Source organism: Bidens hawaiensis, unplaced genomic scaffold (genome assembly GCF_021521415.1).
Source record: "Bidens hawaiensis isolate Kalapana, Puna unplaced genomic scaffold, B.hawaiensis_p1.1 tig00002977_1, whole genome shotgun sequence".
Taxonomy (NCBI): Eukaryota; Viridiplantae; Streptophyta; class Magnoliopsida; order Asterales; family Asteraceae; genus Bidens; species Bidens hawaiensis.
Window position 1 is genome coordinate 406,907 of NW_027491160.1, and position 72,089 is coordinate 478,995.

Here is a 72,089-nt window from a genome sequence, read left to right on the forward strand (position 1 = left end):
GAAACCCTAAACAGCCACTGCTTAACCCAACCAGCCACTAGAACAACTGCCTCCACTGTTGCTTAACACAACCTATCTTAACGTTTATAGATCCGCCTCCAGCCTCCTCCTTCCACCTCTGACGCAGGTCACAACCAGAACATACTAAACTTTAAAAATATAATTCAATAAATGTATACATCTTAAATAACGTCTTTTATAATATAAGACATTTTAGGAGGTAGTTTTTAACACAAGTTTACCAAGGATTTGAATTTAAAAAAATGACTATTACTTAATTAAACACACAATCGGAAAAAGAACTCGTAGCGTGTAGAATAGATTTGCGTAAGAACCAAGTATCGTCTATGGACACGGCTTTTACTACTTAATCATTTTCTTTAGCTACCAAAATTTTACTTGGTCGATTTTAGAGAATTTGCTGGATGATTGCTAAACAAGCTAAGGTAAAAATTAGCAATTAGAAACAGAGAGAATAACAAGATAATAGATGTTGTTTTTGGTTGGAATCCACTTGAAATAATTTAACCAGTTAATTATTAGTTAAGCGTTATGGTTTCATGCCTGCCTTCGGCGTAACACTTAAACGAAATTTGTTATTGACGTTAGTATGAGATGCCCCATACCTGGTGAACACTTACTCCTGCCCTTCCAAAGTTTTTCGGGCCGCCCAGCGTTAGTATTTTATAAAAATCAATTTTGGAGCGTTTATGGAGTGATCCCAAGATCCAAGGTTGTTCACATACCCAACTTTGAGAGAAAAACATTTAAGTGTAAGAAAATCAGATGATGAATCTGCTAGAGAAGCCCCCCTTTTATAGTCGAAATTAGCTAAAGAAGCAAGGCTGTGCCTGGCTGGCCGAGAACGGTCGTGCCTGTTCATGTGTTTGGTCACCAATACGCGTCCTAACGCCCTTTTTAGCAGTCTTGTCCCGAGGTTAGAGAAGCACAGCCATGCCTAGGTTCAGGTGCACTGTCGTGCCTATCCTTGCCTTGACACGTGGCATAACGGCTTGCCAGTCTTTGTCATTTTCTGGGTTTGTCTTCATCTTGAGCACGAACGTGCTTGAGGGAGCACGGTCGTGCCTAATTTCCATGCGATACTTTGACTTTTGTGGACTTTGGGAGGTGGGCACGGTCGTGCTTGGGCAAGCAAGGCCATGTCCGTGTTCAGAAACTTCGGGAAATCATCAAAACTTCACAATTTATCCATGTTTTCCACTTCTTTTCATTTATGACTGTTAAAAACCTGTATTTGCCAACTAAGAATGATTTAGGTAGTATCACACAATAATGATCAAAAGTGTATAAAAATGATAGTAAATATGCATGTAAAAACATGTAAAATTGATGGCACATCACACCGTATTTCATGTGGTGCTGAAAACTTGTGAGTTACAAATTCAATTAAAGCAAGATTTTAAGAAAAGAGTACCATTGAACAATACAAAAGACAAACACATAATCAGAACAATGATTTTGCTAATAAAACAATTAATGACACAATGAGCGATTATTTTTAAGTGTTGTTGAATTATATTTCTTTTATCATTCAGCCTTGATTGTTTTTGGCCCTTCACTAGTTGCACCAAATAAAACCGTAGCTAATCAGTTCGTAGTTAATTGGTTTTTGAAAAAGGAATGACAATATTCAAAATCAGATTGATTCTTAACATATGCGTAAATGCCTAAAAATCGGGGAGAGAGAGAGATATATATAGAGTATGAGGGAGAATTAATTAACTGATATATTACCATCGTACCCTTTTTATTTATTTAAAAAAAACCAGAACCGTGTGCACCAGATTGGTTCAATAAGTTCTTGATAAAAAAAAATGAGGTTCTGCAATTTATAGATATAATGTTTAAAGACAAAGTCGACAACCACTAACTTTGTCTAGTGACAAAGGTGTGTCGCCTTCAACTAAAAGATTATGGGTTTTAATTTTACTTAAGAGTAAAATAGGTGTAGAAAAGAGATACTAGCCATTCAAAAGTAAAAAAGAGTAAAAAGACAAAGTCGAAAACTGAAGTAGCACCAAAGTTAGGTGGGTCTTTTCATACCTTTTTTTTATTTGTCAAAACAGAGTATTTCTAAGATGCTGAGTGTGTGGATGATATTTACGATGTAACGTTCAATCATGCATAAATGAGAATATTAGGTTCCTTTCATATTGTGTTTTTCTTTTGTCAAAAAGGAGCATTTCTAAGATGGGTGGAAAATATTTACGTTGTGACATTCAACTGTGACAAAAGTATAAGAAGGTTTGAATTGGTTACATTCAACTGTGACAATCAACTTATAGATGTGACATAGGGATATAAGGTTTGAATTGGTTACATTCAAGTGCTCATTTCAATATATTGTGGGCCTGGACAGCAACTTATAGATGTCCCAAAATTTTGATTTGTAAGTACCGTGACTTCAAAGCAATTTTGCCCCTTCCACTTTGAGTGATTGACGAGTTAACTCGCAAAATATAGAAACGTGTATAAAATGCTCCATAAAAATGTATATTAAACCCTTTTGAGCCGCCACTTCTTTCTTATAGGTACGAAAATAAAAGTAGTTGCAACTTCTTCTTTTAATAGCTAATACTCTACCCTTATATTCATCTAACTCGTCTACTATGAAATTTGAGCCCTCAACCTTTAAAGAAAGAAATCACTTAACTAACAGTCCCAACACCATCAAATATATAGAAATGTGTGTTAAAGGCCTCATAAAAGCGTATATTAAACGCTTTTGAGCTACCACTTCTTTCTTATGGCTAGCAGATTTAACTTCCTTTTTTAAACAATGAAAGTTCTACTTTTAAATCTGTCTAACCCGTCTACTGTAAAGTTTAAATCCTCGACCTTCAAAGGAAGGAAGCACCTAGCACCTTTGTAAGACCAAATGTCCTTTGGTAATTGCATTTATAATCCCACCTATAAAAATATTTCCCGACAATTACTCCAAATCAAGTGGTTGATTGGAGTGTGCTTTCTTTACCAATGACCATTCAAAATCAAGAAATGCTAGAAATATATCCCAGAGAAAATTCTAACCTAATCTAATTGATGACTTTATTATAATCTTAATTCTGACTTTTCTGTCTTCATATTCTATCTCCACATGCATCTACTAGCTTGAATGCATTACATTGCATAATCTATGGATCACATAGTTGTTTGGTGCCATAATTAGTTCAATTAACCAATTAAGTCAACTACAGTAATGTCAACCCTTCTACCATGTATGGACTTGACTTGGTCCTCCATTAATCAATTACACTCTTCATTATTCCTTCTATTATTTTATTAACATGGATTTCTGGCAATTTACATCAACTTTTAGTGAAGGTCAAGTCTTGAGATTGGGGAAGCAAAATAAGGCAGTGCAAGTAAGAATCAAAAGCATCTATAAGGTCCAATTTGTAATTTCATCTTGTTGAAAACATATTTAACAAGTAACTTTAGAATTTCTGATTCTCTTCTTCTGTAATAACTCGATAATTTGTATCGAGTTCCAATATAATTGTTCTAACTTCAAGTTTGCATAATCAGTTTAAATTCACATCCATGCATGCCCTGAAATAGAGGCATAATTCATTTCATATATGTTATATTCTTCAGTCAAGACAAGAGATATGCTACACTTGAATTGTGGAATATAGAGGGATATGATTCTCATAATGTTAACTTTTGGTGGCATAACTTTTACATCTTACTTTGTGCAGGTGGTTTTAAATTCTCTGATCAGTTAGACCAGTGACATAGATATTTCGTTAAGATGGTGTCACCGTCATCGTCTTCACAATATGCTCACAGATGGAAATACGACGTCTTTGTGAGTTTCAGAGGTGAAACATCCGCAAAACATTTATCGATCATCTGTTTAGTGATTTCAGAAGGAAAGGGATCTATGCATTCAGAGATGATAAGAAGTTGAAGAGGGGAGAAGAGATAGCACCGGAACTTTATAACGCCATTGAGCAATCAAGGCTCTTGGTGGTCATATTCTCAAATGACTACCCTTCATCAACATGGTGTCTGAGGGAGCTTGTGAAGATCCTGGAATGCAAAAGGCGAGATCCTGAACATGAAGTCCGGGTACTGTTCTACAATGTCACACCAGAAATGGTAAAGAATCAAAGTGGTAGCTACGAAGAAGCCTTCAAGAAACATGAAGCTTTAAATAGAAAAGAGGTTCCACAGTGGAAGGAAGCTTTAACAATGTCTGCCAACTTATCTGGATGGGACCTCCATTCTATGTCCAATGAGTAAGTTCTCATTTCTTTAGTTTCTTTCTATTTTATTTATCTACTTCGGGAAATAAATTTCTGAATGTACTTACAGTAAGAAACTGAATTAATATAGAATCCAAACACTAATACATTTTATGATCTAATATATACTACTATAGTGTGGACTTGTAAATGAACCGAACGATCCTAAATATGCCCAAAAGGGCATGAGAAAATGGTATACTGATTATTTGGACTTTTGATATAGTTCTAATTTTAAAGTGGTGCATAGTGAAGTACAGAAGCAATTCAACAAGTTGCCTTTTATAAGGAAATTTTAAATTCGCCAGATGTTGTTAAATCACTTAAATCTCTTAAAAAAAATAAAACGGACAACATATGAATGAAATTGATTGCCTTACGACCCTTAGATCAAATCTGTCGTCCAACTAAAAAGTGTTATGAGAAAAGTAATGAAATTATACGGATCTTGTACTTTTATATGTGTGATAAAAAAATATGATGGAAAAAATCTTATTAATTTACATGATATTCTATGGATCGGTTTAAAAAACCACATATTCCTTCTAGTTCTTCCAAGTATTTATAGGCCATCAAACCTGTTTAAAATGTTTAAAAACATGTTTCGATTAATATAAATTTATAAGTATTTATAAAACATGTTTATTATAAATCCAACTCTAGAAACGTCTGAGTTTTACCAACCGAATAAATATCGTTTTTAATATTTTATTTGTTTATGTGTTAGTCTTTTTATATGTGAATTTGACGAATTTATTTTCTAGGTTTTAACGTTTTGGTTTTACCAACTTTGTTTATACCATAATGAACGTAACTGGAACTAACCGAATTCACTTCGACTCTGTTTTTACATGCCCGGGCTTCAACACTCAGGTTTTGCCAACCGAATAAATGATGTTTTAAATATTTTACTTTTCTTTTATGTTAATTTGAATTTGTTTTTTGGTTTTAATACATTAGTGCACCTGGTACTATGTGTTGGATACATAAAAAGATCCGACTTGCGCAGAGGAATGTTGGTGCCGCAAGGTCCTGACAAGCGGCGCCACATTCATCCAATCATTTTCTTTTGTTTTTTGTTTGAAGTGTTATTACCGTAACGAATGTAACGATAACCGACTTCGCACTGACTCTCCACTACCACCCTCGGGTTTTATCGACCAATTTCAGCATGCGAGTAATTTACTAGTTTATACCAACATAGGCATGGTATGCCAAGCTAATATTTCCACTCATACTCATATCGTTTTCTCTATGGTTTTGCAGGCATGAGCCAAAGTTTATAGAAGAAATCTCAAAAGAGATATTTTATAAACTGACCAACGGACCGTTGGATGCTGGTGAGAACCTGGTTGGATTGTACTCCCGTGCAGATCAAATGAACCTTTTGCAACTTGTAGAGTCAACAAAGGTTCACATGATAGGAATATGTGGCATTGGTGGAATAGGGAAAACAACAGTCGCCAAAGCTGTCTTTAACCTGCTGCACAAGCATTTTGAGGCTTACAGCTTTTGTGAAGATGTTAAAGGCGTGGACAAACGGCATGGATTAGTTCCTCTCCAAGAAAATCTCATTGAGAGTCTTATGAATGCAAGCAATCTTAAAATAAGTAGCATTGGTCATGGAATCAGCATAATAAAGAGAAGTATGTCCAACAAAAAGGTATTGATTAGAGAAATCAATTAATCAATCAAACCCAATAAAAAACTAACCAATAGCATAGCTATTAGCAAAGCATGAGAAATATAGGATAGAGAGGTTGCTTCCAGATACCTTAGCTCAAAAACTATATGTATGACATTGTTGTATAAAAGAACCACCAAAGGTCAACACTCAACACCATACCTCTAGACAACGGAAAAAATAATAGATAGATAAATAAATAAATAGATAGGCAGTAAAATAATACTAGTAGTCATAATAATAAATTAAAAATAACAATAGTAATTTTAAAAAATAATATATTACAGTAATATATCATTTATTGTTAGGATTTGTGAAGGCCTTTGGATCGGGCTTGTTGGTTGACAATTAGAAGACTAAAAGGGGCGGCCCGTTTAATTATGGAGGATGGCCCGTTGGAGTTTTCTTGGTCCCTACTCTATTAAACCTAATTGTTCTCTATATATACCTAGTCATGTATTGTAGTCTTTTGTACCGTGCTTAATAAAAATACCCTAGTTGCAGCCCGTGGACGTAGGTCGCCTTGACCGAACCACGTAAAATCTCTTGTCTCTTATTTATTGCTTTTGTTTGTACTTGTGTGTTTGTGTTTCCGCTGCATACCGACTCTGTTTAATACCTAACAAGTGGCATCAGAGCCGAAGGTTCGTTACATACACGGTTGCATGAAGACGAGAGTGGCAATATTTTCAGTTTGTAACCTTTGTTCGTAAAACCCCTGATATCTTTTGTTTTGGTGTGGCACGATAATCATGGAGTGACTTTGGGTAAATTAGTTCAATTGGTCAAAATAAAAAGGAGGTGCATATATGTTCCTTTTTTGGTTTATCGTAATTTGCAAGCAAAATATTAAGAGGGCCGTATAAAACAAAATAGGGCTTGTTTGTTATTTTGTTTTTTGGTTGTGGTCTGTGAGTGTCACGTAAACAAAAGAAAGAAAAAGAAAGAAGACAGAAGCTTTATTTTATTGTTTCAGCGATTAGGGTTTAACAACCCTTGAAGTCGTTGTCTCTTCTCAGTCGATCGGAACACTGTCGGAAAATACTATTAATCACCACCGTCGCTCAGCCACTGTCGTTTGCTGCTGTCGCGCGACTGTTAATCGAAGTAAGAAGTAGTGTCGGCTGCTTCTTGTTGCCGGACTAGAATCGAAGGTTGAGTTTTCAAGATTCGGTTTGGTTTTTTTTCGGGTTTGCTTTGATTGTGTGATACGGGTATTTGTTGACAGGAGTGGTTAGGAGAAAGGTTTCGGGTTTCGTGTTTTTTTTTGGGTTAGAGTTTTGTTTATTGGTTTTTTTTCTCTGTTCTCTCGTTTGCAATGTCTGAAGACGGGAAGGTTTGAATCGACAAGTTTAACGGGACTGATTTTCCATGGTGGAAAATGCAAATAGAGGTGTTACTTGGGGAACATGATTTGGATATGGTATTGGAGGAAAAACCGGATAATATGGATAAAGCTGAAGAAGCAATTTGGAACTCAAAGGACAAAAAGGCTAGAGGTAAAATTACATTGGCTTTGACGAGGAACGTTGCTTTTAATATCATGAAAGAAACCACGGCTCGTGGTATGATGACGGCTTTGTCAAATATGTATGAAAAACCATCTGCGGCCAATAAGGTGTTCTTGATGAGGGAATTGTTTATGACAAGGATGCGCGATGGAAGTTCAGTCACGGGTCACATTAATAATTTCAACTCAATTATGTCCAGGTTAGCTTCTGTGGGCATGAAATTGGATAATGAGACTCAAGCTATTATATTGCTATCTTCTTTGCTTGAGAATTGGTTTGGAACTGTAACGGCCATTACTAGTTCTGCGGGGGCTGATGGTTTGACATTTGAGGGGGTCCGAGACATTGTGTTGGGTGAAGAAGTTCGCCGGAAAAGCACGAGTGGCGGATCATCTTCTGATATGTTTTATGCAGGCAGAGGAAGGGAAAATAGCAGGAGTAGTGGGAGTCGGGGGAGGAGTTCGTCTAGAACTCGAAAGAATGTGAAGTGCAGGAGGTGTAATGAAGTTGGACATGTTAAGAGTGATTGTCCAAATAGATTACAGGGAAAGGCTACTGAGGTGAACACTGCTGAACAGGTCAATGAAGGCGTTAGTGATGACGAGGCATTATTTTGTAGTGTTGATAGCATGGTGGACTCTTGTGTCATGGATTCCAGATCTTCGTTTCACGCTACGCACAGCGGGGAGACGATGGTGAATCTAAAGGTTGGTAACTTTGGAAAGGTACGTATTGCTAATGGTGATGTTCTTAATGTTACGGGTATGGGGGACGTTAATTTGGTAACTCCATTAGGAACCGTTTGGAACTTGAAGAATGTCAGGGTTATTCCAGCTTTGAAGAGAATGTTTATCTCTGTTAGTCAACTGGATGAACTAGGCATGGAAGTAAAGTTCGGTGGAGGTAAATGGAAGGTAACTAAAGGTAGTCTGGTTATTGCTCGTGGAAACAGGTGTGGTTTATTATACATGGCGGAAGTGCCTATTGAGGGAAGTATGACCGTCCCTCAAAACAAAATCGGGTTTGCTGAGTCGAAGTGGCAAAATAAGGTTCAATTTGCAAGAGTGGAGCCTTGTGCCAAGGTGATTCAAGCTGAGCGGGGTCGGAGGTCTAAAACAGGTAAGGGTTTGGTGACAGTGAGAGCGCGGGTTGTGTTCCGGGAACAGTTACAAAACAACGTTGGGTTTTGAAGACTGTTATTCCGATTGATAAAATCTCTTCTGGGGAACTCTTGCTAAAAGAGGAGAGTGGTAATGGTTCTCGGGTTATCTCTAGAACTGGTGGATTGTGCGTATCAGTTAAGATAGAGGACGGATCAGTTTTGGCTGATGAGTTGGAGCTCGATGGAGCTTCAACTGGCCCTTCTGGTACTTGATGTTGAAGGGGGTTGCTGCAACTAGGGGGTAAGTCTTAGCTTGTTTATGGGAACTGGAAGTTTGGAATACTTGGCAATAAAGATTACTGATATTACTGACGACTGGGTTGCTTTGTACTTGAATGGCGGGCTGGAGTTTATTGCAAGGCTTTCAAGTGGGAGATTGTTAGGATTTGTGAAGGCCTTTGGATCGGGCTTGTTGGTTGACAATTAGAAGACTAAAAGGGGCGGCCTGTTTAATTATGGAGAATGGTCCGTTGGAGTTTTCTTGGTCCCTACTCTATTAAACCTAATTGTTCTCTATATATACCTAGTCATGTATTGTAGTCTTTTGTACCGTGCTTAATAAAAATACCCTAGTTGCAGCCCGTGGACGTAGGTCGCCCTGACCAAACAACGTAAAATCTCGTGTCTCTTATTTATTGCTTTCGTTTGTGCGTGTGTGTTTGTGTTTCCGCTGCGTACCGACTTTGTTTAATACCTAACATTTAGCACTTAAATTATGCATTGCTCCTAGAATAAACGCCCCCCTAAGATACGTTCTAACCAAAAACTATACATTGTCTGGGAATACAATATTGTTACCTATTTTAGTTCTAGAAATACATATTATATTTGTTAGCACTAACTAATGCATCTCTAACAGGTGCTTATCGTACTAGATGATGTAGATGACTACAGCCAATTTGAAGCTTTAGTTGGATCGCCTTCTTGGTTTGGTCCCGGAAGTATTATTATAGTTACCGGTAGAGACAAACAGTTGCTGAGTGCTCGTGGAGTTGAAGAAATATACAAGGTTGAACTTTTACATGATTCAGAAGCTCTTGAGCTTTTTAGTCTTTACGCCTTTAGAAATAGATGTCCAAAAGAAGAATTCAAAGAGCTTGCTAATCAGGTAGTTGATTATGTTAAAGGACTTCCTCTTGCTCTTAAAGTTTTGGGCAGTTTTCTATTCTCGAAGACTGTAAAAGAATGAGAAACTGAACTGCAGAAGCTTCGTAAATATCCTCATTCACAAATACAGCAAGTACTTCGGATAAGTTATGATGCGTTGGATTACGATCAAAGAAATATCTTCCTTGACATTTCATGTTTCTTCAAAGGGGAGAAGAAAGATTATGTTAGGAAAGTGTTAGATGGCTGTGATTTGTTTTTTGCAACTAATATTAGAGTTCTTATTGATAAGTCATTAATATCAGTTTCTAAAGATAGACTGGAAATGCATGATTTGATTCAAGAAATGGGTTGGCAAATTGTACATGAAGAATCCGAGGATCCAGGAAAGCGGAGCAGATTATGGTTTCCGACAGATGTACTTGCTGTATTAAGCAAGGATAAGGTGAGCACTATATATTATTAGCTTTCTTTTTCATCCAACTTGCTTATACTTCGTTGACAAACTAAAAGATTCTTGAGAAAATGGTGTCTTCTCTTTGGGAAGAACTTAAATTTAAGGATATTTGAAATTTTCCCACATTACATTTCCCATATTTATCTCTGTTCAGTTAAATAATACTTCTTTAGTGCATAAACTGTAGTGGCTTTTAATTATAAGTTAATATCTTTGACATGACAAAACGAGACTACGAAAACGATTTAAGTTCCTGTTGTCCCCCAAAAACGTCTGGCCTTGTGCTTTTTCTTCCAAATAATAAGTAGCTTACTTCGAATGAACAGTCTTTAAATTCATGTGAAATTTAGAACAGACGTATGCTTCGGGAAGGGGTGTCTGTATCGAGCTACCTTGTATAGGGTGCTTGGATGCTAGAGTGTTTGTCAGAGGTCAATATAATTATAATTATTTATGTTTAAAATAAATCTGCCCAAATAGAAAGAGTTGCAGTAGGAAAACCGATTATTTAAATTAATGTGATATTGTCTACTAATCCTGGCTTTGGGATTTCACTTGCTTGTGTTAGAATTTGCTTACACCTTAAGCAAATCCTGCTAAGTTCTTTCAATAAGAGATACTAGGTCATAAAGAAATATCTCGTCTCAAATATCACCGAAGCGTTTTGGCTGTAATTCTAAAATGGGTGGGCCTCCACAATTACGTGTTGAGATGGGGTAATCCTATGATGGATGTCCTTCTGTGAAGCTTCTTCAAGGACAAACAAAAACAAATATGTGAGCTCCTGGTGGGTAAAGCAAACAATATCGGTTGTTACATAATTGGATCCTAGTAAACCTCAAAAGATAGATATGAAGAACTATCATTACTGAAAAAGGTTACAAGAAACCTGCACTTATAGGCTTGAGATCCTAATATATTTTTAAGATATTTAAACAAACATAACATTCGGAAGCCACCTCTCTATTCTATTGGATAGAGGTAAGGTGTGCCTACATCCCACCCTCCCCAGACCCTATTTATAGCTTTGCTATTGGTGGGATTTTCGGGGTATGATTGATTGATTGATTGAAACAAACACAACATTATAATTACGACGTGAAACTGTTAGGTTTGGTACTAATTACAATATGGCTAATAGATTCTAAAAATGTTAATTTTACAGCTCTTATGGATAGATGTAAAATAATTTGATGGTTAAGACAATAGATGTATATTTTGAACTCAAGGCCTTTCGATAATAACTGTAAATTGAGGTACACTTATGTGGGGTGCGCTATCCTTTCTTCATCATATGCATGTTTAATATACCATACAATTTTTTTACTTTTGATGCATAACCTAATTTTCTCTTTTATATAGGGAACTGAAGCTGTTAAAGGCCTAGCCTTGGATGTTTCGCGTTTAGAAGTCAGTATTTGTAGTGAAACCTTCAAAAACTTGAATCATCTTCGACTACTAAACCTTTATATCGGATCATGGAATGACCTAAGAGACGCCAAAGGCAAATTTCGAGAGAGCAAAAGGGGCCTAGAGACAAAGGTGAAGGCAACTTCTAAAAGTCTTGATCTATTATCAAGTGAACTACGGTTATTTTGTTGGCCTGGGTACCCGTTCCAGCATTTACCATCAATGTTCTACCCCGAAAGCCTTGTGGTTCTTGATTTGTCGTATAGTTACATAAAGGAAATTTGGGAAGGACCGAAGGTATATATAACCTTGACAATCTCGTATATATGTTTACCCATGATTTTCGATCATGATATACAACTGCATAACAGATATTTTCCATATATGTATACTCATGGGTGGACATACTTTCATATTTGAACAGTATAAGGAGTCATGTTAACCAAATAGAAATTGTTAAAAGGGTCCGAACATCTCACAACATGGTCTCTTGTAGGTTTTGAACAAGAGTGTCTCAATCCATGTGTATAACTAAGTCTTTTCTTTTACATTCTATTGTGTATACGGTATACCATTTAATGCTTATTTTTGTACATAGGAATTCATAAAGTTGGTGTCAATGAATCTTGGTCATTGTCGTAACTTGATAAAGACACCGGATTTCACTAAAATTCCGAATCTTGAAGAGCTAGCACTTGATGGTTGTGAAAGTTTGATCGAAGTTCACCCATCTGTCGGAACACTTACAAACCTTGCAGTCTTAAATTTGAGAGATTGCAAAAGTCTTGTGAGTCCTCCTAAGTGCACAGGATTGACATCTCTTCAAATTTTAAATATTTCCGGCTGCAAGAAATTAGATGTATTTCCTAAAGATCTCGGAAAAATGAAGGCTTTAGTGGAACTTCATGCTGACAGGACTTACATCAAGCAACTTCCTAATTCTGTATTGGGTCTTGGCAACCTTCAAGTATTATCATTAGGACAACGAGAAGATATGCAAGCTAAATCATCGTCCGTTTCAAACCATTGGCCTTCATTCTTACAAAGCAAGATGCATCATCTACCAAGAGCATTACCGCCTTCTTTGTCCAGTTTAAACAAGTTAAGGAATATTGATGTTAGTCACTGCAACATAACAGAATCAGGCCTTGATGGCATTGAATCTTTATCAATGCTTGAAACTCTAAACCTTAGCGGGAATAATTTCAAAAGTTTGCCTAGTTTCTCTAAACTTTTGCGCCTTGAAACACTTGGGCTGGTTGGTTGTAAGAAGATCGAAGCATTACCAGAACTTCCACCAAACATTCAATTGATCGAGGCACAGGATTGCGTGTCGTTGAGGGAATTGCCAATTAAATCAACCATGTCCAAAAGTAGCATTCAGTGCTTCGACTTCACTAACTGTGCAAAAGTGATCGAAAATCAATCTGTTGAAAGCCTTGTTACCATGTTGCTGCCACAGGTATTCTTTCCGCAATCACCTTAATATATATGAATGGCTGGCGGCCTTATTATATAAAATAAATTTTATGCATATACTAACATAATCGGCTGATGATCTTTATTTTATAGGGGCGCATTGATCCTTACAAGATAGTGAGTGTATTTCTCCCGGGAAATAAAATTCCTGGGTGGTTTAGCAATCAAATCATGGGAGATTGTATAAAAGTGGAGTTACCTCCAGATTGGTGTTATGAAAAGTTCAAGGGAATAGCATTTTGTCTTGTTTTTGCTCCAAGAAATCACAAGGGTCGCAAGAGTAGCTACGGGTCAATTGGATATAGATTCAAAAACTTTGATGGCACTCCTATTGGTGTCGAGTCACCCGTTCTAGATTCTGTATTTCAATACGAAAACATAGGAATCAAGTCAGACCAGATGTTTCTATGTTATCATCAATCTGAACCAGACTGGAAGAAAGCAAAAAATTTCATTACGGTTTCGTTTGAAATATATGGTGCAGATTGTGTGGTGAAGATGTGTGGTGCCAGACTAGTGTTTGAGGAAGATGAACAACAAGAAGGAAGTGGTGCAAGAATGATTCAATGGCTATCTTAGCGTTCTCCTGATGATTAATGACGCCTTTAGAAGATGAATTATGCAGCCATTGTATCATTTGTGGCTCTACGTTCCACTTTGCTCAAATTTCAATATTTATCAGATATTAGTTTTATTTTGGTTTTGATGTAAAATTTGGAATTTTTGTCACTGGTGTACGATTTTGCATGTGGAGTTATGAATTTGTGACCACCTCATTGATTTTTTTTCTTTGCATTTCAAGTTTCGTATGTTTTCTTGTGAATTTAAGACTTGTCTTCAATCATGTTCTATTATTGTAGGTAAAAAAATAATTCAATTTTTTGTGGCGGCTTCACCATTTTGCAAAAAATTCAATTTTTTCAAAAAGTAAAAGAGAAATGTGCAGATTTTGTAAGTAAAGTATGTTTCTTCTGTGAAATTGAGGTTATATCACACAAAGTGTGCCTATGATCTAAGTATAATCTCTTGAAACTGTGATTGCAGTAATCTGGTATTTGTTTAGCAATTATATCGTGCAATTTTCAGACATTTTATCCAGCAGGTGGTATGCATACTTTCAATACAACATAGAAAGGTCCAGTTTTGTACAATCCAGCGCCAAAATCGCAGGTTCAATTCATTTCAATTGCAAAAAGGTCGATGCATTAACAGGACAAGTGATAGCATAAATCAAATGCAGATCTCAGTAACAGATAGATCAAATATAAAGATTTCAGGTCTGAATGAAAGGTTATAACATATATTAAAATTGGATGCTGGCCAAAATGGTTGCTGAAATTGTCTATTATTGTCAAAAGTAATGATTTAGAATATACATGATATGGTTTATTCTGCTGCGCAATAAAAATCAATATATGGGTTATGATGATCTTCAACATATGGATATGGGAGTTATATTCAAAAGTTAAATGCACATGCAAGTTTATAGTTGGACACATATACACAAGTCAATTCTAAGAACTTTTGAAAGTCAACATCTGGGAGCAGAGTAATATATCTGGAAACCAAGTGAAGCTGAAGCTTTCTAGGTGAAAAGCTTTTACTAGAATGAAGCCTAACTTATATATTTAATATATACTGTTCACTTTATATAAATGTATAGAAAGCAATTGGTCAAAAGTCAATACTTTGGATTATGCACCAATATGGTCAAATCTGCTAGGCAGTCAAAGTCAGTATATGAGTTTTAATGGTCCTAAATTAATCTGCTAATTATTTACAAAATTCAATGTGAGTTATATTCAGAAGTCAAAAGAATGTAAAGGTCAGGCGCACCTGATCGTTTGTAGCTAAACATGTTATACAAAAGTCAACTGTAATTGGTTATAACCAGCAGATAGTATTACCAATTAATTAACAGTTTAACCAACAACTTCAACAGCAGTAATCCCAAGAACTAGATCCCTGTTTCAAATACAGAACTACGGTTGTGCTTTGGATGTCAAACAGGCTAATAATGTTGACTTCAAAACTGATATCAACTGTAAACCTTTCAACAACAGCTTTTCAACTTAATATAATCACAATTCATAAAACATATATATACCCAAGAACAAGATCCAGCACCAAATCACACAATAACAACTTTTCAACTAAATTGAACGTAGCATTAATCTTTGCCTCTGCTTCTTAAATATGCTATAACATCAATCAAAGCAGCAACAAGACAAGAATACAAATCATAACGATTATAAGGAAAATTGGTTTTAAATAATCCTAACTATCACCTATTGGCAAATAACAAGCCCAACTTTGCACTTGGCTGGTGGCGGTCCTAACTAAAGGGGTATTTGTTTTTAACGGGCCACGACTAACGGATGTTAACCCCGTTAGTGATTTGCTGACGTAGACCTTCTTCTCCGGCCGGAAACCTGCAACTCGCCTCCATTCTCCATAATATCATTACACTGTCTCTCTCTATCTTTCCCCTCATACAAAACCAAACCGACGTGTCGCCGTTGTTGTCTCCGGCGAAGTCCACCCTCGTCAATCGTGCGTCATTCGAGGTAATTGACACTTCATTCGACTCGTTTTGACCCCCTTAACAAAAGCCCTATGCTTATTTTGTAGATTGTGTAACGTTGATTTCGAATTTTTGAAAATAAGATCGGGTTTGGTATCTAGGGATTGGCCATGGAAGAAGATGTAATGTCCTTCATTTTCAAATTTCCGATGTGTTTTGAAGAGGGAGGGAGACAGTGTGATGATATTAGGGAGAATGGAGGCGAGTTGTAGGTTTCCGGCCGGAGAAGAAGGTCAACGTCAGCAAATCACTAACGGGGTTAACATCCGTTAGTCGCGGCCCGTTAAAAACAAATACCCCTTTAGTTAGGACCGCCACCAGCCAAGAGCAAAGTTGGGCCTATTATTTACCAATAGGTGATAGTTGAGATTATTTAAAACCAATTTTCCCGTTTATAATAATAAAACCATCAAACAACCATTCAAACTTCCAAATAGTAATAGTAAACAATTTTATAATCAGATTCATGGAAACATGGTTTCAAATATTATGCAATTTTCACATAGATATTTTATCGAGCAGGTGATATGCATACTTTCAATGCAATGTAGAAGGGAATATCTCGTACGGTTCAGCCCCAAAATCAAGTTCAATTCATTCTTGGTAAAATACAATATTTCCGAGCATCATTCACCTACCGGCGGTTCTATATTGACAATTAAAAGATCTGTTAGAGATTGGAAGGATCACAGATGATCAAAGCTGAAATTAAAATCTATTATCAAAAGTAAAATGATTTTGGATTATGCTATCCTATGGCCAAATCAAGGTAGTCAAAGTCAGTATATGGGTTATGATGGTCTTAAATCTGCCAATTTATTTACAAACTTCAGTGGGAGTCATATTCAGAAAATATTACCAATTTAGCCAACAAATTCAATAATAGTGAGCCATCCCCCTGTTTCAAATACAGAACTACACTTGTGCTTTGGGCCTTTGTTGACTTCAAAACTGATGTCAACTGTAAAACTTGCAACAACAGTTTTTCAACTCAATTAAACTTAGTATAATCACAATTCACAAATATATACCCAAGAACAAGATCCACTACCAAATCACACAATAAATGCATGCCATTAAGTGTCTTTTTCCTACAATAGCTCATTAAGATTTTATAACAAACAAATAGTGATTTTTTGGGTGTGGATTCTTGATGACACTCGCTTAGGCATTAGAAAAACCTTATTTCTTATTCTCACAGATTGTAATTTCTTGAATTACTCCAATGTGTATTGAGTGACGATGAACAGAAACCAAGGAAAAATGATCATATGCTGTAACATGTGTTTGAAATTAAAGACGAATAACCTAAATCCAGTCCCAAAACATTAAACCATTAGATTTGGCTGATCAAGTAGAAGTAATGTCTCCTTGTAGTCATACACATCAAATGTACCCCATTTTCCAACAATCCCAAGACTATCGATGTGTTTTGAATAGGGCTCATAAACAGCAAGTTGCCCACAATCACCTTCTTGTTCTGGAATTTCAATGATAGGCTCACCACTCTTCCGAAATCCCTTAAATATAGTATCTTCTTCTGGTGTAAGAGTGAACAACTTTGTAAACGATTTCGACACACCATCCCCCATCATCCATACATTAAAGCTCAGATTAATGTCATGTAAATCAAATGCAACCAAAACCAGAGATTCCCGGAACCCCACCTTAGACAAGCACAAACCCATATGTGCTAAACTATTCGGAAGGATTACTTCTCCAAACTCTTCACTTGTCATATCAAATGAAACAATCATAAACTTATGCTCAGCATCCATAGTAATCCTATCAATAGCAAGCCAATAATAAACTCCATTCACAACCGCCCCTTTAAAGGGATAAAAATGAATTGATTTACGAGGAAGATTGCCATATGAACTTCTCCAAACCCTTGCGCTTAACGTAAAAACCTCAACACGAGGAGCAATGCCCATACGGATCTCACTCCGTTGATCAACATACGTAATCCTGACTATCTTAGGGTCATTGGTTTCACGACAAACCCCAAAACCTATAGCAGTTCCATATATCTCATCGTTTCCGATACTAGGGTTAACAACAGCAATAGCTTTTTTAATTGAAACATTCCAAAGAACAAATTGGTCATTATTACCGTGCAAACACAGCAAGCCATGAGAACTGGCGATTATTTTAGGGTTTATAAGGTTGTTAATCAAATCAGGAACGGTATGGGAAACTTTGTGTTGAGGAAATGTATACAAATGAAATGTAATTATGCTCGTAATCAATTGTATCTTTATACCTTACAAGAAGATGATGATGTTGCACCTGTGTATGGTGATGCTTAATGAAATCGGAGCTGGTGATTAGAGTGTTCCATGCTTTGCAGACGGATTGAAACTTGATTAATGATTTAACAGGAAGCCGTTTGATGATTTCCGCTTGAATATCGAACGGAATGTTGTCTGACATTTTGATTATGATTTTGGTTAGGGTAACGAAATTACGCAACCGAAAAGAAAATGGAACGGAAATTAATTTGTCATTTTTTTCAAACAAATACACGATTCTAATTGCTTGCGGGTGATAGTTAACGGGTGAGATTTTTACCGTGTTTGAAATCCAACTCTTAAGTGGGTTTTTTCACATTAACGGGTTTTCTTTTGATGATGTTCTTAGGTTAGTCCGACCTGAAACGTCAAAATCAATATGAACAGTCAGCATTCTGTTTCAAAAAGGGTTACTAGAGTATTGGGGATAGTTCCGAATACTGTTAACAAAAAAGTATTGAACAAATTATAAGGTATATAATCCTTAGCATTTATAAAATATAAAGGTTTATTGGATTTTAATAATCCCTATTAAAGGGTATTGGCCGTTAATAATCCATATTCAGTTTTTCGCCGGTGGCGGTCCCAAATTTAATAAGTTTGGCCCTCAATGGTCCCCCGTTAAAAAAACTTAAAGAGGTTAGTTTTACGCTGACGTGTAACCTGACTAGGACATGATGTGGACTTTAATTTCTTTTTTATATTTCTTTTTAACATAATTAATTGATTACATGGAAATAGACACCATTAAAAAAACCCAGTTTACTTTTCTTTATCGTTTCACAATTGAAAAAACCCTAAGTTTTCATCGATCAAGTTCTTCATCTCAGAGTTCTTCAGCCATCATCATCGATCAGGTATGAACTTTGATTTTAACACCCTTTACTCCTAGTTAGTTACATATTAGTGAATCAATTGTACTTGTAATAATACAGGGAGATGGATGATACGATTATTGTAAAAGTTTGGCATGGTGGGAATCTTAACCCCAAACCTAAATTGCACTATGAGGGGGGTGATACTTACATGTTTGAAGTTGATGTAGACAAAATGTCTTACTTTGAGCTAATGGGTTTTGTGATGGACAGTAAGTCATACAAAACTAAAGATTTTGATATGTTTTACTTAATTCCTGGGATGAACTTTGAAGAATGACTTATTCAGTTGAAGAATGATGAAGATGTGAACAAGATGGTGACAACATTGGGGTGATGATGTGAAGCATATTCTTCATCTATATGTACAAGGTAAGTCTTCTGTTGTTGAAGCCCAATTGAACCAAAACAAAGCCCAACCTGGTAACATTCAAGCCCACATAGCAGAAGCCTCTTTGAACCCTAAACAACCACCTCAATAGTAAAACTAAATACACTAGAACTACTATTAGGAGACTTCCTACACCTACTAAAGTAATACCCTCACCCACCAAAGAACTACCTATACAGGGATTTACTAAGTGTACAGCCAGGAGACTTCCTACACCAACCAAACTAATACCTTTACCCCAAAAAGAACTAGCCATAACAGAAGTTGCTAATAAGAGTTCTAGTTCTGAGTCATCTGATCAAGGAGCTGATCGATCTGATGAAGCAGATAGTGATGATGAAAAGTGGAAAGTATCTGATTTGAATGGTTCTGATTCAGATAATGATGATGAAGAGTGGAGAGCATTTATTGTTGCCATGAAGGAAAATGAGTTGTCACAGAAAGATTTGTTAGAATTGCTATTAAAAGGAACAGAAATCGTTTCACCAGGAGACAAATTTGTTGAAGATCTATCAAGTGATTATGAAGACTCTGAAGCAGATGTTAATTCACCAGGAGAGACTGAGGAAGATGACATTAGAGGGAATAAGCATAAGGCAAATGTTCCAGTGGTAAATTATTATACAGATTGGAGTAAGTGGGTATGGGTTGTTGGTACAATGTTTCCTACAAGGGATACTTTCAAAGATGCTGTAAGGAATTATGCAGTCACTAATGGTAGGAATGTGTCCATTTCTGTAAGTAACAATAACAGACATGGAAGATTAGGTGTTTCTTGTGTTGAAGGTTGTCCATTCAGGGTTTATATGTCATTTCATGCTAGAAAGGGTTGTTATTTGGTTAAAAGTGCAACGAATGAACACACTTGCCAGAGAAACATGATGAAGAACAGACAACTTAATGCTAACTTTATAGCTGACCAATTCTTGCCAATATTTAAAGCCAAGCCAAATTGGAAAGCAAAAGAGATTCAAGATGCAGTTAAAGAGAAGTACAAGGTTCTCATTACTCCGTGGCTGGCGTATAAGGCAAAAAATAGTGCCCAAAAGAAACTTTATGGATCAATGAAGGAGCATTATGATAAGTTGGGTTCATACTTGGAGGCTTTGAAACAAACAAATCCAGGTTCAACTTTTGAACTAGTAACTGTCCCACCACAATACTATAACTTAAATTCAGATGATGAGGTGTTCTTTAGGCTTTTTGTCTGTTTTGATCCGGTGAAGAAGGGTTTCTTAAGTGGTTGTAGAAGACTTTTATGTCTTGATGGTTGTTTCCTAAAAACTTTTCTTGGAGGTATGCTATTGGCTGCAATAGGAAGGGATGACAATGATCAGATGTACCCAGTAGCATGGGCGGTTGTAGAAGGGGAGAATAATGATAGTTGGGCATGGTTTATGGCTGAGTTGAAGAAGTGTTTAGAAGTCACTGAAGATGGGATGGGTTGGACACTTGTATCAGACCAACAGAAGGTATGTTACACCATGTTTGACTTGGTTTTTGTTTAATATGTTTGACTTGGTTTTAGTTAAATATGTTTGACTTGATTTTATTTACAAGCGCCCATGTTTTAACGACTCAACGCTCAACGCCTGGGACTAGCAATAGTTGGGTTCTATCAATGCCCTGGTTTTACCGATTGAATAAACATCGTTGGACGATACTCAAAGCAATTACCACAATATATACATGTTCCAATATCAGTACTGTATAAGCAATCGTTTCTCTCTAATATTTGTTTCGTTTTGTTTTAGTTCCGATATCATAACGAACGTAACGGAAACTGAATGAATTCGCGTAGACCCAACGCGTTTTGTATTAGTTCTTGTACCATAACAAAAACCGACAGAATGCCCATTTTGTTTTGCTTCAGTTCCAGTACCGTAACAAATGTGACAAAACCGATTGAATTTGCGTAGACTCACCGCCTCAATGCTCGGGATCAACAACGATCGGGTATTATCAATGCTCTAGTTTTACCGAGCGACTCCACCTATTGGTCCACCTCAATTTTTATAATTGTTTTGTTTTATTTTTGGTTTTATTTACGGTACAGTAGCAAACGTAACCGAAATCGACTAAATTCGTGTCGACTTACCTCCTTAGCGCTTGGGGTTTTACCACCTCTCAGGTTTTACCGACCTGCGCCGGCGCGTTGCGCCGGGAAAAACACTAGTTAATATAATTGAATTAGGCAATTGGTCTAACATTATATTAAGAAACCCATACATCCAATTAAAAAGTGAGTCAGCAACACCTTAACATATAACCCCAAAATAATAACTGATAAAACGTAGTATTCAAAAAACAACTAAAAGATAAAACAAAACCTAACATCGGATCATTTGCGTCTTCAGTCTTTTGAGTTCTACCCTTCACCCCTTCCATGACCGTCGAGTGTCGACTCCAACACCATTGTGTTGGATCAGGAGTCCAACCTTCGATGATGATGACCTTCCAATTTGTTTGATTTTTTTAGCTATCACGACGATTCTTCTAAATCATCAATAATCATCCATCTTTGATTTCAACTTTCAAACCAATTTGTTAAAAAAATATCAAGATGTTTCCACTCATATTCTTGAAAATAATTAAAAGATTAAAGAATAATTGTTTAAGTAGTTGACCATTACACGTATTTGATTATTTAAAGCCCGTCCATTACACATGATCTAACTTGGATCACTTTTGACTGAAAACTTTATGATTATTGACGGTCTCACACTATTATCTGCATGTCGTATTCATGATCTTTAAATTCTTTTTTACATTTATTTTCCAATTTAAGTTATAAAAGTAAAGGTATAAAAATTTTGAATGTCATTATTTTACGATCAAAAGATGAATTAGAAGAATTCAGTAGAAAGATATACAATTATCCATGTTATAAAAATTGAAGTTTTAAGTAAAAACAAACTTTTTCTCGTTTAAACCCAATATTTCCACTTATATTTTTAAAACAAATAAAAGATTAATGAATGATTATTTTAGTAGTTGAACCACTATAGTGTTTGATGATTTAAAGCCCATCTATTACACATTATTTAACTTGGATCACTTTTGACCGAAGACTTTATGATTCTTGACAATCTCACACTACCTCCCACCCTATCTATTACACATGATCTAACTTGGACCATTTTTAACCAAAGACTTTATGATTCTTGACGGTCTCACACTACCTCACACTATTATATTTGCATGTCGTATTCATGATCTTTTAAAAATACTTTTTTTTTTAATTTATTTTTCAATTTAAAATTATAAAAGTAAAGATATAAAATTTGTAAATGTCATAATTTTAAGATCAAAAGATAAATTAGACTGATATCAACTGTAAATCTTTAAATTAAACTCGGTATAATCACAATTCACAAAACATATACCCTAACAAGATCCACCACCAAATCACACAATAACAGCTTTTCTATTAAATTAAAATTAGCATTAATGTTTGCCTCTACTTCTTGAATATGCTTTAACATTAATCATAGTATGCTAAGAATAATATTCATAACAATTATTATAATAAAACCATCAAAAAGCTATTCTCGCTTTCAAATATGTATGTTTGGTTGGAGGTAATGGAATGAAAGGGGAATGGAATGGGAGAAAGAATGGAATGGACAAGGGAATGAAATGGATCATTATCATTCCTTTATCTTGTTTAGTAACCAATAGAAATGAAATGAATTATTATTTTTTGTTGTTTGATATCCAAAAAAATTATAGAAATGAAATAGAAATAATAAAAACACTCATATCTCAAAATACATTTTAACCAAAAAAAAAACTTTGCAATGGCGACGATGGTAGACCCGCGACGAAAATGGTGGTAGCGACGGTGGTGGTGGTGTCGCTCAGGCGGCAGGGGTGGCGGTGGTAACATTGGTAGTGATGGCGATCAGGGGCGGACCCACATAGTTCCCATCGGGGTCCCGGGACACCAATGTTTTTTAAAAATTACTTAGAGACGACATATTAAATTTTGTAAGGACCCCATAAAAATTAATACTTGGAACCCATACTATTAAAGTTGAACTAGTATAGTGGAAAGTCCCTTGTTTTTTCTTTGAGATGTTGCAGGTTCAAGCCTCACCATACCTTAGGGTATTTGTGTTTTTTCTTTAGTTTATCCCATATAACCATTATCACTTTAGTTTATCCCATATAACCATTATCACCATGCAACATATATAATGACAACATGAGTTTTACATATACTTAATTATTTATCTTGTGTATGTATATTATAATTATCATTTATTTGTATAAGAGTTAGTTTTTCATGTCTTGGTTATTCATGTAAGACCATATATATATAGCTTACGCTTATGTTTTTCGGGTATGAATGCAAATGAATTAAAAGTGTATGTTTTATCTAGTTTCTAATCTATATTCTTTCTACTTACTCGTTTCCGATGACACCATATTTTCGTGTTTTATTATGTTCCTCCTCTCGACCCGACCCGAATAACGACCGACCCAAAAATTTTGTAAACCGGAAAAATTGGGACCCCATTGACAAAAAATCCTGGGTCCGCCACTGATGGCGATGGTAGGGTGGCGACAGTCTAGCACCGACAGTGGTGGTGGCGGTGATTGTCAAGCGGCGGCGGTGACAAGGGTGCGGTGGTTAGGGCGACGTTGGTGGTGGCGGCGGTGGAGGTGATGGTGGTGGTGGCGACGGCGGTCAGGTGATGGTGGTGGTTGTTTTTAGGTGGTGGTATTGTTGAGAAAGTAAGGTGAAGGATGAATGGAATGGAAAAAAAGAAGGGAATGAAAGAAATGGTTTTGATGAAATGAGATTCAATATGTAATGGATGATTCTATTTCATTGTGCAACCAAACATCACAAATTTATATTTCCTCTTCTCAATAATCAAGATAGTGATCATATTTCCGTCAACTAAAGCTTAGTGGTGATCACCGATAATTTATACCTAATCACTATTTTTTAGTGATATTGTACAATAAATGTTTGAACACTATTATATAGTTATACAGTAAGTCTCAAAACACATCGGATATGTCTGGCAAAACTAGCTGGAAGCTGAAAGCTGGTAGCTGAAAGCTGTAGCTTTTTAAATATATTTAGGTGTTTTGGAAGAGTAGCTGGAGCTTTTTAGATATATTTAGGTATTTGACAGAGTAGCTGGAGCTTTTAATAAAACTAATTGGGTGCCAGCGCGGTGAGGCGGAGTGCGCGCGCAACCTGCGATCAACCGCATAATCAGTGTCGGTACGTGATTCACTTGATATTAGTGCACACATAACCTGAATGCAGTCGTGCACTTCGTGCAAAGGCAGCAAGCGTGTAATCATGGTGAAAATCATGAAACAAAGCTAAAATATACAGTAATTTCAAATAGATAGCTTTTTAAACCAACCTCTTTTGATTTGAAACCCTTTCTGACCCGACACCGTTTTAATCTGAAACATATTCTGACATGGCCCCTTTCGACCCAAAACTGTACCGACACGAACCAAACTAAATTAACATTTTTTTATCGACTCGTTCCGACACTAATTTGGTCTTACACATGACCCGAGCTTGTCTGACTCAACTTGTTAATCATAACCGGTAAAGAAGTATATCAATATCATACTCAAATTAAAGAGAATAAAATACTCTTTTTTATGATGTAACGTGTCTAAAAAAATATTAACGTGTGAAAAAGTTATGGACTTTTAAAGAGTCATAGGGGTAGTTAGTTTTGAATAAGGGTAAAATATGTAACTATTATACAAATTAACAAAAGTTGATGAAAGTTTAAGTACCAAAATTGTAAATTCAATTGTAAAACTTTGTACATTTTTTAGAAAAAGAGCTTTTTTCTTAATATAAAAGTTTCAAGCCTATTGTTAGACATGAGCTTTTTTTTAAAAGCTTGGAGTCCCTAAAAACTCCTTGCCAAACATACCCATCATCTCTCTTGCTAATCTTTGATATCTCTTAAGATGAAACGTGTTTAAAAGTTTATGCATTACAAGAGTACTAGAAACCTAACCACCAGATGAGAAACATCACTGTTCACTCAAAACATAGGATATATGTATGTAAAAAACAATTCAAGATTTACTTATTGTACTATATATGCTTCTTCATATATTTTGTTACAAAAAAAATATGCATGTTACAAAAAAACCTTATCAGTTGATAAAACTAGAAAAAGAATATTGCAATTCATATTTCATCAATCATAATACACAATCAGAGATCAAATAGATTGACTGGTAACATGCCCAGGTCTTGTCTTACTTCATCGTCTTCCTCGCTTTCCTCTTGATCTTCTTCTGGTTCTTCCTCGCTTTCCTCTTGATCTTCTTCCGGTTCTTCCTCGCTCCCCTCCATTACCTCATCGTTCTCACTTTCTTCTTGATCTTCTTCCTCGCCCCCCTCCATCACCTCAAAGTCTGAGTCTAACAACCGAAAGGTAAATTTCTCATAAGGTGTCATATCCCTCATCTTTGGCCTTTGGGACGGAGTCGGACCCGTTGGAGTTGGTGGCGGGGTATCAAAGTGCCATTGAGTTGGATCAGAATGGCAAGCCATCCAACTCGAGGAATCACTTATTATTTCATCTTCTTCTTTTGGATTAGAATGGCAAGCCATCCACCGTGTTGTTGGCCCTCTTGATACCGGTGGTACTCCCACCGGAAAGCCTCTTCCTCTTTCCACCGCCACTGTTTGAAACCATGTTGCTTTGCGCGGTGTCTTCCAGTTCATCTTCAATGTGGTAATTCATCAACGCTGGCTTCATACCCACAAATCTTCTTGAGATTAATGATTAAAGAAATTATTAATCTGAGATTGCAGTAATATGTGTAGAATGAGGACGAATGAACACACACATATATATAGGACTACTTCCCAAGGGTTTCGGTTGCTTAAGTAGATTGTTACGCACGTAATCAAATTCCAAATAACAACAACATTAACGTGTAGAGGTAACGGTAATATTCAATTTATGATTCAGAAAATAACCTCATTTTTGGTTATCTCATACTTCAATCATGGATATTTATTATCCATGGATATTTATTCATCTTACTTCCTAATTTATATACGGAAGCAAAAATCTTTTTTTCCCTTATTTTTTATCTTTAACACGGCGAGTTTCTTGTATTAAGGCTATCACACTCTTCAAATCTGGAGAGTCTCGATGCCTTACTCTAGTCAGACTATGTTGTCTAAACCGGGCCCACACTGGCTTCAGAGTTTGGCTTCAACGTTCCACCAACTGCCACTTGACAGTTGTTGTGTGTACAAGGTGGTTTTATATAAAATGTTTGAGTGAACCATGTAAAATGTTGAGTGTACCCATATGTTTATGACCATGGTCTAGTCGTAAAGACTCCACCTCGTATATAGATAACCCGTGTTCGAATCCTCTCATGTCCATAATTTTATATTTTTTAACCTTAAAAGGTAAAAAATTAGGGTTTACACTTATTACCTTTCACAATACATTGTTGCTACGAACTGAAGACACACAGATGTAGTGCGCCACTAGCCCTCCACAGTCCATTGATTAGACGATTAATCAAACCTTTGCAGCCCTCACCCTCCATCGAAGTCGTTGCCTCGGCCGTGGCCGCCTGCCTTTACTTTTTTTTCAATAGCTCATTAGCTGGCTTACTTTACATCTTGCTACTCTTTTTTATGTTTGATGTTTTATCTATTTTTATAGATTGTTGTTTGTCATTATTCATTAACGACTTTAAAATTGATGTTGTTTACTCGAACCGTCGAATTGACCCGAAAAATTTTATGTCCGGCAGAATAAAATAAGAAAATCTAAAATCAGTAAACTCATTGATTTTTTTAATCTACCACCATTTATTTGCTATGTAAAACCATTTAGCAAAACTAAACCCAACTCTTTTAACGCCAATGACTAAAAATCCTCACATCACATTTTTGTAATATAACAAAAAAAAAACATTGTTATAATATAACTATAATTATAACAAAATTATTGAAGTAACTTAAAAAGTTTAGAAGGAATTACAGAGATAAATACTAAGAAACATATGTATAACTCTTGAGTTTATTCAAGATAATACATCTTTCTTATTAATATGAAGATGGTATTTGTACTATAAATCCACATGCTATTTAGTAGAGAAGAGGTAACTATTTAGAACACAACTAGGTTAACAATTTTCATCATGTAACCATCTATTTATTGTGGTCTTCACCCAATTATTTTCAAAAAACTATATTATATATAATATAATATATATATATATTATTAAAAGGCAACTTCAAGTTGCATTTCTTATACTTTTGCAACCAACTTTTGGCATTTATACTTTTTAGTCCTCAAACTTTATCTACAAATTTCCACAGACCTTTGGCATATATACGTTTTAGTCATTGGACTTTTTTATAGATTTAAGTTGGGTACAAAACTTTTGTATATATACTTTTTGACCCATTAACCTTATTTACATACTTTGGTTTATTATACTTTTGTCACAAAACTTTTACATATACACATTTTGGCCTCTCAAGTTTACTGAATGAAACTTTTGCCATTTTTTGGCCCCTCAACTTTTTAAACCGCCAACCGATCCTATTGTAAATAACCGAGTTTGGTCTCACGGGTGGGTCTTATCCGGACTATGGTCACCTCTAAAATCACCGCTAGTTTCCGGAAATACCCCTGGCAATTTACAAAGCCTAATTCCTCAATTCTTCCAGTCCGCCGGCAGAAGCATCAGCTGTATTCACTTCTTTCGATCGCCGACCCCAAAGGTTTATTTATTATTCTTTTCTTTTATTTTCTTTTCTTTATTTTTCTCAACCGCAAAGTTTTAATTTTTATGCTTATTTCGTAATTAGGATTTGGGGTTCGTTCTTATGAAATTTTCTATATGTATCACGGGACTTGATTCAATGTTTAGTAGTTAAGTTTCATTGAATTGGGTAACTGATGGCTATCTTAAATACCCCATTCCTTGATGCAGACCAGGTGTTTGATGCAATGTCTCAGTGAAAACAGGTGAGAAAATGAGTATAAAAAGAAACCCTTTTTTATGCACATTAGGTGTTTGATGCTATGCCTCAGAGAATGAGTCTTCATTTGGTTTCACACACGGTGGCCTGGTGCAGCTAAAATGATGGCAAAATATGTTTATTAGAAGCAAAAATTTAAGTTTTGGTTATATTAGATGAATTATGATCCAATGGAATAGATTATATTTGATTGCTTGATAAAAAGTAATCTACAGTCTTGTGAAGGGACACATATACTTCAGATGCTGTAAGCTGCAATAATACGCGGCCTCAAAACTTACTTTAGATTCTCATAAAAGAAATATACAGCAGAACACTTATGAAATATGTCATGTAACACAATGTTTCATAGTTATCAGTGCAATATAGCAAAAGTAAACATTGATTTGTTAGACTTGAATTATTGACTTGTTTTCTTGCAAGATAAATTTATTTTGTTCGGTTTTCTAACATTGCTGTAGGATGTTTATAATTTTATTGACTGAGTTCTAAATTAAATCTGATTTTTACAGCTACTAGAAGAAAGGTGTAGGTAGCTCAAGATGGCAACAAATTCTACATCTAAATTGTTTCATGGTATGCACTTTAAGGTTTGATTGCTCGAGTAATATAAACAAGTAATTCCCATGTTTTATTTGTTTTATAAAGAATCTAACTTTCTTGCTGTTCTAAGCTAAGAAATATAGGGTGTACATGTAAGAAAGTTTAACTCATAACCAACCATCATGTGCACTAAAGTAGGCTAATTTGTCATCTCTTTATGTTGTAATCAATTAATTATATACGTTTTTTTTTCATTAAACCTGTAGCCTGTGAATCAAGCATAAAATGTTTTCATATTTGTCTATAACTTCACTCCAAATTTAATATATGCAATCTTTTCTTTAAGGGTACTAGTTATTTCTTACATGGTCTTTTAGTTTTCTTATTTAATTTATCATATATGCATGAAATAAACGAACCTAGCTGGACGTTCACTTTTGCGGGGCCTCAATAGTTCTTCATCAGGGATGCTAAGATCACCACAAGATACTGCCTGCAATAATTTTTTGGCCCAGGTTTGTTTTTTCTCTTAATTTTTATGCGACATTTCTACCCATTTATTTATGGTTAGATTAATCTAGGTCATGTTTTATCTCAATCTTGTATAATAAAAATATTTTCCGTAAAAGGAAACATGTCCACCGGGTCGATTGCGTGGAGAGGCTCTAAAGTGTGTTTTTAATGCATAAACCCTCTTAAATCATTTATGTTTTTGTGAAAACCAAATTTTCAGTTTGGTTTCGGTTTCGCGCCAATGTACCTTGTTAAAACTGAACAGAACCAAATTTATGGGTTTTCATTTTTTTATTTTGAACGAGGTTTTATACCCGGGCGTTTGCGGCGCGCGGGCTTTACCACTTGCACAATAGATGCCGTACATTGATTGCAATTACTATATCAACATGAAAAGTTGAAATAAGAAACATTTGGATCCAAATGTGGTTTTACATAATGAGGCAATAGTATCAGAAGCTGTATGGGGGCATGGCCGTCTCTGAGAATCCCTAAAATTTTGGGGCTCGGGGCAAGCATAAAAAAGGGCCTCTAATATCACGTTTTTAATTACGTGATAAAAAATTTGACAATTTTACCAATCCGGTTGCATTTCCAAAGTCCAATACGAACCAAAGCAATAATAATAATAATAATAATAATAATAATAATAATAATAATAATAATAATAATAATAATAATAATAATAAGTTACTAAAATAGCTCATAAAACACAAAAGAAAGTTTTTTATAAAAATTGAAATCATCACCAATGGGAATTGAACTCATGATCTTTGATTCCATAGACTAGCATTTTTTCCATTGCACCAAGGAGTCATCTTGTAGACTTATATTTTAAAACAGCATTATATATAAAATTTAGATTTTTTTAACAATTAATCCAAATGTATGATAATCAATTTTTCATTCGATAACAAAAATATTTAGGTGAAAAGTTTTAGGCTCAAATTCATTATTTTGGGCCAACTTTTTTTTTTTGGCACCAAATTTTCAAGCCCAGATGGTAAAATTGTAAAAACAGAACCGGGCCCATACCAAAAGAATCGAAACCGAACGGTTGACAAGAACTTAGAAACCAAATTCTCAGTTTTTGGTTTGGTTTGAGCTCAAAACCGACTCATGCATGCCCCCTAGTAATCATATTTGGCTTAATATTTATTGTCAAATATTTTTTGAATAAGAAGTGTTTTGCTACAATATATTTTTGGATAAAAAGTGTTTCACGGGCCCCAACCAATTAGACGCATTATAGAAAAGGTTAATATGATATTATGATTTATAAACAATTTACTTCTAATCATATTTAATGTGAAACATATCTTTAATACGTGTATTTTTCAGCAAATAAGGACCTTCATACAAATGAGAACCAATCTGAAAGTGGTGGATAACTCAGGGGCAAAACGGGTAATGTGCATACAACCTTTGAAGGGGAAGAAAGGGGCCCGGTTAGGTGACACAATAGTTGCATCTGTAAAGGAGGCCCAACCCGGAGGCAAAGTGAAAAAAGGACAGGTGGTGTATGGTGTCGTGGTTCGGGCCGCCATGCAGAAGGGCCGTTGTGATGGCAGTGAGGTCAAGTTTGATGATAATGCAGTTGTGTTGGTGAACAAGCAAGGTGAGCCAATTGGTACCCGAGTCTTTGGCCCGGTCCCACATGAGTTAAGGAAGAAAAAGCATGTCAAGATTCTCAGTCTTGCACAGCATATTGCTTGAGGTATGAATTTTTAAACGGTTTCTTGTTTTGGTCCTTTTTCTCGCTGGCTGTCTTTGTAAACATGTTTGCCCCGTTAGATAGGCCTGTAAATGATCAAAACTTTCAGGGAACTGTTCAGTTATATAATAAACGAACGAACATGAACAAACATTATGTTTTGTACGTTCATGAACATTTGTTTATGTTTATTCATATATGTTTGTTTATTTACATTCTCGTTTAACCCGTTAAACTATGTAATTATATAATTTTTTAATATAAATAAATATGCTAAGAAAATCAAATCCCATACCATCTGTGTTTGTTTTTGTTCATGAAGTGTTTGCTTAGAACGTTAATGAACGAAGAATATCAAACATGAACATGCTCATTTTTTTAGCGAATGAACATGGACAAGAAAATCCGCTCGTTTATTTTGTTTGTGTTCGTGTTCCGTTAATGAATGAACACGAACATGCTCGTATTCGAGTTCGTTCGGTTCGTTTACAGGCTACCGTTTGGAATGAAACATGACCCGACTATGTTCATTATGTATAACATATTGGTGAAAATAATATTCTTTGGTGCAAAGTAATAGATGCATTAAAATATCTGGTAAGTATTACAACACAAACATTTGTACAAAAATTGAAAAATAATACAGTGATACCTAGATTTGTAAGCTGCTTGTGAACACTTACAAATCACTATTCACTAGATATTATTCAAAGATTTAGATTATTATATGTTCATATACAACATGTAATCAAAGTAAAAGCATCACTTGTATAAAAATATTGAAAAATCGACCAAAGGTGTTTGTTGGTCAACCAATCTGTATCAATCCGTATTAATTTCTTGACCGTCTTTCTTGGATTGTTTTCTTTTATTTGATGATTTGTTGACACAGTGAAATTGTTTGCATTTCAGGTTTGAGATGGTAAAAGTGAGTAGAATAGCTCGGGTTGTAGGCGGATCCAGCATACTTTCAGAATTCTAGTTGATTAAGTGAGTAGTAATTTGGGTCTGTCAACTGAAGATTTTGATCCGACTATGCACCAAGTTCACAATGCATTTGACATTTTGGTTGTATGGTTTTTATAAAACAATTAAAGTGGGGTTTGAATACACTATGGACAACATTTATGTTTTGACTCAAACCTTTTTTTGTTTTTAACAATTGACCCATTTGACTTGTTAGAAACAAAGTGTGACAAAATGGATCTATCTACTCATAAATGAGGCGAAAACGGCTTCTCCCTTTACCACAAAATCGTTACTACTATCTTGGTGGACAAGAATTCATCAAGCTTGTGCATATCTTGTATAAAACAAGACAATGCCATGGTGTTAACCAGTTTGAGTTACTAGCTTGAACCAAGCTGAGCTTCGATCCCAAAGTGGCGCTCTTCTAATAAACAAGCTCAAATCCTGTCTTCACATACCGAGCTCGCAAGTCTAAACAGGCTTGCTACAACAAAAATTTTCAATTATATAGCCATTATTGGTGTTCTTAAGCACATAAGGCTTCACTCTTAGTTGAATCATCTGCAGTATACAGGGAGACCCGCACGTATGGGTTTTAGGGGGATCCTAAACCTAAACAAGAAAGTTTGAGTGATTCAAAAATCATTTCACCTTCCTCTACCAGGGGCAGCAGATGCTCCACACCGAGCAGCCTGAGCCTGCACATCAAATGTGGCAAAATGACTAACGGGTCAAGACATATGGCCTGTAACACAGTTACAGATGTAACTTCCACCATACAAAGATGTGGTTACACCTTTCACTTATCCATTCCAAATATTACAAAATTTACAAAAGGTAAAAATATACGATTACAGGAATACACCGTTTCCAAGGGACGCTAAAAAACACGGTTACACGAATACTCGTTAAATCATATCCATTCTCCATACTAACCATGAGTATACAAGACCGTATGTGTCAAGCATGATATGCTTATATTATCATCTAAGATCGTATGTGTCTATCATGTTACTGAAAAAAACATTAGCTTTCTTAGATGTGTTGATCTTAATTATCGTCTTATTAAGGCGCGTACCCTTTGTTTTGGTGTCATGTACCACTCTGTGCGACTTCTGGATTCCACATCACCCCATCTTGCACGAGAGATTGTCTAAAGTATCTCATACAAATTCGAGCTCATATCTTCATCGCTATCAGTTCTTTGTCATAAGCTTTATCTTGTTTTCAAGACGTTTATTTGGACGCACTAGGTCCCTAGTCATGATGGTGTCATACTCATTAATAGTCAAGAATAGATATTTAAGCTTGCACTTCACATTATGTACATTATTTACTGGATTAAGAGTTTTACATGATAGGAACCCGTCCCTCATATATCATTTGCATCCCGTTATGAATCACGAGCATAAGTTTCATAACGTAATGCCAAGTATGTTTTAAAAAACCATTGTAAAAATACTTTGATTTGCGTTTGGTTTTGGGAAACATTACTAGCATTTCATAAGAACTAGATAATCAAGTGATATTGCTCAGACTGTACATATGTTATGGGGCAATATTTGTAATAACAATTTTGGGAGCAAATATTTGCTCATATTTTATGTACAAAAACTAGTTTATTAGTATTGATATAAATTCATAAACAAATCATCACCACGGAATGAAATTACCACAAGACACACCTCTTGTCATGCTCGTGATCATGACCGTGAAGCAACCTTGAACCCAACAAAATCATAATCGAGATTCCACTAGTCATGGACAAAAGTTGGGGCTACATGAAACAAATCATAAACACAAATCCAAGAACAATATCAAGATCCTAAACCATTTTCTAATGAAACCAAGCATTCACTAGTACCCTTTTCTTGCAGTTTTCCTTACCGCAGTCCCACCCAAGGAGCTCATCGCCAATGGTGGCTTCTTATTTTCTTTGCAACTACTTCTTAGCGAGTATCTCTGTGTCGTTGCCACCTGTTTCCTTTCAACCAACGGGGTCATCATCTTCCTAGCACTCTCAAACTTCTTAACATCCACAGTTGACTTCTTTGCTGACTCGATTCGAACTCCAAGATACTGTTTGCATGGAGTCTTTTTCTCAACCATAGATTCGCCTCGTTTTCTTTTCAACCTTTCGTTTCTTCTTGCAGAATACTCTTCATAAAGCCTGCCCCTTTGAAACACAGGACCCTCATTTGCAGATTGGCTTGTAGTAGTGGGTCCCCACAAAGTATCTTGAACCATCTTCGATAAAGCTTTCAGTTCACAAGACATTGTGTGGTATTCGGGGCGCAGTTCATGTTCTTCTTTGACTGAAGACTGCTTAGGCAAACGGGATGTTGTGAAAGCGCCTGCAAAATCAATAGTATACTTAAAATTGGAGAAATAAGCAACGAAACCGTTTTCAAAAAACATGTTTTCATTATAGCTAAAAATTTTGAAAATTACAATTTTGATGCAACCCGTTTCGGTTTTCATTATATAAACCAAAAACCTCTAGTAATAAAACCAAACCATATTTCAAAAAAAAAATCAAACTAAAACTAACAAATTATTATCATTCTTGAACCTGTGAAAAGCTCTATTTGATACCAAACAAATGATTTCTAAGCAAAAGTTTCTTCTATACAGAAACAAAAACTCACCTATACATTTTCACAAACACTTGGCATGCTATTATTAATCAACCAATTTCAAAATAAATATAAATTAACACAAACAAATCATCATTCTTGCACCTATGACTAACTTTATTTAATGCTAAAAAGATGATCTTTTAGCAAAAATTTCTTCTATAAACTCTAAAAAAAAAAAAAAAAACTCAGTTAGGCATTTTCACAGACACTTGGCATGCATGCCAAACACAATCAATTTCAGTTTACCAAATAAAAACCCTAGAAATCTCGATAACCCATCAACATGAAACCAGAGAACTTAAACAACTTTTCATCAATAAAGTGATTTTTTACATCAAAAAATCGAATTCTTGGTAAAAGTACCTGATGGGGTTTGAAGGTTAGGTAAAGACGACTGAACCGGGCGGCGGGGACGAAGCCTGATCGGTGATCTCAATCCCAGCGGTGGTTTCCGGTCTGTGCGAATTGTCGTCGGCATGTTGAGGAGAAACACAGATTTGATATGAGGCTGAAGGAAGAAGATTTGAATAACGTTGTAGGCGTGTGAAATTATAATAATTTCAAAAACTTTTGCTACTTTAGCGACGAAAAAGGGAGCGTCTCACCAACGGTCATATTTTTTGATCCAACGGTTCACAATGGTGGGCATCTTGTAATGCAAACCGTTAATTAATTTGAGTACTTTAATATCTTTATGTTTTTATTTAAACTATATACTGTATCTTTAATTCTTTAAATAAATTTACAAAGCAAAAAAAAAAAAAGAAGAATGGGTGTTTTGGTGTAAAAGTAGCACATATGATATGATATGACCACTTTTGCATTCATTTGTTTTTATTTTTATTTAATATGTAAATATACTTGTATAATTTAGAGTATATAATGCTTTGTGTAATTCTAAACATGCTATTGTGTTATTTTTAAAAAAATATTATTACTCAACAACATTATTTAACTTATGTTATACATCATTTATCCATCATTTTATTTATTTATATTATTTAAAACCAAAAACAATGAAAAAAAACAAGAAGGAAAAGAAAAAAGGGGATGGGGCGGGGGGGGGGGGGGGGGGTCGTCATCCTCATCACGTCACTGGTGAAGAGAACGAGAGGGGGATGTGAGTGAGATCATTCCCATCATTTTTTGTCCACGTAGGACATCATTTGCCATCCTCTCTTAACCACCCCCCATAGCCTAAATAGTGAAAAGTTAAAGATGATCAATATTTGGACTAGTTAGAAGTAAAGAAGGAATCACTATTTTTTTTTTTTTTTTTTGAGAAGTCTGAAAAGGTAATCATCACCTTGTTAGTGAGAAGCTGTAAAGATGATTGTTACCTTGATTAGTGAGTTCTTAACGTTGGTAATCTCTTTGTGAACACTAAGAAGTGGATGTAACGTTGGTTAGTTAATAGCCACCCTAACCATTATAAATCTCATGCTACGTGCGTTGATTTTTCTTTATGCTCATACTTGTTAATTTATTGTCTTACACGACACGTTATTAGGAAATAACTTATAAACAAACCAAGATTTTAAAACTGATCATTGAGGTATTACTTCGATACGAGATAGCTTCGTATCTCTCAGTTATGGCTGTAGGAAGGGTTTAAAAGAGAGAAGAGTGGATCTGGGTGAGACTTGGTATATCTAGAAGGTGCTTTACTTGAGACACCTTGCTCAAAGTGATTCTTAAACCATGTTCGATACTCAATAATACAGACGTGTCATATACTTGTTGGATGCCTTATACTCAATACCATTGAGTTCGTGGGTATACCATGATATTGCTTATACCATAGTCTTATGCGATTTAAAGTTATCATTTGGAATACATATTACCCCTTATCTTAAACTCACCTAAAAACCGATTAAAGATACAAGATATTAAACTAATAATTCTATAATATAACCAAAAACTTCAACATTCTATATATATATATATATATATATATATATATATATATATATATATATATTAACATTATAATAACATATCTAGTTTTGATGTGGCTAAACGGGTTAGAGTCATTGGACGGGTAACACGTAAGAGTATGTTTGGGACTGAGTTTGAAAACAACTTCTTGACTTATTGGCTTTTTAAAAAGCCAATGAGTTAAAAATGTGTTTGTCAAATCATAAAAGTAACTCTTATTTTAGTCTTTTGAAATGGTTAAAAAGTTGTTTTTAAAAAGCCTCAAGTTTTGGCTATTTAAAATGACTTTTTAAAAAAGCTAATAAGCCAATAAACTATTTTCAAACTTAATTCCAAACACACCCTAAGACAATATCCGTTAAAAACCCATGAATTCTTGTAAAGCCATTCCCATACCCAAATACTCATCCCATTACCCGTCCCAAATGGTCACTTTTGTATGACATCCCTAACTTGAAGGTCATACAGAATTTGCAAGTTTGTAAATAACCCGAGTCAAGCTTGATTGGTTTGTAACAAGTTGAGCTCAAACCATATACATTAAATGCTAATCTTAATTTAAACGAGTTGTCTCATATAGTAGTTTGAGCTCAAATTTCTACTCATCAAGCACAGATTGTCCGAGTTAAATGACACGTTTAACTTCAAACCCGAGGTTAAGTTGAAAATGGTCATGTTAAGTAATTGCCTATACACTTTTTCGTCTTTTGTCTCCCATGCCTATTTTATTTGATTGCACAACTCCTGATGCATGGTGACATGGTGTGATGGAGGACAAAGTAATTGATTGTGAAATTGGAATGATGATGTAGATAACTTGTTTTTTTTTGGGTAAGTGATTGTTGAAGTATCACAGTATGGTATCGGCTGGCCTGATTTCAATGATATTCAATCAATGTAAGCGTTTCACATATGCACATAGGCGAGCCTTGAAGAAATGATAAGATTGTTGTTAACCTTAGAAATAACTAGTATTAACACACCCCTCGCGTTGCGGCAGAGGTGTAAAACCGTGTATTTACTTATCCACTCCACTCGAAAGCATGAAGTTATCACCACCGCCTTAGTTTGTCATCCTCTCTTCTGTAGCCAGTAACTAACGTCAATCATTAAGAAAACCTAACAAAAAGTAACGTAAAAATGTTGAACCACACATGCTCGTTGCATCGTGTTAACATATAGAAATTAGACCAAAACATAAAATATAGGAAAAAAACAACTAAGTCAACTTAACATCTGCACGTTACGATAGGGCCGTTAAATGGGCAAAATAGACAAAAACATTCAACCACACACATGCGTTGTAACGTGTTAACTCGTTAAATTCAGACGTAAACATTAAACAACATGTACAACCCCTAAAACGTAAGGTACAACTTTAGAAGCCTAAGACTCCCAAAATTGTAATTAAATCTATAATAAACCCACATTAGTGTTAATCAAATTTACGTTGTTGTCTCTGAATTTATTTTATCTTGCTTTGTTGTCTAGCTAACCTTTCATAAATAAAGGAAAACAAAGGCTTACACCCAATCCTGCTGCATTGTCTAGTTAACCATTCATAAATAAAGGAAAATAAAAAAACTTACACCCACCCCGCCGCAACGCGGCGGCCGGCGGGTGAATCAACTAGTATTGTACATAGGAAGGATCTATATAGAATTAGTGATACGTGTAATCGTCGTTTTATTCCTAAACCACGCATTGTTTGGGATGCACCACCAGGGCTGCTGGCAAAAGAGGTCTTATCGTGTTAAATAGGTCAGAGACGACGCGTTTAATACAAGTATCAAACATATATACAACTCATTTAACTGCTTTATATCTCATGTCTATAACACAATCGTATGTTTCATGTACAAAGAAAGATAAATGATTAGCTTTAGCCTACTAGTTTTAATTATTTAAGTAAATATATAATATTACACAGTGTACTTTTTATTAAATATTGTTTAATCGTGTCTTAATAAATTTATTTTGATTTTTAATTGATTAAAATGATAAATTAATTATTAATAAACTGAAAATTAAATATACAAAAAAAAATATGTGTCTGACCTGGGTTTTTTATAAACAATCGAATATAGTAAGTAATGAACAACGTTGAACATTAAACATCGGGAAACTTTTATTAATGATAAATAATAATGATAAAACATCAAAACGACCTAACGGGTCGGGTTCACAAATACAAATACGAATCGAAAATTGGCGAATGTCACACACAGCCTGAGACACGCATCATCGCCGTCTTGTCGTCGCCGCCTAGGGTTCCAAAATGGAACCCGACAACAGTCGTAATCGAAGCACAGACGGAGGCAACATCACTCTCTTAGTTCGAAAATGGAACCCGACAACGGCCGTGATCGGATCCTAAACCCATATTTCAAAGCCACAGACGCGGTACAACATCCCCTTCTATCATTCGCCACCGTCGTCGCCTAGGATTCCAAAATGGAAGAGAACTACGAATGTAAGATGATGATATTGGTGAGTTGGAGGTGTATGAACACACAAATGCAAGATCATCTGATGAAAAAGAAAAAAAAACATATGATAAGAAGCAGCAAGACGGGTGTAAAGCAACATCACACGTGTAATGACAACACACAAAAGAGTAGTATACGATTGACAAAGCATGCAAGGGAAGGTGGTGGATAGCATACACAGATGAAAGAATACCATATGACAATCTTGGAAAAGCAGACACGTAGCACACAGACAAGGACACGTGGCAAAGGAAAATGAGGAAAAGATGATATACAAACACTAAAGCGTAAGGTACAATAGTTGATTGCACAGTTCTCCCGTAAATGTTATATCATAAATAATGTCATTCATAACCTTGGTCTAAATTAGCTTGACTCTCTTTTGGACCCCGCATATGCAGAAATCTTGTATACCAGGTTTGGCCATCATATAGTAATGCCTGTTTTAGTAAGCTAGCTGAGGAAAGGGACAAATGGTTATGATACACAAGTATAATAGGCAGTAGCGGATCCAGGAATTTTTTTCAGGTGGTGCACTACATTTAGATGTTTTAATTTCATAGAGTTGGGTATAAAAAATTCCGGGTCGATTTGAGGTTCGGGTCGGGTCGATGGTTCGGGCAAAGTTCATTACATAATAAGGATACGATAAAATAATAAAAGAGACACTGCCATTAGAAATTAAGTAGTTAACAATCAAGAATAATTAACAATTAACAATTAATGTAAACTTACCTTCAAACTGGGAGGATTCGAGGAAGAGTAGAAGGCAACGGCGGGGTGACAGGGTGCCGCGGTGGTCGCCGGCATGCCACGGTGGTCGGAGTGACGGGGACGGCCGGCTCTCGGCTGGTAGAGTGGTAGGTTTGAATAGGGTTAGGGAGAGGCTTTGTGTGTTTTGTGGACTGTGAAGGTCACGAGCACTGAATAATTAAGAATAATTAACAAGAAGTCAAGAAAAATCAACATTTATTATCTTATTTCTAAAAACTATTGTTACTTGAATATCACCAAATACCACAGACACACAAATATCACCAGCCTCAACACTTTCAGCATGAGCCCTACAAAATTTCTCAAACACAAATAACTCTGCTGACTTTTCCAAATCTGCAGGCGTCATCCGATGTGCGTATTTGAAATATTAACAAACAAAATAAATAAATAAACCAACTGATTTGCTTCAGACCAAAAGATTGTTAGGAAAATATCTAGGCTTGTAAATGAACACGAACAGAGCATGTTCGTGTTCGCTCGTTTAACTTAACAAAACAAACGATCAAACACGAATTAAAACAAAGGGGGTCTTCTTGTTCATTTTCTTAACGCATGATCAGGAACAAGACACCCCTATGCGTTTAAATGTTCATGCTCGATCGTTTGTTCAGAGTTCAGTTAAAGTTGAAAAGGAACACCGGAATACGAACATGCTCCATTTGTGTGCATTCGATTCGTTCATAAGTCTAAAAATCCGCTTCTATTACTTGAATTTATAAATTATAACACTTTAAATAGGTGCAAGAAAAGTTCAAAATAAAATAAACGAACCACTATACAAGAGCTCAAATAATATTATTAAACTTACACGAACATCCATGCCTCTGTTTAAAACATCAGCATGTAACCGACCAATAGCTATTTTTCCTTTTGTGTTCATCGCACTCAGCGTGTGTTTTTATTATAAAACCCTAAATGATACTAGGGTAAATTAGTAAAAAGAAAAGTTTCAAAACCGGGAATTGAACCTGCGACCTCCGGATTACAAAACCAACAAGTTACCAGCTGGACAAGTGATTCAATTGTTTACAAGGTGGTTCCTTCCTAATTTATAAGGTGGTTCCTTTATTATTCACTATATAAAAATACACTATTATTTCAAAACTCGGGTGGTTCCGAGGAACCACCCGTTAATACCGTGGATCCGCCCCTGGTAACAGGCTCGAGTTGGTATCATTGAAAAAATTACAGCTCGGCTCATTTTAAACTCTTATTCTAAAGCTTAAGCTCGCCTCTTGAGTGATATTTCAAACTTGATTTTGAGCTTGAACTTACCTTGTTTCGTCCTCTAATTTAAAGCTCAAGCTCAACTCTTGAATAATTTTTCAAGCTCGAGCTCGGACCGCTTATTATTTATTTACCATTTATTATTTTATTTATACATATTTTAGTTATTTTTAATCATATTTTTATTAAACTAACAAGATTATTGAATTGAATTGAAATTGCAAGAAAATGAAACCACGAGGACAAGAATGACAAAAAAAAAGGATGGAAATGACAAAATGATCAAAACATTAAGATAGAAACGACAATTCACTCTAATATAATTCAGTTATTTTTATAATTGACTGTCCTGTATATCACAATTAGTTTTTATGTAAATATGTATATTTTTAGTATACTAGGCCGTGTGTATTGCGTAGCAATTCCCGATGATTTTGGGTATATTCAAGGGGAACACACCCCCCCGCCTCATGGAGAGATAAGAGGGGCGACCGGGGGATGTAATTTTGTCGCCGTTCCATATTTGAAAATAATATTGTTTTAATACACCACTATACCCTTAAAACAAAAATTCTCTTTTTACTAGACTGAGCGTCACATGACACTTATCCTCTTAATTTGTAGCCCCAACTACGCATGGCCTTAGGCATATACAAATAACAAGCTCGTATTCTCGTAAGCCCACTCCAGCTCGATAAGTAAAATAGAAGCGCGCTTATAAACCAGCTTATTTTTAATCTCGAGCTCTTAAATAAACGGCTGGAGTCGTTACCCTACCCTATCTGCATGGCACGTAAGCAGCATCCAAACACTCCGTTAGAAGGCAATACATACGTGCTGTAGCATCTAAACTCAAAACACTCATCAGTCTTGGAGCAAGAAACAAATTGGGGGCAGCACACCGATGGAAGGTACGATTCGGTGCGGCGCGAACTACGTTCCTCTTTCTCCAATCAGCTTCTTGGAGCGATCTGCTGTGGTCTACCGAGACAGGCTATCTATTGTGTACGGCGATCATGTCAACTTCACTTGGGCCGACACTCGTGACCGCTGTCTCAAACTTGCTGCGGCTCTCGCTTCGCGCTTCCAGATTTCTCGTAGAGATGTTGTAAGTGTTTTGAATGAATTAATTGTGCTTGATTTTAAGTTCATTTTGACTTTTTGAAGTTAATAAATCAATTGTATTTATTTTTAGTTATCATTTGTGTATTTTAATACTAAAGTCAAGGTATATATAACTGGAATATGTCATCTAATGCTAACTCAACGGTGACACAAATGCTTTTTTAATTACAAAACCGCTTTCGTTATTGTCAAGTTTTTCTTAAATCATTTAAAGAAATCTTAAGTACTGATTATTTTTTAAAGTTTAGGTAATGTGAAAAAAAAGATATCAGTAATTTATTAGGTAATTTAGTTTAACAATTCACAAAAGAAAGAAAAAGCCAAGAGGTTACAACAAATGGAACAATATTAAAGTTTTAGTGGTTTTGTAGTTAGAAAAAAAAGTGTTTTAGTGAAACAGTATTGAAACTTGATTATTATTTCGTTATCTTATCGGAATATGATTATATGAGTAGTTGACTTTTTTAAAACTAATTATTTATGTGTTTGGCACTTGACCCGTTGTTTAAAGAATGGATCATGATTTAGGTAAGTTTTGTATTATAATTGATTATACAATGGGTCAAAAGCTGTCACTCTTATACAACTTGTTAACTTAAATGGAGCCCACATTTGGTCAGCATTGCCACTGCCGCAGCCTAGCTGTGGTATTTTGATTCTTTAGTTCTATATAACGACTAATTTTAACTTGGGTCCATTTTGGTTTGATTAACGTTTGGCCCCAACCAAATTCAAACCTATTCTCTATAATGATTCATTCCAGCCTGAGTCAGTTTTGGTGTTATTCCGTCTTGACCTGAACGTATTTTACTAAGAACGTTTGACCAGTTACCTGCCCTGCCTGTTTTGTCGGACATAATTCAGTCAAAGTTGAAGACGTTTTACTGAATCATACTTATCTCTCTGTTCTACTTACCAGTTCATCTAAATTAAATCATAATCAAGTCTAGGATATTAAAGTAGAGCTGCTTCTCAAGATCCAAGTCAACTCAATACATAATCTCTAACTAGAATTGCTCCAGTTGACTAAAAAGTCTACTTTTTTAAAACATGTTCATGCTATTTAACTCTTATTTGGTAACTATTGTGTTTTCTTTTTTTATAGTTTTGTGGTTTTTATTTACAACCAGGTGGCTGTCCTGGCCCCAAACATCCCGGAAATGTACGAGCTCCATTTTGCAGTCCCAATGGCCGGAGCTGTTCTTTGCACCCTCAACATTCGTCACGATTCAACAATGATATCAAATTTGCTTATACATTCAGCTTCCAAATTAATATTTGTTGATTACCAGTTTCTAGAAGTTGCCAGAGGTGCAATCAAGATCATGTCAAAAACAACAGCCACGGTTTTTCCTCAACTAATCTTAATCCCAGATTCCGGCAAACCTCAGCCAAGTCAGCATCCTGAAATTTTAAATTATGAATCTCTATTGGCAATGGGGAATCTTGATTTTAAGATCAAAACACCCGATGACGAGTGCTATCCGATCGCGCTTAATTACACATCAGGAACGACATCGAGCCCGAAAGGTGTGGTTTACAGTCACCGAGGCGCGTATTTGAACTCGTTATCTGCGGTTTTACTTAACGAGATGCCCTCAATGTCAGTCTACTTATGGACCGTTCCAATGTTCCACTGCAACGGGTGGTGTATGACTTGGGCCGTGGCGGCACAGGGTGGCACAAACGTCTGTCTCCGGGCGGTTACAGCCAAGAGTGTTTTTAAACTGATATCACGACACAAGGTCACGCACATGAGCGGCGCGCCTACGGTTTTGAACATGTTGGTCAACGCACCAGTCACCGAACAGGTCCCGCTTCCCGGACCCGTGTCGGTGATGACTGGCGGCGCCCCGCCGCCGTCCCAGGTTGTGTTTAACATGGAGCAGTTCGGGTTCAACGTGCGCCACTCATATGGTTTAACCGAAACATACGGTCCAGGGACCATATGTGTTTGGAAACCCGAGTGGGACGCGCTACCTTTACAAACCCGAGCTAAAATCAAAGCCCGACAAGGGGTAAATCATGTGGGTATTGAACAAGTCGATGTTAAAGACCCAGTGACCATGAAACCTGTCCCGTGGGATGGTAAGACGATAGGTGAGGTTATGTTCCAAGGAAACACAGTGATGAGCGGGTATTTAAACGATCGAGACGCGACGCACGAAGCGTTTAAAGACGGGTGGTTTAGAAGTGGGGATTTAGGCGTGCGATATTCAGATGGGTACATTGAACTCAGAGACCGGTCGAAAGATATTATAATCTCTGGTGGTGAGAATATTAGTACGATCGAGGTGGAGTCGGTGCTTTTCAAGCACCCAGCGGTTCTTGAGGCTGCGGTTGTGGGGCGGCCGGATGATCATTGGGGGGAGACGCCGTGTGCTTTTGTGAAGGTTAAGGAAGGCTACAAGGTAAGTGGAGATGAGTTAATAGCATACTGTAGGGAAAAGTTGCCGCATTATATGGCGCCTCGAACGGTTGTGTTTGATGAGCTACCGAAGACGTCGACCGGGAAGACACAGAAGTTTGTTCTAAGGGAAAAGGCGAAGGCGATGGGGAGTTTAAGGGTTGGAGGGAAGAGCAAGTTATGAGGCTTATGTTGATGAATCTGGTGTACAATAAAAACTTTGATTATTGTTATTGATGTTTGAAAATATGTGTCTGTTTCTATTGAACTATATCAGTATATTAGGTTGATCTTGTGGAAGAATTTGCTTTGATCTTATGAAAATTGTTTGAAACTTTGGAAAGGGTTATGGGTTGAATACTTATAAATTTAATCCCGATTTAAAAGATAAAATCGAGGGGTGGCAAGGTCGATCTTAAGGGGGATAAGGAGGAGATCAAATTCAAATATATTATCATTTAAGTTTTATTTATTTAAAGTTTATATTTATCTTTTATTAGTTTTCTGCTTTTAGTCAAATTACGATTGTTAGGTTTATAAATACTTTTGAGTTTTTTTTAATATGAAGATTGAGTCATTATATACTTGGAACGGTTCTTACTAATTAATATTATTTTTTCTTTTTTCTAAAGCAAGTCGTTTAATGGCCGTATTAATAATCTGGTGACAAAGGTATACGGTTCTGGTCTCATTTAAGTCATGGTGGAAATATTAATTCAAAAATAAATAAATAAATAATGGTCGAAAAGTTGTTGGAGCGGCTTTGTCTTGAGCATGGCATCCCCGCTCTGGGATGAGTTTTCTTGATAACAAGACTGAAAGATATTATTTTTGCTCAATTGTATTCCATTGATCTAAATCCCTTAAATAGGTAAATACAAAGATATCTCATATTTTGAGATAAAGATACAAAGAATCATGGTTGAGTATGAATACAATATTGATTAAATAAAATAAATATAATCTGATATATATCTACAAATTTGTAATCGGGTTCTATTACACCCCCGCAGTCGAAGCGAGAGGCCGTATGCTGAGATTGGAGTGAAAGTCTTCAAATAGAACCTTGGGAAGACCTTTGGTGAATATGTCAGCAATCTGGTATCTTGAGGGAACATGTAGGATTCTGACCTTGCCTCGTTGAACTTGTTCCCGAACAAAGTGAATGTCCAATTCAATATGTTTAGTACGTTGATGTTGAACCGGATTACCCGAGAGGTAAATGGTGCTGACATTATCACAATAAACTATAGTGGCATGAGACAAAGGTTTTCTCAATTCTAACAATAAATTGCGTAGCCAACAAATTTCAGCAACTATGTTGGCCACGCCTCTGTATTCGGCCTCCACACTTGAGCGAGAAACAGTGGACTGCCGCTTAGAAGACCAAGAAATTAAGTTGTCTCCTAGATAAACACAGTAACCGGAGGTGGAACGGCGTTTGTCAGGACAACCTGCTCAGTCCGCGTTAGTGAATGCCCGAAGAGAGAAGGAGTTTAATGGACCAAGTGTGACGCCAAAGGATGCAGTACCCTAGAGATACCGGAGAATACGAGTAAGTGCCAACCAATCTATAACCTTAGGTGAATGCATGTGGATGCAAATCTGTTGAACTGCATAAGAAATATCTGGATGTGTGAATGTGAGGTACTGTAATGCACCAGCCAAGCTTCTAAACAGTGTGGGGTCCTCAAAAACTTTTTCATCCTTGTTACTAAGTTTGGTTTAGTATCCGCGGGCGTTGGAACGGACTTGCAAGATTGCAAACCTGCTTGCTGTATAATATCATTAGCATAAGCCTGTTGGGATAGAAACATGTGGTTACCATGGCGAGAGACGGTGATGCCCAAAAAATAACTAAGTGGACCAAGGTCCTTCATGGCAAATTCATTAGCTAGAGATGCCATTAACGAAACCTGTAACCGATCAGATGACGTGGTAAGAATAATGTCATCCAAAAAGATAAGAAGGTAAGCAATGTTATTTCCATGATGATAGATGTTGGGGCACGGATTTTCAGTATCCTCGGCAAAGGTTATATTCAGAGCAAATCTAGGATACGGTATCCTCCAAGGTAACAGGTATCCCATTTACATTATATAAACAACACAATCTTTGCTACTTTCCATGTTTACCAGGTCAAAGACGGTTGCTTGATCTCCTCAAGACTCGCACTTGCTGTTATTAGAGCGTGGCCAATAAGGAAACGTGGTGATTAAAGGAATTAACGGCTAATTGGACTCCTTCAAAAGTTTCCTAAATTATAGGCCATATTGTTAGCTTTTTATTTTTTTGTATAAATAGAGCTCAAAACCGGATCATAACACATACTCTAGCACTCGAGAACTTACTATTACTCACATTCTTTATAATCACGATCCGATTAATCTCCACACTTGTAATCACCTTTATTATTAATAAACCGGTGGTGATAGTTTTCACTGTTTTGGTTAAAAATCGGACTAAGGATCAATGAACCAAATTCGTATGTGAGGATTGGTGCTAATATGAACAAAATAATCAAAGTAACGGTTATAGACAATGAACACGAAGATTTATACAAGGAAAAGCCCTTGGTAACTAGTATCCCGCCGGCACAAAAACCTCGGGTAGTGAAAACTATCACTACCAATTATATTGATCTTAAAAAGATTACAAATGGTGGAACAATAGTTGATCGTGATTACAGAGTGTTTTTGCTAAGAGTTCTAAGTGTGCTTGAGTGTTGTGTGTATTGTGTTTATCAGCTAAGGTTCAATATATAAATAAAAAGATAATAATGTAAACTAACTAATTCCAACAAATCCGGCCATGTTTGTTTACTCCTTCAACTTTACCGTTTACGAGCTTGGACGAGAGGGGAGGACAAGGTAAAATACTTTGTCTGCAAGAATAAGAATTTCCAGTAACCACGTGTTTTATCTGCAAAAAATAGATTAGAATATAACTGAAATTGACTGTTGAGGATCCATGAACCACTAAGGATCCTCAGTCCTGCTAATTGTTGCTAATGATAATTGATTTCCGAGGATCAAAGATCCTGGTCCAACAATTGCCCCCAAACATGATAGGTGTGAATGGGGTATGTAACACCCCGACCAAAGGCGGATTATACATCGGGGCGCCACATATTGTTTCATTACTCGTGACACTATTGGGTGTCAATATTTAATAAATACACTCATTCGCGCACGCGCAAAGTAGACATAAGATAACATAAATCGTCATAAATCAATATATTATAAATCATAATATTCGAACAGCAATAACTTGTCTTGATACATTTTAATCTAGGTCCAAAATAAAGAAAACTTCCTACGTGTCCTCAAGCTCCAAAACAGCTACTGCAAACCTGAACATGTGTTAAAATAAACGTCAAACACTTGCGTGTTGGTGAGAAATCAAGTTTAATACAATACATAGATAACAATAAATCTGCGCGCAACATGTGTATGTCTGGTTTTCAACAAGGGTGTAATCCGATCGGGACCAACTCTAAGATTCATAGACTGCCAGTGCTCACAATTGAGCTCACAAACAAGAAAGACTGTGCAAGTGTAAACAAAAGAGAAAATCATAAACGATAGTTCTCCCGTGTTCATCTAATGGTACCATGAGAACTGCGGAATAGACCGACAAGACGGTTAATGATCCACACACACAAATAAACAGCCAAGCCTACGTCCTCAACACATGGGATACTGCGCGACTAAAGTTCATAAACAGATTAAGACTCTAAGTTTGTACGAACACATGAACATCCCAAAACATTAAAATAAAAAGGGATTAGGTACGAGATTACTCACTTGATAAATGATGCGGTGTAAGATAAAGCAAGAACCAACTTTAAACAAGCACAAGTTAACCTATAAATAAGATTATTGTTTTAATGATTTGTTTTAAGTCTTGATTACAAGTTAGCATAATTAGTAAGTAAATTATTATATATAATATATATTACCGGAAAGCAGGGCAGAACAGGGAGGAAGACGGAGGCAGAGAGGAAGACGGCAGAGAGAGCAAGGAGGAGGTTAAATTAAGTGTTTGTGTGTGATGTGTTAGGAAAATAATATTATTATTTATAGGGAAACCCTAGGGAACACAATCCCTAGAAAAGGGGAAAAGATCTCCAAAAAGTAAAAGATTCCAAAAGCAAAAGATATCAAAAGATATGGCAGCTGCAGGGGACAAGAGAAAGCTGACAGGGAACAGTAAACAGGCATGGGAGGGTCAGATAAAGGTACTGGTCAAGCATGGAAAAGCAGATCTCAAAAGATAATGTCAGTCACTTTTTCTGTCAACCAATGGGGTTGGTGCGCATGCTGCGCCAAAAGTGGCTTTTCAGACATAAGGCAGGTCAGGTCAACAGCACAGAAGATAAGACAACACAAAAGTAAACGGCTGGATTAAACAGAAGAAAAGACTCAAAGGGTTAGCGCGAGAAGGCTGGAGCGCGCGAAGGCAGACACAGAAGGTCAAGAGTGCGCGAGCGCGAAGGCAGACAGAACCAACCTTAACGCGTCGCGGGAAGAACTACATTTCTAAGCGCGCCGCGGGAAGAACTTCAATTCTAAGCGCGTCGCGAGAAGAACTATATTCCTTAGCGCGTCGCGGGAAGAACGGTATCCATAGCGCGCCGCGGGAAGAACTAAAATCCTTAGCGCGCTGCGGGGACAGTTCGTCTCGCGTATCGCAGTAACAGGTGGTCTTCACGCAGGCTTCCTTGTAAGGAGTCTGGCGCGTGGGGCTGCGCAGACAACCTTAGGCGGGAAGAGACAAAGGACAAGGAGAGTTAGGAGAAAAAGAGGGAAACAAGGCTGAGGGGTTAAACAGGAGGGCGGGACGTCGACAAGAGAAAAGGAAGGCGGAAAGAAAAGAGGAAGAAGAGGGACGGGACGGCGGAAAGAAAGAGAGAGAAAGAGGCGGGAAGGAAAATATATTATTATTATTAAAAGTAAAATATAAGTATAAATAAATATTAAATCATAAAAGAAAGAGATCGGATCAGAGAAACGGGTACCTGGGTCGGGTCGGATCGGGGCAGATGTCACAGTCTCCCCTACTTTAAGAAATTTCGTCCCGAAATTTATCTCGAAGTAGGTTGCGCAGAGAACAGGTGCGGGTACTTGATCTTCATTTGATCTTCCCTTTCCCATGTAAACTCGGCTCCGCGCTTGGACTCCCAGCGAACTTTCACGATAGGGATGCGACTGCGCTTGGTTTGCTTAACCTCGCGATCCATAATCTCAACAGGCTTCTCAACGAAATGCATAGATTCATCAACTTGAACTTCATCAAGTGGAATGTGAAGGTTCTCGTCAGCTAAACACTTCTTGAGATTGGATACATGGAACGTTGGATGCACATTACTGAGCGCGGGCGGCAGGTCAAGTCTGTAGGCAACTTTTCCTACACGCGCGAGAATCTTAAATGGTCCAACATATCGAGGAGCAAGCTTACCTTTCTTCCCAAAGCGGACAACACCCTTCCAGGGCGACACTTTGAGGAGAACAAGATCACCAACTTGAAATTCGAGAGGCTTTCGCCTGCGATCTGCGTAACTCTTCTGTCGGCTTCTGGCAGTCAGCAGATGATCACGGATCTTGGCGATTTTATCGGTTGTCTCTTGAACTAGTTCGGGTCCTGTGATTTGAGCTTCTCCCACTTCGCTCCAACAAATCGGGGAGCGGCACTTACGACCGTAAAGTGCTTCAAATGGGGCCATACCGATACTGGAATGATAGCTGTTATTATAGGAGAACTCGATCAAAGGCAGGTGCGAATCCCAATTACCTCCAAAATCAAGAACACTAGATCGGAGCATATCCTCAAGAGTTTGAATAGTTCGCTCAGACTGACCGTCAGTCTGAGGATGATATGCCGTACTCATGTCCAAGCGAGTTCCTAGCGCAGATTGGAGAGATTTCCAAAAGCGAGATATAAAACGGCCATCGCGATCGGATATGATGCTCAAAGGAGTACCATGGCGGCAGACAATTTCCTTGACATAAAGCTGCGCGAGATGCTCAACACGGTAGTTTTCACGAATGGGCAGAAAGTGAGCAGACTTAGTCAATCGATCCACTATTACCCAAATGCTATCATGTTTGCTTGCTGTCAAAGGTAACTTGGTAATAAAGTCCATCGCTATACATTCCCATTTCCACGTAGGAATTTCTGGTTGTTCGAGCAAACCAGATGGGCGTTGGTGTTCAGCTTTTACCTTAGAACAAGTCAGGCATTTAGCTACGAACACAGCAATATCCTTTTTCATACCGGGCCACCAATAAGTAATGCGCAAATCCTTGTACATCTTATCAGCGCCGGGATGAATAGAATACCGAGATTTGTGCGCTTCACTCAGGATATCAGCGCGAAGATTCTCATCAAAGGGAATCCAGATGCGATTAAGATAGCATAGAATCCCACTCAGATTAGGAACAAAATGCGCTTCCGCGCCACACGCTAACTCGGCGCGAAGGTTACCATTACTGATGGATGCGCGCTGCGCGTCACGAGTGCGAGATTCAAGGTTGCTTTGAATCGGCGCGAAGTGAAGCTGCATGCGCGGCAAGATACAGTTAAGCTGGCAGGGTTTTCGGCTGAGCGCATCGGCTACCACATTAGCCTTACCAGGATGATACCGGATCTCACAATCGTAATCGCTGATGAGTTCGTTCCATCGGCGTTGCCTCATGTTAAGTTCCTTCTGATCAAAGATATGCTGAAGGCTTTTATGGTCAGTGTAGAGGATACACTTAGTACCATAAAGGTAGTGTCTCCAGATCTTCAAGGCAAATACGACTGCACCAAGTTCGAGATCGTGAGTTGTATAATTCTTCTCGTGAACCTTGAGTTGCCTTGATGCGTAAGCGATAACCTTGCCTCGTTGCATAAGAACACAACCGAGACCTTGGTTGGAGGCATCGCAGTACACGACAAAATCATCATTACCCTCAGGTAGCGCAAGGACAGGAGCTTCACACAACAAACGCTTGAGCGTTAGAAAGGCTTCTTCTTGCTTCGAGCCCCAAATATACGGTTTACCTTTGTGCGTTAGAGCTGTTAAAGGCAAAGCGATCTTCGAGAAGTTCGAAATGAAGCGCCGGTAATAACCAGCTAAGCCCAGAAAGGAACGGATCTCGGTAGGAGTGGTCGGCGTAATCCAGTTCTTAATTGCTTCAATTTTGGATGGGTCGACATGAATACCCATCTTGTTCACAACATGGCCAAGAAACTGTACTTCATCAGACCAGAATTCACACTTGGAGAGCTTGGCAAAGAGCTGCTCGGTTCGAAGCTTTTGCAACACCAACCGAAGATGTTGCTCATGCTCGGCCTTGGTCTTAGAATACACCAGAACATCATCGATAAACACAATCACGAATTTATCCAAGAAAGGCCTACACACCCGATTCATTAGATCCATGAAAACGGCGGGTGCGTTGGTTAAACCGAAGGACATGACCAAGAATTCAAAATGGCCATAACGAGTTCGAAAAGCAGTCTTCGGAACATCTGCATCGCGGATGCGCAACTGGTGATAGCCAGAGCGGAGATCAATCTTAGAAAAACAAGAGGCACCTTGGAGTTGATCAAAGAGGTCGTCAATGCGCGGTAAGGGATACCGGTTCTTAATGGTGAGTTTGTTCAACTCGCGGTAATCAATACACATGCGAAACGATCCATCTTTCTTTTTAACGAACAACACCGGAGCACCCCAGGGCGAAGAGCTAGGGCGGATGAATCCTTTAGCAGTCAACTCTTGAAGTTGGCTTGCCAATTCTTGCATCTCAGTGGGCGCAAGACGGTAAGGAGATTTAGCTACGGGGGAAGCACCAGGGACAAGATCAATACGGAACTCGACTTCCCGAGCGGGAGGGATACCAGGAAGATCATCAGGAAAAACTTCAGGGAAATCACGCACAACAGGGATATCGCGAAGCTTCTTTTCTTCAGCAGGATTAACCACATGGGCTAAGAATGCAATACACCTTTTCCGCATGAGCCTTCGGGCTTCGGCGCAAGACATAAGTTTAAGACCGCGGGAGGGTTTTTCGACGTAGATATGAAGATCACCATTTTCTCGAGGTATGCGAATCATCTTCTTGGCGCAAATAACTTCGGCGCGATTATGCGTAAGCCAGTCCATACCAATGATAACATCAAAGCTTCCAAGAGGCATGGGGATGAGGTCGATCAGAAAATCGTTTTCGTTAAGGTTAAGCGTGCAATCTTTAATCACTGAGTTAATTAAAACAGTTTCACCATTAGCCAATTCAACTGAAAAATTTTCTTTTAAATCGTTGCGCGGTCGCGCAAGCTTCTGCTCAAACGCGCGAGAAATAAAACTTCGATCGGCGCCAGTATCAAAAAGTACAGAAGCATAAAATCCGTTAAGCAAAAATGTACCATTAACTACGTCATTATTCGCTTGCGCTTGGTGCGCGGTTATGTTAAAAGCTCGTCCGCGTGTCACTTGGTTCGAAATCTGGTTCACCGGATTCGCTTGCGTAATCTGAACTTGTAGCCTCGGGCATGCGTTCCGGAAATGACTGGGATCACCGCAGTTGAAACACGATCTGGGTCGTGGGTTTTGGTAGGTTGGTTGTGGGTTCTGCGGGTAGACTGGTGGTGTTGGCGCAATTGGATTGGCGGGAAGGACTCTACAGTTTTCTGCAAGGTGACCAGCGCGGCCACATCGGGTACAAAGTCGACATGGGACTTGAGGTGGGTGGTGGAGTCTACAGGTTGGGCAAAAGGGGTGGTTTCCTGTGTAGGGTTTCTTAGTTGGCGGGGCAGGGAGTGCGGGATTGGTTAGGGCATAGTTGTGGACTACAGGGGGAGTTGGGTACGCTGACAGTGGGTTAGGCGCGTAAACTGGAGGTTGGTAGGTGGATTGCTGGACTATGGGCGGGCTGGTAAGCGCGTAAGCTTGTCTGCGCCTACGTTTTTGGTTATGGTTTGAGGGTTCTGGTTTGGTTTCTGTTGGTTCAGGGGCAGATTTTGTAGGTTTGGTCTTCTCAGCTCCCCGCAGGAACAGGGTTCCTGCTCTGACATGGTTGTCGCTGAGCACAGCGGCCAACTCGATGGCGTCAGAGAGGGTTACTGGGTTTCTGGCCCATACAGAATCTTGAATTTCCATGGGGAGACCCCCAAGGAATTTCTCTATGGCTCGGCGGGAAGGGGTAACAAGGTGAGGGACAAGCAGGCTTAGTTCATGGAAGCGCGTCGCGTACTCGCGCGCTTCACCGCTGTATTGCTTAAGATTCCAAAATTCCTCCTCCAGGCGCTTAACTTCGTTGGGAGGGCAGAATTCTCGCGTCAAAAGTTCCTTAAATTCCTCCCAGAGCATGCTGGAAGCAGCTTCTGCGCCACGCGCATGAGCTACCCCATTCCACCATGTAAGCGCTCTAGATTCCAGGACACTGGAAGCATATAGGGTTCGTCTGTCTGAGGGGCATTGGGTGTGGAGGAAAGTGTTTTCTATTTTCTCAAGCCACTGGAGCATCACGGTGGCTCCTTCAAGACCTGTGAACTTTGGAGGGTTACCCGCGTTAAAGGACTTAATGTTGTAACCAGAGGTGTTGGTATTGTTTTGGCTCAAAGCTTGGGCTATTGCGGCGGCCATTTCCTGGGAACGTTGCTGCCTACGTCTGCGCGAGGCTTCTCTCCTCTGATGGCGGCGAGATAGCGGAGGCATTCTATAAAAGTTTTAATTTTAGTTAATATCTTGGTTTTAGCGCAAAGTATAACCTCGAAAAGCTTGGTTTCGCGGAGTCAGTTACTGTCAAAAGTTAAAGTAAAATAAATGACTCTAAATGCGGACTTAATAAAGGTAACAAATTCGAATCAAGAATCGACAATTCATGTATCACCATGACTTTCCGAATTCCCAATTTAAAATAACGAGTAAACGAGTATTGGAGATTGACGATTCATGTATCACCATGACTTTTCAATCTTCAATATAAAATATACAAGAAAATGAGTATTGGAGGTTGACAATTCATGTATCACCATGACTTTTCAAGTCTCCAACCTCAGAACATAATCGTAAATGGAAATTGAAAATCAACTATTCATGTATCACCATGACTTTTCGGATTTTCAAATCCAACAAACGAATATGTAAGTAAAATCGATAAAAATCGAAATTCAACAAAAATCGAAATATCACGGAATAAAACATAAAATCATATACTGCGCAGGCGCGAGCATATTCATAAATAACGAGTAATTAACAATAAGCGCGCAAACATGAGATTTCTCTCATGCGCGAGAAGGGACTCTTAGGTATTCTAGGCCGTTACGTCTAACCACCTATCCTAAAGTCAACGAGCTCTGATACCAATCTGTAACACCCCAACCAAAGGCGGATTATACATCGGGGCGCCACATATTGTTTCATTACTCGTGACACTATTGGGTGTCAATATTTAATAAATACACTCATTCGCGCACGCGCAAAGTAGACATAAGATAACATAAATCGTCATAAATCAATATATTATAAATCATAATATTCGAACAGCAATAACTTGTCTTGATACATTTTAATCTAGGTCCAAAATAAAGAAAACTTCCTACGTGTCCTCAAGCTCCAAAACAGCTACGGCAAACCTGAACATGTGTTAAAATAAACGTCAAACACTTGCGTGTTGGTGAGAAATCAAGTTTAATACAATACATAGATAACAATAAATCTGCGCGCAACATGTGTATGTCTGGTTTTCAACAAGGGTGTAATCCGATCGGGACCAACTCTAAGATTCATAGACTGCCAGTGCTCACAATTGAGCTCACAAACAAGAAAGACTGTGCAAGTGTAAACAAAAGAGAAAATCATAAACGATAGTTCTCCCGTGTTCATCTAATGGTACCATGAGAACTGCGGAATAGACCGACAAGACGGTTAATGATCCACACACACAAATAAACAGCCAAGCCTACGTCCTCAACACATGGGATACTGCGCGACTAAAGTTCATAAACAGATTAAGACTCTAAGTTTGTACGAACACATGAACATCCCAAAACATTAAAATAAAAAGGGATTAGGTACGAGATTACTCACTTGATAAACGATGCGGTGTAAGATAAAGCAAGAACCAACTTTAAACAAGCACAAGTTAACCTATAAATAAGATTATTGTTTTAATGATTTGTTTTAAGTCTTGATTACAAGTTAGCATAATTAGTAAGTAAATTATTATATATAATATATATTACCAGAAAGCAGGGCAGAACAGGGAGGAAGACGGAGGCAGAGAGGAAGACGGCAGAGAGAGCAAGGAGGAGGTTAAATTAAGTGTTTGTGTGTGATGTGTTAGGAAAATAATATTATTATTTATAGGGAAACCCTAGGGAACACAATCCCTAGAAAAGGGGAAAAGATCTCCAAAAAGTAAAAGATTCCAAAAGCAAAAGATATCAAAAGATATGACAGCTGCAGGGGACAAGAGAAAGCTGACAGGGAACAGTAAACAGGCATGGGAGGGTCAGATAAAGGTACTGGTCAAGCATGGAAAAGCAGATCTCAAAAGATAATGTCAGTCACTTTTTCTGTCAACCAATGGGGTTGGTGCGCATGCTGCGCCAAAAGTGGCTTTTCAGACATAAGGCAGGTCAGGTCAACAGCACAGAAGATAAGACAACACAAAAGTAAACGGCTGGATTAAACAGAAGAAAAGACTCAAAGGGTTAGCGCGAGAAGGCTGGAGCGCGCGAAGGTAGACACAGAAGGTCAAGAGTGCGCGAGCGCGAAGGCAGACAGAACCAACCTTAACGCGTCGCGGGAAGAACTACATTTCTAAGCGCGCCGCGGGAAGAACTTCAATTCTAAGCGCGTCGCGAGAAGAACTATATTCCTTAGCGCGTCGCGGGAAGAACGGTATCCATAGCGCGCCGCGGGAAGAACTAAAATCCTTAGCGCGCTGCGGGGACAGCTCGTCTCGCGTATCGCAGTAACAGGTGGTCTTCACGCAGGCTTCCTTGTAAGGAGTCTGGCGCGTGGGGCTGCGCAGACAACCTTAGGCGGGAAGAGACAAAGGACAAGGAGAGTTAGGAGAAAAAGAGGGAAACAAGGCTGAGGGGTTAAACAGGAGGGCGGGACGTCGACAAGAGAAAAGGAAGGCGGAAAGAAAAGAGGAAGAAGAGGGACGGGACGGCGGAAAGAAAGAGAGAGAAAGAGGCGGGAAGGAAAATATATTATTATTATTAAAAGTAAAATATAAGTATAAATAAATATTAAATCATAAAAGAAAGAGATCGGATCAGAGAAACGGGTACCTGGGTCGGGTCGGATCGGGGCAGATGTCACACCAGCCTTGCTCCTCCAAAAACTATGACTACCCGTTCCAAGGCCAACATGAAGAGAAAGAGGGACCCTGACGTGGAAGTCCACAGTGCCCAGGACATCTTTGACCAGCTCTCGGAAGTAAGGGTCCTTTACCCTTAGCCATAAGCATTTCAATTGTGTCTTTAACTTACATACATCTTGCAGGCAGTGGCCAACTTCAAGGCTTTATATGATGAACACGTGGCCAGCACGGAGAGGGAGCTCACCAAATACCGTGCTGGAATATCCTTGAAGGACAAGCTGATCATGGAGTTGCAGACTGAAAAGGGCACCTTGGAGGATAAGCTGGCTCTTGTAGACATCCGGGCTTAAGAACAAGTGGTCGAAGTTACCGAACAAGCCAAGGTGTGGGCCAGCAAAGCGGTGTTAACGGCTAGGATCAAGATGGCCGCCGAAGCTGAGGATCCTAACTTTAATAGGTCCACTTGGAATGTGGCTATGTGGGAGAAGGCCTTAGCTGGTTTTGGCGAAGAGAGCGAGGATGCAGGGGCTGCAAAGAGGACCGAGGATGCTGGAACGAGCGGGGCCAAGGATGACGTGTTGGAGGTCAAGGAGGCGGGTGATAATGAAGGTGATGCGGCTAAGGAGTAGCTGGTATAATGGGCGATGATGGATATGAAGACAAGGCCGGAGCCCATTTTTTATGAAGTTTCAATGGTTTTTGTTGGTGTTTTTATGTGAAAAATGGTTACTGTAATCATCAGGATCAATGATCCTTAAGACAATTGTCAAGGGTGGTTTAAGGTGGAGGGATCCTCAGCTTTTAGAGGATGAAGCCTTTACTGCCCTTGTATCTTTAATTTCTGTATGAACATAACTATGCTATAGCTTGATCCGGATGGATGGTCCACATTTTGCTGGTGAAACCCAGATTACCTTTTCATTTTGCTTATCTAATATAACTCTTTTGATTTCAGCTTTATAATTTATGTCCCTAGGATAGAGGATTCTCAATCCTTAAAACTTTTCTCTTCATGATATTTACCTGTTAAAATAAATCATCAAAAAAGAGGATATAATAGTTAGAAAAGTTGGATTAAATTCCAACTATTTCGGGAACAAGCCCGATAGAACGTGGGGACAAGCCCAATAAAACGTGGTGACAAGCCCAATAAAATGTGGGGACAAGTCCAATAACTACGAGAAACGAGACAATCCTTGGCGTTGGCCCAATTGTATGCGGTGACGAGCCTAACCCGGCGTTGACCTTAACTTGTGTATATGGTACGTCTACCATTTAATTCGTAGGATCCAAGATATAATTTTTAGCCATGAAATTGTCAGCCACGTATAGTGCACTGGTCCCACAGACTCCAATTATACCCGTATAATCGTGCGCTCCCGGCGAGGGTGTAGAAACCCTAATTCGGGAGATAAGGTGAAGACCTTAGAAACCTGGCGACAAGGCCGATTAAACTTAGGAGAGAGTTGGCCAACCCGTTTTTTCCACTTGAGGGCCCTATTGCTCGGCATTTTTGCAACTTGACACATTTGACAAAACAAAAATATAATGTGAAAATACAAATATAAAGTAAAATTTTACCAAGTATTGGACTGAAGCGATTAATTAGGATCCAGGATCCTGATCAACAAAAATACTTTTTTAGATGGATTGCATTCCAAGCCCTTGGGAGCAAGTCACCTTCCATGTTCATCAAACGATATGCCCCCTTTCCTGCCTTGACTTCAATTAGATAAGGACCCTCCCATTTGGGTGCCAGCTTCCCGTCGGCGGGATTAGTTGTGTTTTGGAACGCCTTTCGGAGGACTAAGTCTCCAACTTCAAATCTTCTGATCCTGATATTCTTGTTGTATGCGCCAGCCATCTTTTGTTGGTAGGCTGCCATCCTGAATCTTGCTTGGTCTCTGAGTTCTTCCACAGTATCTAGATCTTGGACAAGATTCTCGCCATTTGTCTGAGGATCACGGATGCTTGTTCTGGTTGTTGGATACACCATTTCAGTGGGGATCACTGCCTCAGCTCCGAAGACTAATGAGAACGGCGTCTGTCCCATGGCATTCTTTGGAGTTGTCCTATTTGCCCAGAGCACATAGGGTAGTTCTTCAGCTCATTTGCCTTTCTTTGATCCAAGCTTTTTCTTTAGGTTGTTGATGATGACTTTGTTGCTTGATTCTGCTTGGCTGTTTGCTTGTGGATGGACTGGTGTTGAAGTGATCATTTTGATTCCCCAACTGTCACAAAAGTTAGTAGTTCGTTTCCCAATAAATTGGGAACCATTATCATAAATAATTTCAGAAGGAATTCCAAATCTAGTTATAATGTTATGTTTGATAAAGGATATAACTTCCTTTTCCCTAACTTGAGGGAAAGCCTCAGCTTCAATCCATTTGGAGAAATAGTCTGTCATTGCTAACATGAAGACTTTTCCTCATGGAGCTGTAAGGAGTTTACCCACTATGTCTATTCCCCATTTCATGAATGGCCATGAAGAGACAATAGGGTATAAGGGTTCTGCCAGTTGATGCAGAATGTTGCCGTGCCTCTGACAAGCATCACACTTCCTGGAATATTCCATAGCATCCTTCTTCATTGTAGGCCAAAAGTATCCGGTTCTTTGAATCCTTGAGAATAATGCTCTGCCCCCTGTATCACTGAAGGGAACTATGTTCCTTCAGCAGCACCAAACAACAACGCTGCGGTCGATTTGAGAATGAAAAAGAGGGATGATAAAGCACTGTCAATGCTGAAGTTGGGGCTTTCATGGGAAATTTAACCACTGTAAATCATCATAAAACTGCAAAGGATATGTATGATACAATGATTAAAATGTTTGAAGGAAACACTGAATTGAGAGATATTAAGAAAGACCGACTGAAGCAGTAGTTGGACAGATTTAAGTTTAAAGAAGGAGAAAGGTTGAAGTCAGTGTTACAAAGGTTCATGACCATTGTAAATGAAATTAGGACCACTGATTTGCAGATTTCCGATTTTGAGCTTAACAAGAAGCTTCTGGCATCTCTATCTGGCGAATGGTACACTGCAAGCAAGTTTATAAAGGAAAAGGCAAGTTTTCCTAGTTTCAAACTGGATGATGTGATTGCCTTTCTTAAGGCTGCTGAGCATGAAATGATTGAGAATCACATGATTAAGGAGGATAAACCCAGTTTTCAAATGAACAATGCTCTAGTAGCACCGATGGGAAACCTCACAATCAAACCTAATCAACCCATCATTGAAGATCCATCAGACACAGGCTCAACCTGCAGTGGACAGTCAAGATTTAACGTCCAATTGATTGAGGATGAGGCTTCATCTGCTGTTGGTGGATAATATTCTTTCCTACACAACAACAATGCCCATGGAACAGATTATCAAGCCCTATTTTCAATGTTCATTGATTCATATCATGCCTTTGTAGCCAAAAATCTCATCAATACAAGCATTATGCAGGAAGATCTTGAACAAATTGATGCTGATGACTTGGAAGATATGGATATCAAGTGGCAGGCAGCCATGCTGGCAGTAAGAAGTAATAGATTATACAACAGGACTGGTAGGACAAGTTTCAATGGACCTAATGAGAGAATTGGATTTGATAAATCTAAGGCCATTTTCTACAACTGTCAACAACCAGGTCACTTTGCAAGAGAGTGTAATTTGCCTAAACAAGCTAGAAACCAATTGAACCAGACTCAATTCTACCAAAATCAAAACCAAAACTTCCAGCAAAGAACTCAAATCCCCAACCAGAACCCATATCAAAACAGAAACCAGCAACAAACCTTTCAACCTCAGAGAAATAATCAGATGCAGGTTCACACAAATCAAAACAGACAATCTCAAAATGTTGTGAACCAGCAAAGGGATCAAGGGAATGTAGCTGTTACTAGGGTGGCTCAGGATGGATAGTTTGACTGGAGTAATCATGCTGTAGAAATGGAGAAAGCAAATGTTGCATTCATGGCCAAAATTCATGACAAGGCTGAATCTTCCAACACTCAGGTACATTCTGATACTTCTATTTCTGATCTTCTTGCTACAATTGATGAATTAAATCAGGAGGTTGGAAAATGGAAAACTGAATGTGGAAGGAAGGATGTCTTTCTGAATGTGTATGAGGCGAGTGAGGCTACATATGAAAGTCAAATCAAGGGATTGGAGGATGATTGTATGGTATCATATCTAGCTCAATCCAGAATGAAAATTGAGATAGAAGGACTAAAGAAAATGTTTGCTGAAGAAAAACTCAAGAATGCAGAGTTGTTGATTGAAATGGAGTTTTTGAAAAACCTTGTTTCTACAGGAAACAATGTTGGTCATATTGAAAAAATGACAGAGGAAGAGAAGTACAAGAAGATACCACCACCTTTCTGTGACAGTTACCCATTAAAAGTTGATAAAGAGAGCAGAAGTGAGTATCTCAACAGTTCAAAAATGTGTTTGATGATAAGCCTGAATTTATCATGCAGTATGATGATGTGATTGTAAATCAGGATGGAGAATTTGTGATGAAACAAACTGATAAGCAAGAAACTGTGATTGATGAACAGCTTCAAGGAGAGAAAAAGAGGTGGAGTGAATACTCCAGTGAAGAAAGCAATTGTAGCTGTGGAAGCTCTAAGTCATCAAAGGAGAAGAAGAAGAAAAGAACAAATAAGAAGAAAAGTGACAAAATTCCTCTTCTGCCACCTATGACATCACAGGTAAGAAAGCACCACGAGAGAATGAGAAGAGAGCATGTTCCATTGATATATGTGCTAGACCACAGCCAGTCATCAAGAAGAGAACAGAACCACAGCCAGTTATCAAGAAGAAAACTGAACAACCAATTAAATCCACTTATGATCAGAGTCATCCACCAATCTACACAGTCTTTTCTAATCATGAATTATTTGATGTTGGTGATGTGGATTATGCTCCAAGAAGAAGACAATCAAAAGAACAAGAGGAAAGTTCTTCAAGAATTCCATCCAAGCTGAAGAAAATTGTTTTTGTCAAAGAAAAATATCCACAAGCAATTGATCTCAGCAAGCCAATCAAGATGGATTTCTCCAACACTTTGAATCCAAAGACATCTTTAGGATTTGACTTCCCTAAACCAAGTGACAAGATCAAGGACAAGAAACTTCTTGAAGATTTGGGAAGCTTTGCTAAAGTATTTTGCAAGAAATGTGATGCATATGGGCATCACACTGACTCTTGCTGGATTCTTGAGGATATTTTTGAAATTCCAGACGTGGTTAGTGGCTATGACATGAAAAGCTACAAAGAAATGTATGAGAGATACTTGAATGGAAATAAAAACCCATCTGAAGATAAGAACCATCAGCCTATGTTGGAACAAAGGCTCAAAACAATTATAAAGATCAAAGAAACTGGCCAAATCCTGACAACAACAGACAAGAACAGAAGGTCACCAAATGAAAAGAAAGCCAAGAGGAGACCAGGTGTTCTGAATGGTGATGAGAAGTTTCTGTTAAAACAAGGATTTGAACCAAGAGGATTCAAGTGGAAGACAAAGAAGGAAGTAGAAGAAGGGAAGGAAAAGGTGATTGAGGAAGTTGATAGTAGCATTAAAGTGTCTGCTGTGTACTCTGGATCAGAGTCTGACACTGATGAGGATTGTGAAGTCATGTATGAAGATCCTCCACCTGCTCAAATCCCAACTTCTGATGCATCCTCCACTATCTCTGAATTACAAACTGATGGAGTTTGTAACTCAGAATCAAACTGATTCCTTTTGTGGGTGTGCAGGAACAGTCCATGAGTAGCAATGATCTATGGTATATGGACAGTGGATGTTCAAGGCACATGACATGTGACAAGACTGCATTGATTAATTATGTGAAGAAATATGAGGGACCAGTTGCATTTGGGAGTGATGAAAATGGAGGAAAAATTGTTGGAAAGGGAACACTCACAAATGGCAAAGTATCCTTTGAGAATGTTCTACATGTTGAAGGACTACAGTACAATTTGCTGAGCATTTCTCAAGTATGTGACAAGGGATACAAGGTTGCCTTCAATGATGAACATTGCCTGATTTTGAAGCCAGAGTTTGTGATTCCAACCGAAATGATTATGATGATAGCTCCAAGAAATGGCAACCTCTATGAACTGAGAATGAATACTGCAACTTCAAGAGGTGGTTCATGCTTTGTATCAAAGGCAACTGAGAATGAAACCGTGCTATGGCATAGGAAGATGTGTCATGTAAATTTGAAGAACATGAACAAACTAGTGAAAGGTGAACATGTTGTTGGCCTTCCCACAAGAGAGTTCATGCTAGAAGAAAAATGCACATCTTGCCTAAAAGGAAAACAACACAAATCCTCACACAAGAGCAAACTGATAAACACAATAGATGAGGTCTTGGAATTACTTCACATGGACTTGTTTGGTCCAGTGAGTGTTCCAAGTATTGGAAAGAAGAGATACTGCCTAGTGATAACTGATGATTTTTCAAGATTCACTTGGGTATTTTTCATGGGCAACAAGGATGAAACCCCAAACCTGATCAAATCCTGTGTACTCAAGATGGAAAATCAACTTGACAGGAAAGTGAAGGTAATTAGAAGTGACAATGGGACAGAATTCAAGAATGACACTATGAGTGAATTCTACACTTCTAAGGGTATTTTCCAGCAGTATAGTGCTCCTAGAACCCCTGAACAAAATGTTGTTGCAAAAAGGAGAAATAGAACGTTAATTGAAGCTGCAAGAACCATGATTGCTGATGTCAACCTTCCTGTTACCTTCTGGGCAGAAGCAATAAATACTGCATGTTATGTGCAAAACATGGTTCTACTTAACAAGTCTCAAAACAAGACTCCATATGAAATTCTCTACCAGAGAAAGCCTTATGTGAAGTTCTTGAAGCCTTTTGGATGTAAATTCTCACTCTTGAACACAAAGGACTACTTGAACAAATTCCAGTCCAAATCACTGGAATGTTTCTTTGTGGGCTATTCATCTCATTCAAAAGCTTATAGAGTGTATGTGAAAGAGCACATGGTGGTCATTGAATCATCTGACATAATCTTCAATGAAAACCAGTTCAACAATACTGATGGTCCAAAATGGCTATTTGATCTTGAGAAAATGATCAAATCATTTAAAATCTATAGTGAATACATGGATGATAGCATCTACAGAACCAGCTTTGACGAAAAAGAAAAAGCAAAACAAGTTGATCTGGACAAACTATGGACCTCAGTTGCTCCTGAAGCAAATGTATTTAACTTTGCAAGAAACATCCAAGGAGAAGTTGAAGTAGAGAGAGTTGGACAAGAGGTTGCGGTAGAGAGAGTTGGACAAGAGGCTGCAGTTGAAATCTGTAATGATTCCGGCAAATTCAGGTATACCCTAGCCGGAATATACTATTTACGTGTTATTCAATACTGAATATATGAATTATAATGTGTTTATACGAGTATATAAGATTCACAGTACGAATTATACTCGAATATACAGCTAGTCGTATTGAAGTTACGATTAATCGATGAACGGTTATTGAAACCCGAACGAATCGGGGATTACATTATAGACGAAATATATAATGTTTAGTGATGTGTACGAAGTATTAAAGCTTCGGGATAAGTGAATTATAGCACAGAAAAAAGGATTTCGATTTATTAGTACGTCGGTACGATAAACGAAACCTTTAACATCAAACCAAGCAAGAGACGATCGATCAAGCCGAAAAAGATGCACAATTACCGACAATATGATATGTTAAGTCAATAAATGTCATGGTTTAAGTTTTTTAAAGTTTTTAAATCGGTTTTATATAAATTTTATTTTTAAGGCGAAAAACGACCGTTTGGCCTCGTTTTGAGCGGAATTAAACGTTTAACCAAAAAACGAACTGAACCAGATTATCCACAACATTATCCGGATTACACAATCCGAATGTGTGGCCAAGGTTGAAGATGTGGGCCCCACCCCACACCTTACATGGACCGATCGGTCCTATAGTACACACACACACACATTTCATTTTCCTTTTTCTAACACCCCAACTCCACAATCCTCTTAACACTCTTCAACATTCATCCAAATCCTTGATTTTTAACAAGAATCATAAGGTAAAAACATGGTTATAATCTTTGATTCATAGTTTTGATTCCATGATCTTAAGTTGTTTGCAAGAGAATGAAGTTTCAAGTGAAAAATGGGTGAAAACCCGAGATGAAACCGATTCTTGCATGATCAAGTGATGTATACAAGTTATACAAGGGATCCTGGTCCAAGAAAGGAGTTAAAAGAGTCAAAAACGAATTTTTACGGTTAAAATCTTTGTTTTGATGTCTTAACCGAAACCATGAAAGAAATGGCTTGATTGTGGGTATAACTTGCTTGGTGTGGTGTTGTTGTGCTTGTAGGTGTTGTATCTAGTTGCTAGCAAAGGCTAGAAAGCAAGATCTTTGCGATCTAAAGCTAGAAACACAAGGTAGTTCGGTTTTTCGTATGATTTGTAAGATTTGGACAGATTGTGGTAGACTTAGAGTTGAGTCATGAAATTTCACAGAGATGATCTACACATGAAAATATGAGATCTGTGAAATTTTGGTAATTTTTGGATAAAGGATGAATATTTGGTGAATTTAATGCTTGGTTTTAGCTAAAAATTGTGAAAAATAGCTAAACATCATGAAAAATTCTGGAAAAATTCAGATAAGCTTTTTATAACATATAAAAGTCACACACAAAATTTCAGGTCCGTTGGAGAAGTCTAAGTAGGCTTTTCGGTAAAACGAGATCTAGGGTTTTCTAGCTCGGTTTTGGTGAAAATGGCATGAAAAATGAGTTTTTGGTTCTGTAAAAATTACTGGGAACTATGTGGATGGCAGGAGTCATCCCAGAAAAATTTGGGATTTTTCTAAGGTCGTTTGGTATTTTCGACATATTTGGTGTTTAAATGACGTTTAAAAATAGATAAATAAATGTTAAATATAAAAAATAATTCTGGAAATATTTTTATAAAATTCCTTACTGTCAAAAACTAATTTGTGCAAAATTTCAAGATCCGAGACTAAACGGATAATTATTTGTGCTAAACAGAACATAAAAACAAACTTTTAAAGCCTAAAACGCGTAAACCGGCAAAGTTCGCCTAAGCGAGCTGACTGGTGTATAAAAACCCTAAAAATGGACTATTTTCATGAAACTAAGTTAATCAAGTAAAAATAAATCATCCGAAAATAATTCGGATGATTTGGGTAATTTTACCTGATTTAGCCGTTTCCGGTATATTAAAGACGGAAACGGGCCCCGCGGCCAAACGGGGTGTCTAAACCGAGCTCTAATTTCACCACTTTAATTAAAATATCAATAACAACTATTTTCGGGTCGTATGTGGCCAAACTCATTTTTGAAAACATAGAGACGAATAACGTGCTAGGCACGCAAAACGAGAAAACAAACTAATGGTAATTTTGACTAAAGAACTCTAAGGGATATCACAATCTAAGTCTTGAGAAGTGTTTCGGGGTTAACATTGTCCCCGGATCGTGTACGGTACTGGGTCAACAGTGTCCCCAGACGTACCGGTTAACACGAATTTAAGTTATATTAATAGAAATTGTGTGGTAACGACTTAGGGATCGTATTACAGATCCGGGCCGGTAGCTGTTCACAGTATTACATCTTGCTCACAAAAAGGTGAGTTTCACGAGCCCCTTTTTATTGAACTGTTTTAAATATTTTCCCGGGGCGGAAAACATGTTTTTATCAAAGTGTTTAAGTACATGCCGATCGCATGGAAATGAATGTATTATATAATGTTATTGTACGGGAATCGTACGGTAACGTATTAAGATGATAATTGTCTGAGTTGCTAATATTGTAAGGCCCGAAACAGTGTTCTGGGTTAACAGTGTCCCCAGAGGTTATTAAATGTATTTCTGGGTTAACAGTGTCCCCAGAGGCTATTAAATGTGTTTCTGGGTTAACAGTGTCCCCAGAGGTTATTAAATGTGTTTCTGGGTTAACAGTGTCCCCAGGGGTTATTAAATGTGTTTCTGGATTAACAGAGTTTTCACTTGTAGGCTCAGCATAATTACATCATTAATTTATGATTATTAAAATGATTTGTCATGGTTTATTTAAATTAGTGAAACTCACCAACTATTCGTAGTTGACCCGTTTTCTTTACATGCTTTCTAGGTACACCCAAATTGGAATGAGTGATACGTGCTTGACGATGTGTGCTATTTTGTGGAAGATTAATGATCTATATTTTGCATTAAATATGTTAATGTACTATGGGTAAAACTTATGTGATAACACCTAGATGGTAACGAAACTCGGAACAATGTAATTCGTTTAAATTAATGTAGTGGTGTTTTCTTTATAAGCAATGCTGTTGATATCAGATGTGTCTGTTGCATCCCGTGTACGTTTCCGCTGCGGTTACGGGGTGTTACAGAACTTGGTATCAGAGCCATTGGTTATAAAGAATTAGGATGTCTTTAAAAGATACCTAAAATATAACCAGTAGCTCAAGTGTTATAGGATCTGAATATCAACTAATAATTTATTGTGACGAGGTCTGGATGAACTTGGATGGACAAGTGAGTTATTATGGTCCGGAACATAATAACAGACTTGTCCGCACGAGGGAATTCAGGGGAAGTCAAGGGGGACTTTAATAGGTAAAATTGGCAACATATGTGCAAATATATGATAATATTGTGTGTGGTTAAGTTGTATAAGTAAGTGTATATTAATTTGATTACGATTTACACTATGGAAAGAACTATATGTTTGTTAACTTGTGTGCAGGTTAGAATGTCAAGAACACCTAGTGTATCGATGGAGGAGGACCCGGAGGAAGTCAGCTCCGGGAACTCTGGGAGCCTCCCCGTATCATCCAGCTCTGAGCCTAGCGAGGCTAGTGTTAGGAGCTCTAGCCAGTCCTCCCCTGCCAGGATTGCTAGATCTCCTACCCCACCCGCACCACAGGCCGTCCCTATCCCTCCCGGATTCGGACCCCGCCTCTCGGCGCGGATCAGTGTTCCGCAGCTCCCACCTACCTCGCCCCCACCCAGACCTGCTACCCGCAGGGGCGAGTCCTCCCGCTCCCAGCCCGAGCCTGTGACTCCACCTGTGTGGGGTCTCCCTAGGCAGGAGAGGGACGCGGCGGCGTGGCTACGAGTGCTCACTGAACAGGTGAATGAGCACTCCGCTGCCTTGACGGTGGGGGTACAGAGGCGGATGTACCTAGGGGACTGCATATTGGACCACCAGTATGCGATTTCGCAGCTGAAGAGGGAGTGCTCATACTCCCTGTGGATGATCGGCCGGATGGAGACGTGGATCCGGGTTATGCTGGCTGTGATGGTGGTGTTGGTGGCGGTGTTGGTGGGTTTGGTATACCACCGTGTTTAGTTGTGTTAGGATGGGAGTAGACAAGGACCGCTTTTTGATACTCTGTGTAAGCAGTTAGTGGTGATGCTAACATAGAGTGAATCTTGGGTAGTTATAATACAACCACTGGCCCTTAGAAGGGTCTCTTTTGGGGTATATCATTATAGATACTTTTGGGTATCATTCAAGCACTGACCCATTGCGGGTTATGTCGAGATGATGCCAACATAGGCCCTATGTATGAAAACTTAACTTATGTAATGATGACAGGAAAATATGTGAACTGACATGGATGTAATATGTACTAATGTTTATTAATGAATGGAATGTTTGTTGTGTTTTATGATTGGAACTTGTATTAATTATATATATTTCTTGATGTTGTGTAGAATGGCACCAAAACGATCAGCTCAAATGTCGGAAGTGGATGTGAGCCGTTTGATTGCTCGACAGTTGGAGGCGGCGATACCGGATATAGTATCGCGCATCGCCGCCAGTATTAACAATTCGACCAATCCAACCCCTCCGAGCAATCAAACAACCACCAATAATGACGGGGAACAAAATGCTAATCCTCCACAGAACGATAACACGATTCCGAGTAATGACGCACCGCCTAGGGTGGTCGTTACGGACAGTAATGGTCCTATACCAACTGTAGAAACGAACCGCACTGAACCAATTCCTGTATCCAGGGGATGTTCAATCAAAGACTTTATGTTGTGCAAGCCCCTAGACTTTAGCGGGTCCGAAGGACCAAATGGGTTGGTTAAGTGGATGGAGAAAATAGAATCCGTTGTGAATATCAGCAACTGCCCCGAGGATTGTGTTGTTAAGTATGCTACCTGCACATTCACGGACCATGCCTTGACATGGTGGAACACGATAGTGCAGACCCGGGGTCAGGCGGCGACAAACCGCATGACCTGGACAGAGCTCAAGGCTCTTGTACTGGAACATTTCTGCCCGAAAAACGAATTGCAAAAATTAGAAAATGAATTGTGGAACCTGGAGATGCAGGGGGCAGACCATTTGGGTTATACGAACCGGTTTAATGAGTTGTCGCGATTGGTACCATGGTTGGTCACCCCAGAGTCGAAGAGGGTTGAGCGTTATATTTGGGGGCTAACTCCAGTTGTAAGGAGTATAGTCAATTCTGGGGGACACCAGACGTATGAGGGTGCGGTGACGCAAGCTGGTATCGTCATGTATGATTTCGTAAGGAGCGGGTCACTGAAGGTGGCGGGAGAGTCCGCTGGGGGAAAGCGGGGTACACATGATCATAGGATCCAGGAAAAGCAGCAAGGTAAACGTGCTAGGCCCACTGCCCAGAACTACGCCATGACTAGTTCAGGCGGAAGGCAAGAACCGCAGAAGGGAACGTTTCCTAAGTGTGGGAAATGCGGTTACCACCATGGTGGCATGTGCAAAGAAGTGGTGTGCCACCGGTGCGGCAGGATTGGGCACTACGCACCAAGTTGTAGGACAAACCTGAACAACTTGAACCGGCAACCGCAACCTATCCGTGCGCAGCCATTTAGGACCCAATTAGCCCGACAACAAAACCCACAAGGAAATCAAGTGATGACCACCAGTCGTGCTTGCTTTGAATGCGGTGGCACAGATCACTTCAAGAGAAACTGTCCGAAGCTGAACCAGGGAGGAAATGGGCGGCAAACCGCGGGTCAGGCATCGTCGTCCAATCCGGCGTGAGGCCGAGCATTCGTGATGGGGGCGAACGAAGCACGCCAGGACCCCAGCATAGTGACAGGTACATTCCTCGTCTCTGATCATTACGCTTCTGTATTATTTGATACGGGCGCCGATAGAAGTTTTGTCTCCGTTAGATTCCTGTCGATAGCAAACCTCCCAATTGGTGAAACCATAGAACCTTACACCGTAGAAGTCGCTAACGGTAAAACCATGATAGTTAATCAGATAGTTCAGAATTGCCCTTTTATTCTGAACGATCAATCCCTTCCGATTGACTTGTTACCGGTAGAATTGGGTAGTTTTGACGTGATAGTGGGAATGGATTGGTTAGCACGTAACAAAGTAGAAATAAACTGTGAAAAGAAAATCGTCAAGATCCGGGTGTCGGATGACGAAGAGATATTAGTGCAAGGAGAAAAGTCAGGCACCATGATACCATTTATATCCCACCTCAAGGTGTTAAAATACATACGCCAAGGATGCGTGGCGTATCTAGCAAGCTTGACGGCCACTGATTCTGAGGAGAAACGGGTGGATGATATTCCAGTGGTACGCGAATTTCCACAAGTCTTCCCAGAAGAACTTCCTGGATTACCGCCAACCCGACAGGTCGAATTCAGAATCGATCTATTACCTCAAGCTGGCCCTGTTGCTAAGGCACCCTACCGACTTGCACCATCAGAGATGCAAGAATTATCCAACCAATTGCAAGAATTGTTGGATAAAGGATTTATACGTCCTAGTTATTCCCCGTGGGGTGCACCGGTACTATTCGTGAAAAAGAAGGACGGAAGCCTTAGAATGTGCATTGATTACAGGGAGCTGGACAAGTTGACAATCAAAAATAGGTATCCTCTCCCCCGAATTGATGACCTGTTCGACCAACTGCAAGGTGCGAGCTATTTCTAAAAAATTGATCTTAGATCGGGATACCATCAGGTTAGAATTCAGGAGGAGGATATCCCAAAAACCGCATTCCGAACTCGCTACGGCCATTACGAGTTCTTAGTTATGCCTTTCGGGCTAACAAATGCGCCAGCAGTGTTCATGGATCTCATGAATCGAGTCTGTAAACCCTACCTCGATAAATTCGTCATCGTGTTTATTGACGATATTTTGATATACTCGAAGAGTAAAGAAGAGCACGAACAACACTTAAGATTAATTTTAGAGCTTCTAAATCAGGAGAAGTTGTATGCAAAATTCTCCAAGTGTAACTTTTGGTTACAAGAAGTGCAATTCCTTGGTCACGTTATAAACCATCAAGGAATACACGTTGATCCAAGTAAGGTTGAAGCAGTTAAGAATTGGCAAGCGCCTAAATCGCCAAAGGAAATCCGCCAATTCTTAGGCTTAGCTGGATATTATCGTCGATTTATAGAGAACTTTTCCAGCATCGCCCAACCTTTAACCCTTCTGACCCAAAAAGATCGAAAGTATGAATGGGGTGAAGAGCAGGAAACGGTGTTTCAAACGCTAAAACAAAGATTGTGCCAAGCGCCGATCTTAAGTCTCCCCGACGGAGACGATGGTTTTGTCGTGTATTGTGACGCATCCCGGAGAGGGTTAGGATGCGTGCTGATGCAAAATAATAAGGTCGTAGCCTATGCTTCTCGACAGTTAAAAATACACGAGAAAAATTACACTACTCATGACTTAGAACTGGGAGCAGTTATCTTCGCACTTAAAATCTGGAGACATTATCTCTATGGTAGAAAGTGCACCATCTTCACCGATCATAAAAGTTTGCAACACATATTCGATCAGAAAGAACTGAATATGAGACAACGAAGATGGGTCGAGTTATTAAGCGACTATGACTGTGACATCCATTATCACCCCGGCAAAGCTAACGTCGTAGCCGATGCCTTGAGTAGGAAGGATCGGGTTAAGCCATTACGAGTGCGAGCGTTGGGGATGATAGTCCAGTCGAACCTTTCGGATTTGATTCGAGTCGCTCAACGCGAGGCGTTGAAAGAGGAACAAATGGAAAAAGAAGGACTTTACGGTAATGAGAAGAATTTCGAACGGCGCGAGGACGAAATTCTCTATTTCAAAAATCGGATTTGGATCCCGACCCTCCATGACCTTCGTG

The 72,089-nt window shown here is 38.2% G+C and overlaps 4 protein-coding genes and 1 pseudogene across 5 annotated transcripts; 3 read left to right on the forward strand and 2 right to left on the reverse strand.

Moving 5' to 3' along the window:
* Nucleotides 1-3,775: 3,775 nt before the first annotated feature.
* Nucleotides 3,776-13,669, forward strand: LOC143621800 (disease resistance protein RPV1-like; annotated as a pseudogene). Its single transcript, XR_013151599.1, has 6 exons — nucleotides 3,776-4,265; nucleotides 5,538-5,934; nucleotides 9,488-10,180; nucleotides 11,555-11,899; nucleotides 12,201-13,064; nucleotides 13,175-13,669. The product of XR_013151599.1 is annotated as a disease resistance protein RPV1-like (transcript).
* A 3,324-nt stretch (nucleotides 13,670-16,993) lies between these two features.
* On the reverse strand, nucleotides 16,994-18,098 carry LOC143621869 (F-box/kelch-repeat protein At3g23880-like). Its single transcript, XM_077093162.1, has 2 exons — nucleotides 17,929-18,098; nucleotides 16,994-17,804 (listed from the first exon to the last, which is right to left on the reverse strand). The coding sequence occupies exons 1-2, from the start codon at nucleotides 18,096-18,098 to the stop codon at nucleotides 16,994-16,996; spliced, it is 981 nt and encodes a 326-aa protein (XP_076949277.1).
* A 10,654-nt stretch (nucleotides 18,099-28,752) lies between these two features.
* LOC143621801 (large ribosomal subunit protein uL14mz-like) lies at nucleotides 28,753-32,052 on the forward strand. Its single transcript, XM_077093116.1, has 4 exons — nucleotides 28,753-28,823; nucleotides 29,214-29,305; nucleotides 30,645-31,020; nucleotides 31,930-32,052. The coding sequence occupies exons 1-3, from the start codon at nucleotides 28,790-28,792 to the stop codon at nucleotides 31,017-31,019; spliced, it is 501 nt and encodes a 166-aa protein (XP_076949231.1). The 5' UTR covers nucleotides 28,753-28,789; the 3' UTR covers nucleotide 31,020; nucleotides 31,930-32,052.
* Nucleotides 32,053-33,798: 1,746 nt separating this feature from the next.
* LOC143621803 (uncharacterized) lies at nucleotides 33,799-35,138 on the reverse strand. Its single transcript, XM_077093117.1, has 2 exons — nucleotides 34,989-35,138; nucleotides 33,799-34,340 (listed from the first exon to the last, which is right to left on the reverse strand). The coding sequence occupies exons 1-2, from the start codon at nucleotides 35,101-35,103 to the stop codon at nucleotides 33,844-33,846; spliced, it is 612 nt and encodes a 203-aa protein (XP_076949232.1). The 5' UTR covers nucleotides 35,104-35,138; the 3' UTR covers nucleotides 33,799-33,843.
* Nucleotides 35,139-41,960: 6,822 nt separating this feature from the next.
* Nucleotides 41,961-44,772, forward strand: LOC143621804 (butanoate--CoA ligase AAE1-like). Its single transcript, XM_077093118.1, has 2 exons — nucleotides 41,961-42,164; nucleotides 43,312-44,772. The coding sequence occupies exons 1-2, from the start codon at nucleotides 41,961-41,963 to the stop codon at nucleotides 44,770-44,772; spliced, it is 1,665 nt and encodes a 554-aa protein (XP_076949233.1).
* Nucleotides 44,773-72,089: the final 27,317 nt, after the last annotated feature.

What these genes read in the sequence shown, in the direction of transcription:
- LOC143621869 (XM_077093162.1), bottom strand. Translation starts at nt 18,098, where the DNA reads ATGTCAGACAACATTCCGTTCGATATTCAAGCGGAAATCATCAAACGG. An exon ending in CATCATCATCTTCTTGTAAG is followed by an intron (nt 17,805 to 17,928) that starts GTATAAAGATAC and finishes AATAATCGCCAG; the next exon opens with TTCTCATGGCTTGCTGTGTT.
- LOC143621801 (XM_077093116.1), top strand. Translation starts at nt 28,790, where the DNA reads ATGGCAACAAATTCTACATCTAAATTGTTTCATG. An exon ending in TACATCTAAATTGTTTCATG is followed by an intron (nt 28,824 to 29,213) that starts GTATGCACTTTA and finishes AAACGAACCTAG; the next exon opens with CTGGACGTTCACTTTTGCGG. An exon ending in GCAATAATTTTTTGGCCCAG is followed by an intron (nt 29,306 to 30,644) that starts GTTTGTTTTTTC and finishes TGTATTTTTCAG; the next exon opens with CAAATAAGGACCTTCATACA.
- LOC143621803 (XM_077093117.1), bottom strand. Translation starts at nt 35,103, where the DNA reads ATGCCGACGACAATTCGCACAGACCGGAAACCACCGCTGGGATTGAGA. An exon ending in TAACCTTCAAACCCCATCAG is followed by an intron (nt 34,341 to 34,988) that starts GTACTTTTACCA and finishes TTGATTTTGCAG; the next exon opens with GCGCTTTCACAACATCCCGT.
- LOC143621804 (XM_077093118.1), top strand. Translation starts at nt 41,961, where the DNA reads ATGGAAGGTACGATTCGGTGCGGCGCGAACTACGTTCCTCTTTCTCCA. An exon ending in AGATTTCTCGTAGAGATGTT is followed by an intron (nt 42,165 to 43,311) that starts GTAAGTGTTTTG and finishes ATTTACAACCAG; the next exon opens with GTGGCTGTCCTGGCCCCAAA.